The sequence below is a fragment of the Neltuma alba genome, unplaced genomic scaffold (assembly GCF_004799145.2).
Source record: "Neltuma alba isolate B1F8T4 unplaced genomic scaffold, ASM479914v2 tig00012051_pilon, whole genome shotgun sequence".
In the NCBI taxonomy this organism is placed as follows: Eukaryota; Viridiplantae; Streptophyta; class Magnoliopsida; order Fabales; family Fabaceae; genus Neltuma; species Neltuma alba.
This window is the reverse complement of record NW_021636615.1, coordinates 166,596-227,543: the sequence shown is the minus strand read 5'-3', so window position 1 is coordinate 227,543 and position 60,948 is coordinate 166,596. Positions and strand designations below refer to the sequence as shown.

Genomic DNA, 60,948 nt, shown 5'->3' with positions numbered 1-60,948 from the left:
ATTATTCATTATAACTAATATCTTGTTTTTTTTAATTTAGTTTTCTAATTTTTACAAAATATTTAACATTCACAAAACTTCTAAGTTTATAATGGATTGATTTATTATAAATATAATTTTTATATTAAAAATGAGAAAAATATTAAAATATTTGTATCATCTTTATATCTTTTTCACTAAAATCATGCAACTGAACAACCATATTTGTAATATTTCTCATGAATCAATATCTAAAATGGAATGAGTTAAAATAAGAGATGGTTGTCAAGTAAAGGGTCTCGTTGGCCGAAAAGGAAAATAAAAAAAGTTAAGGGTCTCATCATTGGCATATAATACTCTCCTATTCTAAATATAAGATTCATTTTATAATATAAATTATACTACAAAATGAAATTATATTTAAGATAGGAGGAATATGTTCACCTAAATAAGTTTACTAATTAATCTCTCAATTCTTGTCAATGAGTTGTCTCATTATGATTCATGTTGTTAACATAACCCTATGAATATTACTAATTATGCATTAATATGAAATATAAAATAGATAATAAATTCTACTGTTCGATGTAAACAAGGATATTTCTCAATTAGCCAATGGTTTAAAACTAATTCCTAGTTATATGCCAACATTCAGATCTTATTAAGAGTTTTCAGATATAAGAAGGTCAGATTCTTCCAGTTTAACTAATTAACGTAGTGTAGTTACAAGCTTGAATCTGCTAATTAAGGCTTTGGATAAACAGTAAAATTATCATTGTGGGTCTTTTTGTGGTTGTTAGAGCGGGTGATTTAAAAGATTATATGATGACTTGGATTGTGGAATTCACTTTGTATAATAGATAGTTTCTCATTGAAATTATATATAAAAAGTATGATGTTACTGTTAAACAATTTTTATTTTTTTAGTTTAATAAAAAAACATAAAAATAAAAAGTCAAAATCACCAATCCACTAACATGCTTTTTTTTCTTTTTACCCAAACTCTATCTGGATTATTTTGACCCTATAATATGATTCATAAGCCCTCGTTTCATTTTGGAAAAATTCATTTTCCGTATCTTTATCAATTATTTGGTGCCAGTCGTGTGTCATCTCCGTGGGAGAACCAACAAAAATTTGGAAAAATCATGTTTGACCGTTTCCTCTCCAAATTATGTGGACATGATTTGTAGGTGGAATCATTAATTCCCAAACAAAACTCGAAGTTTTGATGGTCCGAGGAAAATCGATATGAATCGAGTAAAAAATTCGAGTAATGTCATCAATGGAAGATTCAATTTACTATTCGGCTAATCCTCCTTGCGTCCTTTATTCCATTGTTCCCATGTCTTGTTCCCTTTTCCATCTTTTCAGACCATTAATTATCAATGCATCCATGAAATCAAACCAAACAGTAATTGGGAATAAATAAAGAATGAAATATAGAGCCATAGAAACCCAGTAATCAACTGAAATTTCAGTAGCAAATTAACAGAGAGAGATGTCACAACAATGATCAAGCCAAAAGGCTTCATAATCAAACAAAACATGACTTCTATAGAACAAGTCCAACAAGAAACTATTTTGTATTACACGCAACAATATCCATTTTAGTATAAACTAATGTAAAGAAACTACCTAGCTGAGAGGATAGTGATTGAATCAAGATTCCCAGAATGATTGATTGGATGGCATGGCATACCATTTGAATTGGAAAGACCAATCTCCATAGCTAAACATTCCTTTAGTTCATGCAACACATAACTAATGTCTGGCCTTTCGGCGCACCGTGGCGCAATGCTTGACATTGCCGTCTCCACAGCTTTCCATGCAGAACTAACATTGAATTCACCTGCCAACCTTAGATCAACAATGCCTTGGATATCCCCACACTCAATTTTTGGACAGATCCAATCAATGATGAAACATATATCCTCAAGTTCTCTTCTTACCGGTGGATGGCCTGTGATCAGTTGAAGAAGAATCATACCGAAACTATAGATGTCACTTTCTTTGTTTACGTTTCCAGACATTTGAAATCTGCAAGGTCAACCAACAATTAGTTTATCATACAATAGTCTTTTATTTTCTTTAGATTAATATTTTTCATTCATAAAATGCAATGACTTACTCAGGATCAATATAACCAGGTGTACCAGCTGGTTGAGTTGATAGATGAGTGTCTCTTTCATTTTTAAATGCTCTAGATAATCCAAAATCAGCAAGCTTGGCTACCCTGGATTGATTTAACAGAATATTGGATGGTTTTAAGTCTCTATGAATTATGGGAGTCTTACAGCCATGATGAAGATATTCCAATCCTGAAACTTCATCAGATTATGTAAGTTATGGTAAAATGTGATTGTTAAGGAGAGAAAAAACTCATTAGTTCTCTAACCTCTTGCTGCATCTACACCAACTTGTAGTCTATCGCTCCACTTTAAAATTTGAGTTTTTCTCTGCAGAGACATTGGTTTTTGGTCAATATAATGGAACGCCAGGAACCAAAACAGGCATATGATGATGTATATGTAACAATTCAATAAATTGTATAATATAAATTAAGCTGTTAAAAGAATTTGAACATCAAATCGAAGTGTCAAGGTTGGGTCAACTCTAAGTTTGTTTTAGAAGGAAAAGGGAAAAGTGGGTAAAAAAGAGTATGGTAAAGTAGAAGTTTTGGAAACTTTGTGAGGGGACTAGCACTTGAAAAGAAGAGATTTTTCTCTTTTCTTTTTAGTTGTTATCTTCTTTTACTATTAGTTGCTGAGAGGATAATCAAGTCTCCCTATCTCCGATGGTATACTCTTGGATTGGCAAAAGAAGCCACATCACTTCAAAGTTAATATCTGTGAGGTATTTATAATTAATTTTTGATTAGTATATATAGTTTTTGATGCTAGATGCTGGGACATTCAATTATTCATTGGAGTTAATTAGAAGTATATAGGAATCCAAATTCACTTTGCCCCAGGGAATAAAAAAAGTTTCTACTAGGATCAATGATCGAAAAAGCTGTTGGCAAAAGTCTGAGGAGGTAATCTCATAGCAAATGAATTTTCTAGAAGTTATATGCTGGTAAAATAAATAACTTTGATGTGAATTGATGGAACAATGCTAAAGATAGTGAAATCAGGCGAGGAGTTATGGACACAGATGGACAAAGTTTGAGCTTCTTGGTTGTGAGTGCCAATAAATTTCTTGTGCACAAGTTTTTAGTCAATAAAATAGATGTTTCATTTCAAAGTCATATTCCGCAGGTTCCTGTGGGAGGTATTCCCGACCAACTTCTTCCCCGTAGATATATTATAAAGGCAAGAAAACCGTAGTAAAATTACACCAACCATTATGAAATATGAGAGAAGTTTTAATTTGATCATTTTAAGACAAACCTGCCAATAGTCCGCTGAGGTCTCCAAGATCCATATATTCATAAACCAACGCTTTGATGTCGTTTTCATTACAAAACCCAATAAATGAAACCAGGTTTCTATGATGAATGACTGTTAAGAGTTGAGCCTACAAGTTAAAATTAGTCAGATCTCTATTTTAGAACATAATTTTTAATAAGAACATCATTCTACCAAATAGGAATATATTCAACATTGGGTTATTAAAAAAAATTAAAAACTATAACTTGATTACTTTTATTTCTAACCTCTAATTGAAATTCCTTAAAGCCTTGCCTTGAAGATGGAGAAAGTAACTTAACAGCAACCTTTGTAGCATCTTCTAAAGTGCCAAGGTAAACTTTCCCAAACCCTCCTTCTCCAATAGCAGTTTCAAAATTGTTTGTGATACGGAGAACCTCCGAGTAAGAAAATGACTGACTCTTGTGTTTTACAGCTTCCCTTTTCTGAGATTCTCTTAGGATGACTACAACATTAAATGAAATTTTGTGAGACTTTCATGATCTTATAAAGGTGTAAAAGCAAGTAATTGAACTTAATTAGATCATTGCCCACCAGTTAGATGTATTTTTTACTGTAGTAAATATTTTATGCCTTTTTGTAGTTCTAGAACAGTCCATTGCTAGGATAGGTGTCATCTTATCATTGTACACTCTTGTATATATATAGAATACGATGGTCCAGGGAGACATGAATCCTGGAGCCAACGTTTATTATTTTATTGCAAAGTTTGTCTTGGTACCAGAGCCACACTGTCAGCAATGGCATCGTCATCCATGGGGAGTCCCACCATTAACCCATCAAACCCTAACCCCGCCGCCGTCACACCAGAAAACTCTAATACTCTTACTATTTCATCTCAGCCAGCCCCACCAGTCACCAACCCCCAAGCTTTTACCAGTCAAGTCTCCATCGCTACATCTCAATCACCTTCCCTCACAGGTCTTTCGTCCTCTATGCCATTACCTCTTTCCTTCTCACCTTTTACCTTTGCCTCACCAAACCCTAGCCTCACCTTTCAATCACCAACCGCCACCCCTTTTCCTTTTTATCATCAACCCATTTACTCCACCTCATCTTCTTCCACAGTCCCATCGTCTTTTTCGTCAAGCATACCTCCAACTTCCCAAACGCACACTATCCCCAATCAACCATTGCCATTGGTCTATCCATACTTTTATCAGGCTCCTAATGTTCAAACTCAGCCTGTTCCTCTACTGAGCTCCTTGAATCAAGCAAACTCCATCAAGCTGGATGGAGAAAACTACATTACGTGGGAATCTATGGTGTTACCAATCATTAGAGGACATCAATTAGAAGGATATCTCACTGGATCTAAGGCTACACCTCCAGAATACATCATGAACGCTGCTGAAGAAGTACATCTAAACCCAGCATTTGAAGATTGGCAGGCGACCGATCAGATTCTCCTTGGCTGGCTTCTTAGCACAATGACTGTCGATCTAGCCTCTCAGATGACCCATTGCAAGACTGCAAATCAACTGTGGCAAGCTGTAAAGGAACTCGTGGGTGCTAGCACGAGATCTCGCATTACCTTTCTGAAGAGTGAATTTCAAAACACTCGAAAAGGCACCCAGAAGATGAAAGAATATTTGGGCAAAATGAAATCAATCGCTGATAATTTAACACTTGCTGGTTCACCATTAGTACTTACTGATCTAGTTACTCAGACTCTTGCAGGCTTAGATGCAGATTACACACCCATTGTGGTGATGCTGACCGAGAAGGATAATTTATCCTGGGCTGATCTCCAGTCTAAGCTACTTACTTATGAAGCTCGTATGGATCAACTACAAGCTATCAATCAGTCCAGCATGTCAACTGCCTTTGCTAATCTCTCTGTTCAAAATAATAATTCAAACAGATTTAGTAACTGGAGAGGCAGAGGAGGCCGTAGAGGTCGAGGTAGAGGAGGACGTGGAAACTCAGGCAAAAGGTCTGATAAATATTGTCATCACTGTGACAAGCCAGGGCATGAGACATCACATTACTATCATCATTATGATAGGAACTACCGGGGTCCCAAGAAAAGTGAAGCTGCCTCAGCATATATCGCTACTCCTGAATCTGTTACTGATCCAGCTTGGTACTTAGACACAGGTGCCACGCATCATGTCACACACTCATATGAGAATGTTGATTCAAGTGGCGGAACCTCAGGTATAAATTCACTCCTTGTTGGTGATGGTGCTTCTCTTGACGTCGTTAACTCTGGAAACTCTAAATTGATCTGTGACACTCCTTCTCAAACTTTAGAAATGAATAATGTTTTGGTTGTTCCTAAAATCTCTAAAAACCTTATCAGTGGATACAAGTTGACTAATGACAACTCCAATGTTTTTGTTGAAGTTCACTCACATGGTTGCTTTGTGAAGGACAAGAAGCAGCATAAGGTACTGTTGCAAGGAGTGACAACACAAGGATCAACTCAAGGACTATATAGGATTGATAATGTTGTTGTCCCTGCTAGAAGGACTGAGACTATTAAAGATATTGCCTCTATTCAGTTTGTTTTTGCTAAGAGTAGACCTGAGTTAGAAAAGAAATGTGAATCAAGTATCTTTCTTTCTATTTTAGAAACTTGGCATAGGCGCCTAGGCAAGTGTTGAAGCAAGTGTTGCGTGATTGTAATCTGTCTTTGAAATCCAATGAAGAATTTAAGTTTTGTGAATCATGTCAATTGGGAAAGTCACACAAACTTCCTTTCTCAAAGTCCCACTCTCGAGCAGCAAATCCCCTTGATCTTGTATCTACTAACTTATGGGGACCGTCACCTATTAAATCTACTGCTGGTTATAAGTATTATATTAGTTTCTTGGATGATTTTAGCAGATTTACATGGTTGTATCCGCTTAAAACCAAGGAAGAAGCACTGTCAGCTTTTAAACACTTCAAAAATATGGTTGAAAACCAATTTGAAAGAAAAATTAAAGTCCTTCAAAGTGATTGGGGAGGTGGATACCGATCTTTTCAGTCTTTACTTGATGATAGTGGAATTATTTTCAGACATCCATGTCCCCATACATCTGAGCAGAATGGTAGAGTAGAAAGAAAACACCGACACATAGTGGAAATGGGATTGACACAACTAGCTCAAGCCAAAATGCCACTGTACTATTGGTGGGAAGCATTCTCTACTGCAGTGCACCTTATTAACAGGCTTCCTACTCCTGTCCTGAACAATAAATCACCATTTGAAGTCCTTCATAAAAAACAACCAAATTATACAGGGTTTAAACCCTTTGGTTGTGCTTGCTATCCCCTCCTCAGGCCATATAATCAGAACAAACTACAATTTCACAGTGCCAAATGTGTGTTTATTGGATATAGTGGATCTCACAAGGGGTATAAATGTCTCAGCACTACAGGGAGAACTTATATTTCCAGACATGTTGTCTTTGATGAAGATGAATACCCATTTTCTAATGGGTTTATTAACTTGAAACAGCCCCAAGACTCTCGTGTGATGGATATTACTCACTCATTTCCTGTACATTTGCAGCACACTCACATTGTTGATCAATTACAGGAACACAACAATGAGAAAAGCGTTGATTCAACTACAGTGAATGCACCGAGTAAGGGAGCAGAGGATACCACATCTATTTCCTCCTCTGCCAACAACAACATAAATCAAGAAATTGCTCCCTGTGATCCTGATCAACTCAACAATTCTCCACAAACAGTGACAAACGAGCAAGAAAAATCATTGGAAGCCCACGAACAACATGAACTTCAATCATCTCAGCCTCCTGATTCTTCTAATGTTTTATCTGAGAACTCCATTTCTCAAGCTCCAACTACACAAAATATTCATCCTATAGAGACTCGAAGCAAGAAAGGAATCTTCAAGCCAAAAACACCTTACATTGGACTCACTGAATCACAAGAGATTGTTCCTCACACAGCAGCAAAAGCGTTAAAATCTCTACCATGGAAACAAGCAATGGTAGAAGAGTTTAATGCTCTCCAAAGAAATAAAACCTGGGTGTTGGTTCCACGGTCCTCCAAGTTTAATGTAGTTGAGAACAAATGGCTATTCAAGTCAAAATTTCACCCCAATGGGACACTTGCCAAGAGAAAAGCACGACTAGTTGCCAAGGGCTTTCAGCAAACTGAAGGTATTGACTGTTATGATACCTTTAGTCTTGTTATTAAGGCATCTACAATAAGAATCATTCTTACCATTGCTGTTTCATTTAACTGGGAAATTAGGCAACTTGACATTAATAATGCTTTTTTGAATGGTTTTCTAGCTGAACCTATGTATATGGAGCAACCTGAAGGCTTTATTGATTCAACTAAGCCTAATCATGTTTGCAAGCTATCCAAAGCTCTTTATGGGCTAAAATAAGCTCCAAGAGCATGGTTTGAGAGGCTGAAAAATGTTTTGTTAGACTGGGGTTTCAAAAATTCAAAGAGTGATATCTCTTTATTTATTTATTCAGACAAGTCCCAAATCTTAATGATTCTGATATATGTTGATGACATACTTGTGACTGGAAGTAACTCGTACAGTCTAAAATGCTTCATAGCCAAACTTCACAGTATTTTTTCCCTGAAAGACCTTAGGTCTCTTCAATATTTTTTGGGAATTGAAGCATTTCGAGACAGAACAGGGCTTTATTTGACACAAAGAAAATACATTACAGATCTGTTGCATAGATTTGGTATGAATAATGCCTCTCCATGTAATACACCTATGGCTGCACATAAATCACTATCAATTCATTCAGGTGAACCTCTGTCCAATCCTTCAGTATATAGAAGTGCAGTTGGAGCTTTATAATATTTGTGCAACACACGGCCTGATATTAGTTTCAGTGTTGGGAAGTTGAGTCAATTTTTGTCTAAGCCCACAACAAAACATTGGAAAGCAATCAAGAGAGTATTAAGATATCTTTAGGGAACAATACATCACGGCATCCATTTAAAACCATCAACATTGCTGGATATTATAGCATATTCAGATGCCGATTGGGCCTCTTGTCCAGATGATAGGAGGTCAATTGGAGGGTATTGTGTTTTTATTGGAGACTCCTTAGTCACTTGGTCCTCCAAGAAACAAAAGGTAGTTGCAAGATCAAGTACAGAATCTGAATATAGGTCCCTTGCCAACATTGCTACAGAATTATGTTGGATTTCCTCTCTACTCTCTGAACTGAAACTGAAAATTAAGAGGATACCAACCATATGGTGCGATAATACAAGTGCAGCAGCACTAGCCTCGAATCCGGTACACCATGCAAGGACCAAACACATTGAAATTGATGCACATTTCATAAGAGACCAAGTCTTGTCTAAATCACTCAAAGTTCAATATGTTCCTACAGAGTATCAAGTGGCCGATTGCCTCACCAAGCCTCTTCATCACTCACGTTTTAGTTACTTGAGAGATAAATTGGGAGTAACAGTTGCACCAGTAGAGAAACCACAGCAACCTACTATTGCCTTGGAAAGGAAGAGGAAAAGAAAGGAGGTTCGAAGTGACAGAGGGAGTTAGATGTATTTTTTACTGTAGTAAATATTTTATGCCTTTTTGTAGTTCTAGAACAATCCATTGCTAGGACAGGTGTCATCTTATCATTGTACACTCTTGTATATATATAGAATACGATGGTCCAGAGAGACGTGAATCCTAGAGCCAACGTTTATTATTTTATTGCAAAGTTTGTCTCCACCTAAAGAGATTAGACTGTCTGAAGACAGGGACTCAGGGCATGTACAAATATTTAAAAATAAATAAAGAATCTGGGGATAAGGTTCTATTAATGAATTGGCAGCATGTGTAAGCACAAATACCTCTTTTGTGTCTAAGTCTCCAGATCACCAGAGCAACAATAACAATTAGGATGACCAAAGCTGCAACTGATGCAATAAGTGGAATTACAAAATTGTGTTTTTGGCAGGAATTCTTTTGGCAAAGACCTGGATTGTTGGACACACTGGCAAAATAGAGCAGGGGTTAGGCTTAACAGTATAAGGATATATAATACACATTATGTCATGTCATATTTGATTTATCATATTAAAGTAGATTGCTTCTATGCTTGCAATTTAGGGTTATTTTTGTCCCTTAATGCTTTAAAAGTTAAAACAATGGAGGAACTAGTTGAAATATAGAATTTAACATTGAAGAAAAGTAAACCTTAGCTGCAATTCAGCATTTTCCTTCAAAGCATTGGGAATTGAACCAGTAAGCTTCCTGCCAAATTACTGCAAGTGGAATTCTAAGGTACACGACTTCACAATAAACATGAACACGAAAGGCTATCAAATGTAATTTTAATTAAGATCTTACGTGAACTTCAAATTCAGAAGAGTTGAGAGAAACTCTGGTAGTTGTCCAGCCAATTCATTGTTCGACAAAACCCTGTGAACAAGACTAAGCGTTATTCATAAAATCTAACAATATGCTCAGTAGTAGTATTTGAAATTTAGAGCCTATCTTATGCGAAAACTTACAAGGACTCCAATTTTAATAATTTAGCAAAGGCTTTACTTATTTCACCTTTGAGGTTGCTTGAACTCAAGTTCCTACAATTTGTAATTTATCCACCATTGTAAGCAACGTAACTAAGAGAGAGAAACGAAAGGGAAACTAAGGGTTATGCGTTCAAGTACATACACACATACATGATTGAGATATATCATCAAATTAAGACATGCTGGCATTTCATGAATTAAAAAAAATCACCACACGGTAATGTTCATACCTTGAAATATTACGGCATTCTACTCTCATCCTTAACTATTGTATGCAAGATATTGTCCTTGAATGCATCAAATATAACATATCATAAATAAGAGTAGAACTATGGGGCTACTTACAATGAAGGGATCCTTATATTATCGTTGGCGGTGTAAATCAGGCCATCTCATGCTAATTTAGATGGAACACATGGGTCCCCTTGCCAACTGATTCTGGAGATCCCATAAGTATGCTTTATTTCCAACAAGGCATCAACTACAAAATTTCCAATCATAAATTCATTACACAGTATAGTTTTTTATTCTGTTTTGATTTAGTATGGTGATTATATGGATAAAGGAAAAACTGATACAACGATACCCAAAACAAATGAATGATAAGAAAAAGAAATACTATCTCCAGTATAAGATCTATTTTGTAGTGCAAATTATACTAGAAAATAAATCTTATATTGATGACTGAAGGTAGTAATAGAAATACCGTCTTGTGTTGCTGTAGGGGAATTGGGTTGTGAGATGGCTTCGTAAATTTCGTAGGCATTCAAGATTGGAGGAGCATCTGAATCAGCTGTTGCTATGATAGTGAAACTAACGTAACCTTTACTTATCTTGTTGGAACTTAAGGTGACAGGCTTCAAGTATTGAAGAGTAAGTACATGAGCGGGTGATGAATTGTCATCATCATCAAAAGTGACATTGATAATCCTCTTGCGGTCAGAAGGAAGCTTCTGAATTTCAGCGAAGGAACAGATAATATTGATGAGATATATCGTAACTCCAATTTGCAGTTAAGACATTGGAATTGTTTAGGGGTTGTGATGCAGTGCGTAATACTTCTAATGGCAGCTCATAGGTGGAGTTCTCTGTGTTTCCTTCTACACTTGATTTTACGACATCCCAAGCGTTACGATGACGTGTTTTCCACAAGCGGTCGAATGCGTCGTCCTTGTACCTGCGGTAAAGTGCGCATACCCACTTGTTTGAACAAAAACAAAAGCTCTTTGTACGCGGAAAAAGACTACTCTTATGTTCTTAACATACTTTTGTTCAATCAAATTGGGACAAAATGGATTTTAAAGTGAGAAAGCCATGCAAGTATCTATATGTAATTTTCCTTATGGTATTCAGACTTTTGTTCTCTTGATTAAATTCTTAATTTTTTTTCCTGTTAGCTGCACTGTTAGTCCATATAACTTTGGTCTGTTAACACTGTTATCATATTAATAGAGCACAAATAAATGATTTAATCAAGAAAGAAAAATGCATAGGCATAAAATTAAAAATTGAGAGGAAAATGTAGGTATCTACAAAGTGATTTTCCCTTTAAAGTATTAGTATTGATAACAAGAGTTTTTTATACAATAAATAATATGCATAGAAAATTCTGCATGTCTTAAGTTCAATATTGTAATTTAATTAAAGTTTAGCGTGATTAAAATTTAAAAGTATTTAAAAACATTGGGGATATATAGAACTTTTGATAAATGTATAATTGATTTTGAAATTGTTGGGTGACAAGTGTGTCCTACATTAAATAAAGATGGGCTAAAAGGTGAATAAGTGGTATGACCATAAATTTATTATTTTAAAGTTTTGAATTAAAAAGAAGCTGTTGTAAGGTCAATTGGATTCCTCTTTTTAGGATGCTTCCCAGTCCCAACAATTATACATTGTGTCCCTTTCAACATAAGAGAAGAAGCAGGAGGGAGAGACCTTAATGGAAGTGAGCGGAACGAGAGAAAGGGAGGGAATTTATGGAGGAGATAGTGCGAAGGGAGGGGAGACTAGGGGAGAGATTTTATTATTTTAAGAGCAATTTGAGAATTTAATAAAAACCTCAGCTCCAAAATTCTTCGAGGGAGAAAAAATATTAACGGGTTCAGCTTAAAAAAAAAAAAAAAGAGTAAGTGATATGTTAAATACGAAAGGAGAGTAAAAAATTGATTAAAAAATTTTTAACCTCACTTGTCTGATTTTTTTTAAATCCTACTTATTAAAATTTTCGTTCTCCTACCTTTCCATCCATTGCCCTTGATTGAATCAAACAATAGATGGGGTAGGAGGACAGGAGAATTGAAAATGGGTTAACTAAACCAATTAAAAAAGACTACAGCTATCAAATTTGTTTGAGGCAAACAAAGGGAGGGGAGCCTAGCTTCTCCCTCCTTTAAAAACCCCAGGTGCTTCTCGTCACTTTGATGAGCAACCAAACTTATCATATCTTGAAAGTCCAGATTTTATTTTGACAGTCCAAATTTGAATTTTTTTTATTTTTTATTTCTTTAAGATAATTACTTTAATGGGTATAAAGTCTAAATAAAAATAATTTTTTAGCTATAATTGTTTTAAAAAAATAACTTGTTCTATCTAAAAAATTAATTAAAAATTTTAAATCTAGACCATTCAAATTAAATCTGCGTAGTCCACATCTAATGAGCACCAAACTTGTTCGATATCAATGATATAAACACACATTTAAGGATAATAACTGAATTAAAATCTTTGATATTATGAAGAGTTAATAATATTTTTTTACTTTTCCATCATTCAGTCCACCTATATGTATATGTACGAATGTATATAAAAGATCAATTTTCAAGGTCATATAAAATAGTGGTATTTTATACTTTCAAATAATAATAGCTTTTGCTTTTTATTTACTGTACATCTTTTACTTCTCAAATATATATATTATTCACATAAAGTCTCACAAAATATTGAGAAAAGCTAGTTAATTATTGTAGCGTAACAAAAATGAAAGAGCACCTACCTAGTAAAAAGGATCCCAAGCGTAGAGCCACAATTGACTCGGGACCGTAGATACAAGGGAAGTGAAACTGCAGAATAGGGAGAGTTGTAAAGTGGCCTTAATTCCAGAGTGTTAATGAAAGGAGTACCTAGTCCAATATTCACCAGACACACTTGAAACAAGTGATCAGAAGGAAGCTGTTGGATTATGATTTCTTCGAATTGGAAATAAGTTGCATTAGGCAGCCGAATTGTTATCCAATAATTGGCCCCAAAGTAGAGATCGAAGACTGGAACTGTGTTTTTGTTGTCATAATTCCCATATGAAAATATTGCTCTGATCAGATACGTTTGATTTATCTTCTGTTCTGTTTGTTGTTTTGGTTTCATGACGTAACAGTTCCTTTTTCCCTCCGCAAAACTTCTTAACCGTCTTTAGTTGTCGGCGTAGGTGTGGAAATCTTCGAAGTTGGGTGATATTTCGTAGTTTTCTCCACTGCCAATGAAGTCTTCATCTGTCTGGTACCAGATTCCGGTTTGTCTGTCCAAGTAAACCCCCCTTCCCCCACAATCTATGCTTATGAAATCTGAACCAATATGTTAATTATTTTCCTTGTTTTAAATAAAAATTCCTCAATGTAGATTTAGGAGAAAAAGGAATAACAGAAAAGCATGAAGGTTAAGGCTATGTTTGGATTGCAGTTGGAGAAGCCAAAAGCACACGGGAAAGCGTGAAACTGAGGTTAGTGGCTTATTGCAGCTTAGAAGATTGTTTGGATGGGACTCCTTTTCTAACTGACTTATGGGAAAAAGTAACTTTTCTAACTGACTTATCCAACGTAATCTGAATCAACTTTTCTAACTGACTTATGGGAAAATTGTGTAAAGCTTACGATCTAATTAGTCATATGATTTCGTTTACTTTAATTAGAGACCAAATAAATTTTAATTTATATTCTTGTTTATCCATTATGTATATTTAATTAATTATCTACAATGTTTTCAAATTTTTCTCCATAACAAATATTTTTATTTTATAATCTCACAAATAAACTATTTATATTTTATCATAATAATTTTACGTATTTTTTAAACTATTATCACATTAAAAATATTAAATTTCAAACACTATTATTCAATAAAATCCATGCCCTTTTCAGTCATTTACAACTAAACTAACTTTTCTATTAATTATCCAAACAACTTTTAACTTTTTCAACTGACTTTTTATAAGCACCTATCCAAACATAAATCATATTACACTAACTGACTTTTACTCTAACTTCAGTTATAAAAGTCAGTTAGACTATAAGTCAGTTTTGTCCAACGCCAATACAAACATACCCTAAGTGGTTAATCTTTTACCTGCTGAATCATGGGCTGAGTGGCTAGCAATAATGATGAACGAAACAAGCACATACAGAACCAAAATCCACAGTGGTGTGTTCTTCATCATGTGTTCAAAAGGGATAGAGAAATGATGTGCTTTCAGAAGAGAAAAGGAGTAGTGAGCATAAATATTAGTATCCTACATAATCACATGACTTTTCTATGCCTGGTCTAAATATAAATAGAGAAAATTAGTTATTTGGTTATTATCAATAATGTTAATCTTTCATTTGGCTTTTTGTTTATTTTATTTTTGATTGCCCCCTTAATTTGGAAAAGCTCTTTTTTTCCCCCTCCTTAATCGTGATTGAGGAACAAATGGACACTAACCCCTCACTTGGAAGAAGAGAAAATGAAGAAGGAAAAAATTAAGAAAAAATGAGTAGGAATATTTTTTAAATGTAAACAACTCTTTCAATAAGAATTTAAATCTTAGTTCACTACGAATAATTGACACTTTTTGCTAAACCCAACTCAATTGATCATGAAAAAATTATTCTAAACTGCTCTAAACAACAAATAAGAATCAGCACTTATTGTGAAAAACCATCAACATTATAATTTGGCAATTCACAAGTTTTATTAGCTATTCATAACAAAACTTTTGCAATAAAGTTGCACTCTCTAATAAACATCTCTTATTATTATTATTATTATTATTATTCAATCACAAGATAAATTTAGAAATTAACAAGTCTAATTTAGTACTTCACAAGTCGCCCATTAGCTACTAATAACAAAATTTTTGTCATAAATTAAAATTGTGCTCTTCAATATATAAATCTTTATTGGTATTCAGTTACAATGACACAATCTTAAAAATTAACAAGTCTAATTTATTAATTTACAGGTTCCTATTAGCTATTCGATAGAAAACTTTTATCATAAAATTATTCCCGGTTGTCGGAGCTCTAGTTGCTAACAGTAGTGGCAGCAGGTCATTGGCAAAGGTGGCTTTAAAAAATAAGAGGGGCCTTTGGGGGGGAAAAAGTGCTTTGCCATTAACCCAATTTGGGATTTTTATACTGCAAGAGGCTTTATTTTGGACTTTCATAAAATTTATATATAAACAAATTATTCACTAATGTGGATGATTTATTCCTTCTTAAAGATAATTACCCCGTACTCCAAAGAATTTTGGGTGTGGCTTAACGTTTTGACACAGTAAATATTAAGAAGCACGGTAAATTTCTTGAATACGCAAGTGGCGCAACCTTATATAAATAGATGCTGGCAATAACAAAAACTTTATATAAATAGATTGCCCCTGTTTGAATTACAAAGAAAACGACAGCAAATTAAAACGAAATAATATAAATTTGGTATAATAATTACTCTCGCAACGTACGTAATATATGTTATTAATTAAAAACAAAAATAAAATGCTTTCCTTTTTGGTTTTCAAATTTGGATAGATGTGAAATTTTTTGAAAGACAAAACTCACGTCAACTTTAGGTGTAGTTAACTTTGGGTGAAGTTCCCTAATCACGTTTTTTTTTTGTTATTGTTGGTTGTTAATATATACACACACACACACTTATAAATTTACCTATGAATTTCTTGTAAATTTTTATATCAGTTCTTATGATATAAATTAAAATTTATAAATTTTCATATTGACACTTGTTATTGCGATATTGTTAGTTATTAGAATCTGTATGTGTAACACCCCGAAATTTTCATAAAGAGACTTTCCTTGAGGTTGAGTCAAAGTTAAGAGACTCCCTTACCAGAGAGTAATGGCAAGAGTTGAGAAAGCCAAATAGGGATATAAGTCTAAACTTTATCATAAAGGCAAAGTGGCGACCTAAGCTTTTGAACAGTTAAGGCGGCCTTAAGAGAGATAGGCAGTATCATGAGTTCTCTCCTTGTACCATCTAAAGTTATTAGAAGTGGTAGGACCCTATACTAAGGCAGGGCAAGTATAGTATGTGGCCTAAGCATAATGTTGATTCTAATGGTCACAAAGATGAATAAATAGCTCAAAGAGCTAGTCAGGCATGGTGGATGAATTGATATAAAGCCTGAATTGATATGAAGCCTGAGAAAGTTGAGAATAAGCTAATGAAGCCAAATGAGATGTGTAAACAGATAATTCTGGAGTTGCCAAAAGGGAGTTATCAAAAGGAATGAGTAAGGCCTATGAAAGCAATACTGGTGTCTAAGATCAGTTTTGGAGAATTATCAGTATGGTTGCCAGATTTCATAGAGATAAAGTTATTCTATAACTTCATTCTTTGGTCTTGAAAATTCCTAGAAAGGGATCACAGTTAGATCCAAGAAGTGGGCTTAGAGAGATCACAGTTAGATCTCAAGATCGCAGTTAGATCTTATGGTCATAGAAGACCCAAAGGAGAGTTATTAATGCCCAAAGTAAAGCAGTTTTCTCTGGGAAGACAATGACCTTAGATGAGTTTAGAATAAAGAATTTCTTGAGTCTGGTTAACCGTTACAGAGAGAGTATCCTTGATTTTTCTTCAGATAGCCAAGTTGTTAAATAGACCGAGCTCAATTCTAATTGGTCAACAAAGAAAAGTAAGAGTTAACAAAGTGTAGTGCTGCAAGTCCCAAGTAGAATGCATTTAGGCAAGCTAAGTTTGGGGTAAGAAAGTAAGAGGAACAGAAAAAGTCCCCAAATATTATATCAATGGATTGAGTACTAAGAGATAATGCCAAATACTCAGAATCATTGATGCAATTGATATGATTAATAGACCTTGGTTGATGATTAGGTACTCAGAATGGTGGATGCCATTAACAAGTCTTAGTTGATGTCAGATATTCAGTATTGTTGATGCGATCTACCATGACATGAGTTAGAGCACTGAGAAAATTTCATAGTTAGCAAAGAAGGTAGTCAACGTTGAAGGTGGGAGACCATGTTTCCTCAATGTATCCCCAACTACATACATAAGTTGATCTATAAAGATCAGAAGAGTTATATTGATAAAAGAAGAAGACCGTTGGAATTCGAGATGGAAGATTATGTTTCCTTGAAAATAGTACCGGCTATGGGCATAGGAAAATCAAAGAAAATGAGGAAATTAAATTCGAGTTACATAGGACTATTTGAAATTCTTTCAAAAGTAGGCCCAATGGTGTATCAGATAGCTATACCTCCATAGTTGAGTAAGTTATATAATGCTATTTCACGTGTCACAACTGAAAAAGTATTAACCAGACTAAGAGCATGTCATTGAATATGAAGAAGTTGATCTACAAGATGAACTGACCTATGACATGTGACCCGAACGAATCATTGATAGACATGAAAGAAGAATGAGAAATAAAAGTATTCCGTTTGTGGAAGTGGAAGTGGTCTGGAAAGGATTGTAACCACAAGAAGCTACATGGGAGGTAGAAGAAGAAATGCAAAAGTCATATCCAGACTTTATGCCACAAGGTAATTATCTAAATTTCGAGGACGAAATTTTATTTACGGGGGGAGATTTGTAACACCCCGAATTTTATGATTTAAGATGAGTAGAAAAGAGAAAAATTTATTAAAATTATTTATTTGCCAAATAAAGGGGGAAAATTATGGAATAATGATTTTTAGGGTTTAGAGACATTTTGGAAAAGGTATTTCCCAAAAATGGCTTAAATTATTTTAATAGATAATTTTAAGAGAAAAATGGTTTATTTTCTCTGAAAATTATGGAAAAATACTTAGAGGTTTCTAATTAACTAGAAAATTTTAGGGAAATTATCTTATGATGTAGAGAATTTATTTGAGGCATAAAATCCTTAAAATGGGTTAAGGATTAATTTCTGGATTTAAGGGCTATTTTCTTCCACAATTCAAGAAAAATAGGTAGGAGATTATTTTTGACCCGAACTTTTTATGGACATTATTTCATGGGTCAAAGAAGCTAATGGACAAGGAAAATCCATATAAAACATGGTGGAATAATTTCTGTGTTTATTCTCTAAGTTCAGAAAAACATAGAAAGGATGAAAGTGAAAACAAAAGTTTGTTGAAGGGTGTAATGGTCATTTCTGCTCTCCCCATTTCATTAACCTGGCGGCAGCTTCTTCCTTTCTTCATTTTGTATCGAAAATCAGAGGAAAGGAGAGAGTGACCGAGAGTGAGAGTAGAGAGAACCAGAGATCGACGAAGCTTGAGGAAGAAGCGGAGGTAGCGAAGCTTACATGCAAACCGATTAATTGATCAAGGTGAGTCTCCCAATCACTCTTCCATTGTTGTTTTCTGCATTTGGTGGCTGAATACGAAGTTGATGATAGGTTTGAGCTCGGGTTCAGAGAGAGAAAGTGGAGAGTTGGGGTATCAAGTTGCAGAAATTGTATACTAGGACTAGAATGGAGTATGTAGTTGTGATTTTAAGGTCTTCATGTCCCTCTCTACGGCTCTGTCATGTGACTCCGAAACTGCCGCTGAGTTTTTGAAGTTATGGATGTCGGGTTCTAAAGTTCTAGGAAGAAAGAGATTTGATGTTGATATATATACACGTATGTAAATGAGGCTGTTTTAGTTTGCATGTGTGTCTTTTTGGTCTTCATGTGCTGAATTCTACTGTATGTTGATCTTTGCTTCGGGTTTTTGGCTATCTGAATCTAGGTTGTCAAAGAATTTTAAGGATAGGAAGGAAAATGGTTGGAAGTTGTTAGAAGCTCGAATATAGTTGCCATGGGATTGCATGTCATGATTTCTGCACGTTAAATATTAAGTTCCTCTGTTTTTCAAGGCTGAAACAGGGGTAATAAAAGCATTGGAAATGGCTTGGTATTTCATTGGTGTTGGTGTCGGGCTCTATGGAATTTGAAGAGCAAAAGGTGTGGTGTTAATAGATGAATGGCCATCAGGTTATATATTTATAATTTGCAAATTTTAATAGTTTATTTATGGCTCTTTGAAGCGAGAATTTTGGGGGTTATATAAGTGAATATATATGAATTTTATTGTTGTGTGCTGACCGTGGAAGTTGAGGATGGAGAATGTTGAATTTGAAATTGTTTTTCACGAGGAGGTTAGGCTGGGGGGTTTAATGGAAGGAGTGATTAAAACATAATTGATATGTTTATATGTTTGTTACGCGTGTTTGTGTGTTGATTGGAGATACATAGAAATCTGGAATTTCGGAAGGGATGCTGTTCGGATCTTGTGAGAATGAGGAAGTGTTGAAACGCTAAGTTATATGTGTGATGCTTGAATATGGGGTTCTGGAGGAATTAAATGGAAAATTTCAATATACATATAAATATATATATATGTATATATGAGATCGTGTGTGAAATGGGTTTGCGAAGTGATGATTTTTGAACCTAAGCTCTGTTTTAATTAAGTAGCATGGAGCTCCCTGTTTTGGTTGTATAGTGTTGGGTTTATAATAACAGAAGTGAGGGAAGTTTAGATATTATGCGCAAGAGCTTCAGATGGTGCTGTGTGTCCGTGTGCACACATATAACTATGCTTGCTATTCGAATTGAGATTTGTTGATGTTGGGGGTGTGAGTCTCGAATCTGGAATCTTAAAGATGGAACATAGTTATTGAAAGCTGAGTAAGTTAGGAATGAATAAATTTTATGAAAAGTATTTCCCTATGAGCTTAAGACATGGAAAACGAAGGGAATATAGGATTAAGGTGCTGTAATGGTGCTTTCCAAGGTTGGAAGTGATTTTCAGATTTAAGTGATGAAAAGATTAAAGAAGAATGGAGGTATGGGTTCATAGAAGTGACATGTAAAAAAATGGAAGAAAAGTGAGTTAATTAGATAAGGAGTTATTGTTTGGTTTTGAATAAATATGAGCAAATGAAATGTTTAGAAGCTTATGGGAGAGAGAAAATGAGAAATCAAGAGAGGATGACAAGCTTGAATTATTGATGTCACATTGGTTTTGGTGTTCGAATTATAAAGAGATTAAGAATGGAATTAGAAGGAGAATAAAGGGATTAAAAATATGGTTTATAATCAGTTATGGTTTTAAGTTATTTAAATAGAGATTTCATATTGTTGATTTGAGGTTGTTACATTGAAAGGTGTACGTAAAAGATTTATCTTGAGGTTCAATTGATGAATTTAAATGAATTTAATAGAGCATTACGTAAAAGAACTTGAGGTGAATAAGGATAAGTATATATGTGTGTATCTTTACTTTTTCCATGTTACCATCCACTTAATTGTGGAACTGAATTTGGAATTGGGGACACGGAGTTACCCTTAAATGCAATAATTAAAGATAATATATTTGACCAAGATGACCAGTTACTAAGTAAAGTAACTGTATGGGTTGAGACAAGGAGGGAAGCCTTCCCAAGAGAATAGTTGAATAAGAAAAATTGTCCAGATGATCAACTGCTACGTAAGGGTAGAGATTAAAGAAGATTTGGGATTTAAAGAGTTATTTAATTTATGAGATACAGTTGGATCAAGTACTGATCTACCCTTACTAATATGATAGGTTTTTATATCTGCTCAAGCCCACCAAGAAGCAGAAAGAAAGGAGAACGGTAAGGTTTGATTTGGAGGGATGCGGACCATGTAGTAGTTCTTTCCTACCTTACACTTATGTATGATTGCTGCATGTCTGTTTGTGCCATATTATTTTTCTAAAGCATGAGAACATGTAATCCTTAATTCCTTGCATGGATTTTTAGCCGTGACCACGTGCAGCTGATAAACATGGGGCAATGATTGCCAATTATATGCGCGGCAGTGATTGCCAATTATATGCGCGGCAGTGATTGCCAATTATTTGCACGGCAGTGATTGCCAATTATATGCGCGGCAGTGATTGCCAATTATATGCGCGGCAGTGATTGCCAATTATTAGCGCATTATTTATTCAGCTTATCTAATAGACATGGGGCAGTGATTGCCAGGTATTCGCGCATTATTTATTCAGCTTTTCTATCTGTCATTGCACATAAATGCTTATTTGCATTAGCTTGCAAGGTTATGTTCCACTTTGGCTTGTTTTGCATGCTTTATGTGATCTGCACATTTGTTTGATGGAAATTACTACTACGGGGATTCTTCGGAATCTCACCCCCCAATTTATGATGAACAGTGAAAGCTAGTAGCCTGAAGGACAAGGAGGTTATTTAAGAAGAAGATGGGCTGGTTGAAGAGCAGAGATACCTGTTATAATTCTGTAAATTGTATAGTAAAATATTCGGGCAAGTAACTTTACTTGCTTTATGGAAATATTATTTTGTATCCTTTAGAAGAAAGAGGTGAGCATTGCCAGGTGCACTTATATGCTGTCAACCAAGAGCGTTGCTTTATTTCTAATATAATATTATAAGATTGTATAGTATGAAATTATTTTAGATGATAATAGATTAAGTTGAAAGCAGGGTTGAAATTGGATCACTCATCAGTTATCTGAAGCTTTGAAATATTTGATCAACGGATTCTAATGTTAAAGAAAAAAAAAATCCTTGTCTTTTCCCAGGATGGAAACCTGGCGTTAGTGATTCACAGACGTTAAAATGATCCTATTAGTATATAAAAGTGAGGTGTTGCAGTATGTGTATTTGTAAATTCATCTATTAACTGATGTAGATCTAAGGCTTTTGTTTTTTTCAAATCATTCAAGTAACGAAGTTTATTCACCCTCTTTTTATTTCATCTTTTAGCTGTATGCGGGAGACCTAAGTCAATTTGTTTTATCTCCAATATAATTCCGGTATTAAGCATTTTGACCAAATTTTGAAATATTGATTATGAAATGTATAAATTTGACGACTTTCATAATTACTAATCCGAGTGTAATAGTCCTAATTGCTAGTTAGTCCGTCGAGATCGACCAACAAGATTAAACTCGCAGACGTAAAGTAATTAACCACAGTCAAAAAAGTTATGCCTGAATGACACGTGCAGGTAACGGGTCATTCGAGGAATTGTTGAGTTTTGAATTTGACGGTGACATTGATTTTATCCCTAAAATCAAGGGGAGAGTACATTAAGATTTCATCCAAGAAAAATAAATAAATAACTCATCAAAATAAATAAATAAATTATTTTTGAAATCATAAAATTAATATGAAATTTTAAAAGAATTTATTGTAAGAGATTCTATTTATTTAATTAATAAACCAGTCTTATTGTTTTAAGTATAATCTTTTTTTTAGTACCATGCGTTAACAATTCAAAAGGTAATAGTTAACAACTCAATATGTAATAATTAATAATTATCATCGCAAATATTAATAATATATTTTCTCAACACATGTTCTCAGTGCATCACAAGGATTTCAAGTTAAATATGCTTATATGTCATGCGCTGAGAAAATATATTGTTAATACTTGCCACAATAACTGTTAATTGTTGCAGCTTAAATTGTTAATGACTGCTCTTTCAGTTGTTAATCTATAGTTGAGAAAGAAAATAAAAATAGTTTAGTAATTGAATAAGTAGAATGTCTTATTAATGAGGTTTCTGGGACTTCAAATTAATTTAATAATTTTAAGGGATTTTCTTATATTTATTTTTTAAGGTAAAACCTTAATACATTTTCCCTTTTTTTTGGGGGGGGTGGGGTTTTGGTAGAACATATCGATGTTGATTTTACTTGTTGATCAATGCAAAGTAAAGAAAACTCAATTTCCAATTGTTTATTGTCAATGAATTACATCAACATCTTTTCCATTTTACAATATTCCCGGAATATTGGATTACCAAAATATGAGCTGAACGAATCAATTAATAATAATTTCGAATTATTTCATTTAATTAATGTATACATAGCATTTTAATCATATGCTTGTCCAAACTAAGTTACAGAGGTACTGTACTAACTCCTATCCTAAATATAGGAGTTAGACATGAAATTCACTTTAATCTTAAATATAATACTTCAATCCACTTGGACTTTCAAGTTTATAATCTTTGTTCAAAATATGCATATTAATTACACATTTATTATATATAATTAACTTAATTAATTTTTTTAATATCTAAAAATTAGTTATTTAAATCTTATATTAAGTACCGCATATAGTGGTGTAGTACTAATTGTTTATAAAGAAAATAAGTTATACAAAAAGGGAAACAAAACGTAGGTGAGTTTTAGGACTTCGTTATCAAATTGTTTAATAAACAAGTCAGTAAATGAAACAAAATGTACTTTATAGCAAGAAAAAAATATATGCAATTGTTATGAATATAATAATATCTTTGTGGATATCCATATATCTCCCACTATCTCCTATATCCCCTATAGTCTCTAATATCTTCCATTATCTCTATATCCCTCAATTATCTCATATTATCATGTAATCTATAAATTCTATCGAAGGTGTAAAGCTGTACCTATAAATAGAGGCAATGTATAATGTATTGAGCACTCTTGAATGGAATGAGAAATACTCTCTCTTGTTGATCCTCTCTTCTTTTGTATGATTCTTCTTTATCTCTTCTTTATTTATAATACGTTATCAGCACAAAGCTCTAATCAAGGTACGTATGATATACTTTTCTACCCCATCATAATTTTAGAGCAACATCTTTATTATTTTTCTAGAGTATCATTTGCTCTGTTCAAATAAAAATACCTCGAGCATCATATATATGGTGTTTCAGAGTATCCATATTCCTATTCAATTTATCTAGGATAATCAAAGCCATTATATGGAATCAAAAGGATTATCTACCGTTGTTTTAAACATCGGGTTCCATGGCTATGGTTGGAGATTTTTCCCCCCCTCTATTTCTTATTGACCTGACGTCACTATTTCGATAGAACTCGAATTTCCAATAGATACTAGCAGTATCTGTAAAGATTTACCATCTAAAGTTAAATGGCCAGAAGCCATATAATTCGAAGTTTTCATCTCATTGTAATTAAATAGCCAGAAGCCATATAACTCAGAATTTCCATTCTTTTCAAATTAAATGGCTAAAAGCCATATGATTTTGATTTCCTATATTATAGCCAAAAGCTATATAACTTTGAGTTTTTATCTTATGGCTAGAAGCCATATATACACATATATATGGGGTTAATTCTCTATTTTTTTTAAATAACTTGAAGCCTTATATATTTGATATTTTATCTTATTAAATAACTCAAAGTATTTAGGTATAAATTTTCCATCTTATGGCTAGAAGCCATATATATTTGATTACTGTTACCTTATTAAATGGCTAGAAGCCATGTAATTTGAATTTTCTATTTTATGGCCAGAAGCCATATATATATATATATATAATTTTGTTTTATCTTATTAAATGGCTAGTTGCCATATAAATTTGATTTTCTATCTTACAGCCAAAAGCCATAGATATTTGAATTTTTTTTAATCTCATTAAAAGGCTAGAAGCCATATAATTTGTATTTTCTATTTTATGGCTAGAAGCCATATATATTTAATTTTTCTTTATTTATATATATCATGTTGAATTTTCTATTTTATAGCCAGAAGGCATTTATATATATTTAAATTTTCTTTTATCTTATCAAATGGTTCACATTCATATAATTTTGATTTTCTATCTTATGACTAGAAGTTATAAATATTTAATTTGGTTATTTTATTAATTGGCTTGAAGCTATATAACATCAAAGTTTTATCTTATGGTCAGAAACCATATATCTTTAATTTTTTTTATTTTGAAATTAAATAGCTAGATGCCATGTATCTTTATTTTCTTTATTAAATAGCATGAAGCCATATAGTTTTGATTATGAGAAGGATCATTATATGGTTTGTTTATAAAAGAAAAATTATGACAATTAGAATTATAAATAATGTGTAATATCCCACATAAAACTATGCCATACTTAAATATACAAGTAGCACATGCGTATGTTTACTAAGGTACATAAAAGAAGAATCCTAACTTTCTTTTCAGTTCACTGAATAACCATGATATATAAAAAGAAATACCCTACCCAAGCACATATCATGGTTATAAAAAGAAAATATCATACCTACTTCCTTGCCTTAACCATGTTAGGGGGGGAAAAAAAAGCTCAACCCCTAACATGGTTATTTAGATCCCCAACATACCTGGTTAACATAGACATTATATAAAATAAATCACAAGAAAAGCATCACTAAATGACCCACTTATTCAGATGCAATTGCCGCAATGTTCAGCTGTGGGTCAAAGGCCCTTAGAGCAATCAATAAAAATATCCATAGCTAAAGAAGCAAAACAGTCTAGTAGTAATAACAAGTCCAAACTAAGCCACTAACAGTCTAAAGAACATCATGGCTCCTAGGTGGCAATTAAACGTAAACCAAACATAAATTCTAGAATCGAAGCGCAGTCACTAGTGTAAGTGACCTCACGCTTACAGTGCCTTCCCCGCTGCATCTCCCCTACTGCTCTCACCTGAAATTGATGAAGTAATGGAATGAGACCACAGTCTCAGTAATATAAATCCTACCCACCTTACCTACTAGTACCCTTACAAGATGCCAGGTATGACTAACAGTTCAAAATCAATAGTTACTAACAGCATATGGATAGCGAGTAGATAAGCATATCATTTAAGATCACATTATATCATCATATTCAAATTAAATAAAATACATCATAATTGTGACATTATCATAATATATTAACTTTCCAGTTCCACCTTATAACCTCTGTATAACTGCCGACTGAACCCATGGGCTAATTGCTACCCACATCATAACTGACTCTCGCAAGCTTTCCACAAGTGTGATACAGACCGGCCAAAGTTGATAGAGCACACAGGGGCCATGGGTTCCTCCAAAAAGGGGTTACTGCCCACAGGATACCTCTGAAGTGTCGCAAGGCAAGGGTTACTGCCCTGGTAGTATGGGCAAGCCATAGAACGCCATATAGCGGCCTACCACTTGGTCACAATGTCACACCATATCCCATCAATCCTCCACCATATTTATTTTCCACAGTTATATTTTATAATCATAAAATATCACAACAATGGCATATAGTATAGTAGTTCATAGGATCATATCTCAAGGATCACAATATGTAGCATTACGACATATAACCTAGCATGCATCAACAACAACCAAGAAAACTAATTATGAAATAGTAAGACTCAACTATGGGTCATTTGCAAAAAAAGAAAATCATCTCACAAGGCTGGTTTTTGGCTCCAGAAGAATTTTTCATGATTCCTAGCAAATCGTTTCTCAAAACGATAAAGACATGTCTCCAAAGATTCCATATTTCCTAAAGGACTCATAGGAGTCACTAGCAAGTAAAGTAGGTAGAAATCTACATTACATGTTATCCTCTAGCCACAAGTAGTTAAATAGAAATTTCAACAACGGAGAGGCTACAAAAATCACATACATACGATAATATTAATATCTATAGCTCAGAACTATTAAAAGTCTATCCTAGACCTATACCAAAGTTTCTCCAAAGTTATCCCAATGTCTTATAACTTATCCCTGGAAATATAAATCTTCTTTTAAATTCATATTGCTTCCTAATTTAATTAGTTCACTATAATAGTAAATTATATGACGGTTTTGAATTCTTTTAGAACTTTCCAAACCTTCAGATTTTTGCTTATAAACTAGATTGATGTTGTATATTGATAATGATTATTTTCATAACTAAATAGGTATAGATTTTGAAATATATTTAGTAAAACCTGTGGATAATTTATACCTATTTAATTATCTATTATAGATTTTCTTCTTTTAAATCAATTATAGGACAAGAGATGATCTTGTATATAATCTACTCAAATCTTTTATTATTATTATATATATTTTTCCTACAGGAGATATAAAATTATTGAGAGATGAAAATATCATGTATATGTACATATATGTATTGGAGAAAGAAATAATGACTAGCCGAAAAGGAGTAAGTTATCTCTAATCCAAAATCATTAGTTATGTGTTTTATTCTATTTGTTCATATTCTGAGTTTGAAACGTAAAATGGGCAAGGTAACTAAATTATTCTAAACATTCATATATATATATATAAATAAATAGATACATAGCCCCGAAAACTCTACCGAACTCCATCCTTTTGATCATAGCTCATGCCATGAGTGTTTTACTTCATTCATGTAATACTAAATTATCTGCGCGCACACACACACACATATGGCTACAACTTGATGAATGGACGGGTATATAGTGATCGACACACACCTGAACACATATTGAAGGTGGGAAGATTGTAGAAAAGAAAGAGAGGGAGCGGTGGGGATATGCGCTCACATGTGTGTGTGTATATATAAGGAGTGTGTGAGAGAGGAAATAATATATGTTTATATACCTTTGAGAGAAGACAATGCCTGTCATTTGTCGATTGCAGAAAGAACAAGGAAGGTCGGTCAAGATTGCTGTGAAAAAAAAAGAGGAATAGAACAAGAGACAAGCAGACTGATGGTTTGGCTCAAAAGGATGGAATACATAAGAGAAGAAATACAAAAGAAAGGGAAGGACAAAGGAGAAGGTACCTACAGAGCGATCAAGTTGCGGCAGCCACCAATGAGATAGAAACTAGGTTCTTGGGTATTTGTAGAATTTATAAAATTTAAACTCTATCCCCTTATCTGATCTTAACTTATTATTCTTATTATTATCAAAATCCTATCAGATATAGTACATTTAAAATTTAAATCATTCTTTCCTAAATATATATATTTTTAAATATTTGATCCCCTTTTTATTTATGTTTAAATATTTATACATAGCTCTCTTTAATTATTTCAGACTCTTATTTTCTATTTAATCTTTACATATAAATATATTGTTTCCCTTCTCTTTTATTTTATAATAATTTTTATATATAACACTACCCGTACTAAGTCCCCAAACAAATAAAAAATAAATTAAAAAAATGGGATGTTACATAATGTAACCCAAAAAACTAATGACTATATAGTGAAGGATGTATGGTAAAAGAGTTTATCTTTTCTCTTTATTTCATGTTACATTTAATTAATTTCAAATTCAAGTTTTATTTTTATCTTATTCTCATATATTTTTGACATTCAATTTGATATTTATTAATATTATAATTTTTTTATTACTAAATGGCCAGCAGCTATTACACTCATGTTATTGAATGACATGAAAATAATAACTTATGGTGTTTTTAAAGCCCTAAAGGCTTATGGTTTAAATATGAAGTGACACAAATGATCTTTAAAAATATATATAATTTCCAATATAGAGTCTTGAAGACTAATGACTTATAAATAGCCTTGAAGGCTTATGATTCAAATCTTCCTAACTATATAGTTTGATTTTAGTCCTTATAGATTTTTTTTGTTGAATTTATAAATTTATGGATAAGTTTTGAAGCATTACATAATATATACAAAGAAATAAATTATTTGAATAACGAAATATCAAGAAAATATATATATTGTTAAAAAAAATACTTCATATTTTGAAAAAAAAAAGGTATAACAAAAAGTGAAGTATATCATATAGTGAAATAATAATATATTTTAGTTCCTGAAGAACTATATATAGCATTTTTTTTTTAAAGAACTATATGTAATCAAAAAATTGATATAGTTCTAGAAGGACTAATAACAAAAGATTGATATAGTTCCAGAAAAACTAATGGCAAAATGTTGATATAGTTCCTGAAGAACTAGTAACAAAATCGATATAGTTCTTGAATAACTAATGTAGTTCCCCCCATTATTTTTGTGGGCAAAAAAGAAATTGATAATGAAAAATTATGACCCACAAACATTTATATTAGAATATTTGCTTATCAAAGGGTCTTAAGGTGATAGCTCAATTGGATTGAAATCTATTATGATATATGAATCAGGAAGCATTTGGATTTCCAAGTTAAAGATATGTTATTAGCTTACTATATATTATTCACTGTATTTGAAATACAGAAATAAGAAAAATATATTTATATGACTCACACTTGAGGGGGAGATTGTTGAAATACAAGTGTGAATCATGTTGAATGGAATTTGTTATTATTAATATTAATGCCATTCCTTATATCTCATATTCTTTTTGAAAAAGGCTCTAGAAGAGTCAGTGGCGCTCAACATTCCATGAGTGTACAAGTTTTTACCATTAGGTAAAAGATGAAAAATAACGCTCTAGAAGAGCTATATCGTGATTCATTATCCTGAAGATAAAATCTATAATTGATAGCATATTCCTTATGAAATATTAAGGTGAAAAATGAATAATATGACATGGTAACAAGAAGTTTACTAATAATTGAGAATAATTTTATAATAAACCAGAAGTTTATACATTTATAGTTTGACATGACCGGTCAGATCATCCCGGATCATAATGATGCAAAATATCATGAAAAATGTGCATTGTCATTTATTAAAGAACCAGAAGATTCTTTAAAAATGATATATAATTCAAGAATTTTTATGTGTTGTTTGTTCTCAAAGAGAACATCACTAGCTATGCTCAGAATCGGATCCGTACAAATCTATAATGTATCAACTTTATATATAGGCCCATTTAGACACCATGTGGACTAAAGTAATATTCTGTAAGTGAAAGATGCATCTATAAAATGGTCGCTGGTGTTTATGATCAACTTGCAACTTGAAGTTTGCAAATATGTTCAGATAATTACATTGAGTATATAAGTTCTTTACTATGAAATCAATATGATTCTCATTGAGATTGCTAGTGATTGTTCCTCATGTTGCTGATGATTATATGCTTAGTAAAAGCCTCCATGAGTAGCTAGATCAGAGTTTATGAAAACAGAATTCTCATTTGAGTGTTGGGATGATTGATTTTATATATGTTTGCACATAAATGCATCAAGCCAACAATGTATTGTGAATTCTCCTATTATAATTGGCTTTTGGTTAGCAGCCAGACATTTTTCATCTTAAAATGTGTGATACCTATTATTCCACCGCAATAACGCACATAGATGGATATTAAAAGTAAGTTGGGATCACTGTTGGATAAAATCTCCTTATTCTTGTTTGTCTCTAAATGAAACAAAATAATGTTTCTAAAAGAGATTTATGGATTTAGGAGATCTACATTATATGTTCCCAATATGAGGGGGAGAAAATGTGTAGCTGGAAAAAAGAATATATAGAATGCATTTTTACTATCAAATGTAAATCTTCAAATATAGTAGTATGAACTAGAAGTTCATAAAGTATTGCATGCATAAAATATTATTAATATCTACCAAATATAATTACTGATCAAAATAAGAATTCTTAATTCTTATATTCCAACTAAAAGTGCTCCTGTTCTTGAAGACATGCTAAAAGCATGAGATTATGATCGGTTCCAAAAGAAAAGAAAAAGGAGCAAATGATCATGATGATCATACTAAGGAGGCATGAATTGCAAAAGAGATTAAGACACAATTGTTTGACCCTTGAAAAGGTTTAAGTGTCTGAAAGCAATAAAGAGATCTCGATATGTTATGTCATAAAAGAAAAGGGGACCGATAAAGGAATAAAATTGTCGACAATAATTTTATTGATGATATCATGTGATCAAATGAGGATCTTATATATAAATCTGTCATAAGATACAGACAGAAAAATGGTTGGCCAACAAAAAAGAAAAGATGCAATGTAACAGGGATTTGTGTATCCCTGGCCTATGCACTTGAAGTGTAATGCTAGTATTATGTAAATAGACATTTGTACAATATAAAAAGAAATAAAGTCTTGTGGTGGATTAAATTACATGTCTTATCAATCTGGCAGTCTGGTAATAAATGAAATTTTTTTCATGTGCGTCTTAGAAATACATAACTATAACGTATGACTCACTTTATAGTGAAATTTTATATGAATCCCTGAAGGATTCAAATCCTTGTATAAATTCAAAGATCCATATATGAATAGATATGGATCATAATGTATGAAAATCCTTGAAAGATTTAAATTTCTAAAAGCATACAATTATGTTCTCAAGAACACTATTCAAGTAAATCTCTATATGAGACATGTGTGGTTAATATTGACTGAAGGAATGATGTAAACATATTCCAACTTGTCTGTTTGTGAAAAGATTCAAAATGAATCTGTTATCAATACTATTTATAATGATAATCTCAGAACTCCTGATGAGTTTTCAATAGTTGTGAATTACTTAAAGGAAAAAATTTGAAATGAAACCTTTCAGAAGAATACATATAGATAAGTCACATCTATTATGTGGATGAGCAACATCTATTATATGGTTCATTAGTTGCAAGATCTTTAGATATGGACTAAAGATCGATTTAGACCTCCAGAAGGTAATGAATAAACATTAGGTCCAGAACTACCATGTCTTAGTATCAGTGAAGCATTTATATATCTAGCCATACAGAATCTGATATATCGTTTGCTGATTAGCATGATATAGTTTTTTATCAACATGCAGATGTTGGAATAGAATTAAAAATATTCTTCGTTACTTTAAGGGTGCCATGGAGGTAATATTATTTTATTTGAAGGTACCCAAGACTAATCTTAATGGCTATATAGATAAAGTATTTTTGTTTGATCCTCATGTCAAGAGATCATAGTATGATCTACGTGTGGGTAAACCATAAAAGGACTATTTGTCTCATAATTTTCAGAAGATTATGAAATTCATATTTGACATTTTTACCTCATTACAATATTTGGAAGGGTTGTTCGTTATATTAGACTTTGCAGGCTCCAAGATGTCAACTGATGTTGCCAAGAGGGGGAGTTGATACACGCTGTACTCTTTTTTCCTTGTCTATGGTTTTGTTCCACTGGGTTTTTCTAGCAAGGTATTTAATGAGGCAGCATTACATAGTGTATCAATGAATGATGTACTCTTTCTTTCACTAGGTTTTTATCCCACAGGGTTTTTTCTAGTTGAAGTTTTTTAACGAGGCACATTCATATATATTGGACGTCCAAGGGGGAGTGTTATGAATATAATAATATCTTTGTGGATGTCTATATATCTCCCACTATGTCCTATATCCCCTATTGTCTCTAATATCTCCCATTATATCTATATCCCTCAGTTATCTCATATTATCATGTAATCTATAGATTCTATCGAAGGTGTAAAACTGTGCCTATAAATAGAGGCCATATATAATGTATTGAGCACTCTTGAATAGAATGAGAAATACTCTCTCTTGTTGATCCTCTCTTCCTCTGTATGATTCTTCTCTATCTCTTCTTTATTTATAACAGCAATAAAATTATAGGGTTGCTTATTATTGCTCTTGTAAGTTTAATAATTCACAATAAAACAAAAAAATTAAAATATGCCGTCCTATTCATAATTTATGTAGATCAGCTGCCACAAGAAATCAATCAATCATCTCTCTCCAGCAACAATAATATTGTTCACAGTCCTAACTGTTTGTTTTGTCCATCCAATGCATTTTTTTTCTACACACAGATATCATTTAATTGAAAATAACCTTGTTCGAGGCACTGTCAAGTACTAACTATGAGTAACTCTCCTAGCAAAAATTTGACTTACTTCACCACATTGTGAAAAATTAGCCTTTTATGCATATTTTACTGAACATCTCCCCCAGTTAGGTTACTTAAAGGGCCATCATTTGTTAATTTAGCTTTTTTAATGTTTTGACAATTCGGCTCTTCTAAATGATCAGATTATACCACACGAACAAAATTGTTGCTGGAGAAACGATCTGAATCCTATATACTTAATTCAGTTTTTTAATCGCATTGAGCATAACTTGATAAAAGTATTACTCAAATGATTTGGTCTCTTAACTCTTCAATAACTAGAAGAGTTCAAAAACTGATTAGACATTACCTCCTCCTCAATGTTTAATAATTGCTGCAGATAGGATAGGTTAAAAAATTATCACAATAAGTAGAAAATTTGCCGTCAACCAAATTATAATTGAGTATTATGCATAGGCCGGCCGGTAGTAATATCAAGGAACTATGATATTGAAATGCAGTTTGAATTAAAGACATACAAATTCAATTAGTTATGAGTTATTACTTCAGTTCAGTTAAGATAAATTAAATTAGGATTCATGTACAAATTTACCCCTAAAGTATTTTAGTAGAGGCTTTAGCCATCATAAATTTTTTTTTGGGTGAAAAAGTATACATAAAATTTTTAAAATAGTGCAAAAATGCCACAGTCTCGATTAAAACAGTTATGGATAGATTTGCATCTTAACCCAATAAATTAATTAGGTAAACAAAAATAAAATAATTAATTGACAGGGAAAATTTTTCCCAGTGTATGCAAGGGTATCTTTCATAGCCCATATATAGTCAAAATCTATTCCTTTCGGGACTTGAAAATCACAGAAGTGAAGAGAATTTTAATTTGCCTCTCCTAATAAATTCTTTTCCGTATACATAATCAGGGATTAAACTCGTAACAAGTGCAACAAAATAATAAATAGTAAATTATTGCAAAAAGAAGGAAGTATATATGGGGTTTAAGATACAAAGTCTCGATCAAAACTTCATATTATTAATTGTCTAAATAATGAACATATATATGGGTTAAAGTGCTTTCTTATCTGGGAAGTATTATCAAATGATGTGAGATCCCTTAAACGATATAGAGGCTGAATTACTTTTTATTTCTTTAATCCTTATAATAGCTTTCTTTTCAATGTAATGAATATATATAGTAAACATCTATATCTTTTTATTATATGAAATTTACAGAAAGCCTCCTATAATTTCAGCGGTATATAATGTGATGATAATATATTTTATTCTATTAACGTTAGTTATTTTTAGGGACCTCCAAATTAAATTCTTCTGACTTTACCATGAAGAACAAATTTGTTGGTTAAAGTAAATTATTCTAAAAAAGCCTCTGGGAGTTGTGAGAGAGTGTTTTTTTTTTTTAAAGTTTATACAAATGCCTTTATTCATAATTTATCTTTACAAGTTCTTGTTAATAAACTTTTTAAACTTTTAAAGTGCAATCAACTTAATGCAATTTAATTAAAAAATAAATTATATAAGCTCAAATACATTAGCTTTTCCTTAAAATAAACGAATTTTTAAACACGTTATTATATTTCCCTAATAATTAATTTTTAGAAAAAAATAATTTGTATTTTACAAATTTTTAAATAACAACACATCGAATCAGTTGAATAAGGTTTAGTGTTTTACTAATGGATTTTTTAATTTTAAACTCCTTAATATATCAATCAATAATATAAAATTAGTCAAACAATGATTCATTGAAATTTTGATGTCATATATAGTTTTCTCTCATACTTTGCTGTGTTTCTTTTTGGCCTGATGAAATGTCTCGTGTAGTTTTCAATTGGTACTGCTATGTAAAGCTTGCTATAGTACCTAGTTCAATTCTAAGAATTAAAGAGAAAACATTTTAAAATTTTAAAGTTAAGTTGAATAACAATAAATGATAAAAAGATAACAATCGCATCAAAATTGAAACCAAATATATTTCCTAATAATAATAAATATCCAAAATATTTAAAATCTTAATTAATTATAATTATTTCATAGTTATATCTCTTAATTCAAAATTTTAAAAATGAATAACAGAACGTGAATAAATCAAAATTTAATCTTATACAACAAGTTTATGTGTTAAACTCATAACAAGCGGAATCTAATAATATTAAAAAATCGAAGTTTTTTCTCAACATCTCTAAGGTCAGCTGATAATAATTTTGACAAATTTTCGATCGTCTTCCTGAGAAGCGAAGTCATTAAAACTTGACTATTACTAATACACAATAATAAAGAAACAAGAAACTCAACACATACGAAATAGCTCTCCCATCAGATTTGATTAATCAAAAGAGCAATTATGCTGTCGACTAAGTCGCTCTTGTTCCTCTGGAGTGAAATCGTTCTTTAAATTGAAGATCTTTCGAATCTGTTTTGGGGTCTTTCCTTTGATCAAATCCGCCACAGTTTGACAAGCCAAATCAAACAACCCCTTAATCTCTAAATAGTTTGCTGCCATTAAAATATGAAACAGCTTATCCTCCACATCTACCTTCATAAACTCAGCGTCCCATTTGTTTAGCTCCTCCGCCTCGGAATCGGAGGCTCCGCCACCGTTGGCCTTGGTGGCGGCTTCATGATCGGCATGCTTCTGGCAATATTCGATCACTTTCACCAATATTTCAGTGCTTATATTTTCCACTGGGACTTTGACAATCGAGATGGAATCATCCGTTAGCATTTGCTTCAGCTGCTCCGATTGCATCGCGGCGGCGACCGTCATCTTGAACTCGTCGCCGTCGCTGCTCACCACCGTTATCTGCTCCACAGGTGATGACATTGTTGCTGTTGGAAGGAATAGGGACCCTCTTGATTGCTCTAAAGAATTAAACAAGAATCGATAATTCTAAATCACATAACCTTCACCGTCAGGGGCCTCCTTTATTTATAATGATGATTTGAAAAGATTTTAACTTTGAGAATTGAGATAAGATAGAATTTAAAGGATGAAGATAATTTACAAATATTTTAATTTAAAATAACTAGATTTTCTTATGATTTCACTATTTAAAAAAAATTATTTACAAGTCAATTTGTTTGGACTTTTTTATTAGGCTTAGGAGTCATTATTTTATTCATGAAATGTTTTGTTGAAATGATTATATGTATACACACACATATGTATATATAAGAAATTAAATATGCTCCTGTGTTCTGTTCCATAGCACCTACATATGATATCCATATGCAATATTAGCCATACAATATGATAATTTTGTAAACAACATTAATTCAAAGCAATTTAAATTAATCATTTAAATTGAAATTAGGTCAAAGATTTAAAGGAATTCAAATTAAAATTATTTAGATATATAAACTTGCCTTCTTACGTTATTATGAATTGGATCAAATATACTGACTTATCTTCATAGTTCTTCATAATTTGAAGGGATTTTAATTTTGAGATAAAATAAGCTTTCAAGGATAAAGATAATTTACAAATATGTTAATTTAAATAACTAGATTTTCTCATGAAATTTCACCAAAAATAAAGATTTTCTCATGACGATTCAATTTGTTTAAATTTTATTATTAAAATAATTTAAAATTACGGCCCTTAAATCTTATTTTGCAAAAGAAAAATCCCAAAATTTGGGTCACGTGCCATAGCTAACTAATCTTCTAGATTCTTACAGGTGGCATGAAGATACCACAAACGCGATTACCACTCGAGATAAAAAAAAAAAATTTTATATATTTATTTTTTATTTCATAAATTATAATTAAAAAATTATTTATAAGCCAGATTCAAATTTATATTTTCTTATCATTATTTTTTTAATGAGAATAATTTCTAATATAAATATCATTTTTAAAAATTTTAATATAAACAAAATTTAAAATAAAGATAATCCTATAACTAAAACTTTTTAAAAATAAATTTATAATTAAAAATTACATATTAAAAATTTTAAATCTCAACTATCTAAATCAGATTGTGAATGGTTTAAATGTCATCGTGTCAATGCGCATATGGTGTTCATTACTATGATAAGCACTGAGTGAGAACTAACCTCTCTGTGTCCCTTATTATCCACTTCTCTATTCTCACCATTAGATCAACTTTGGATAGTTGAAATTTAATGTTTTACAAAACTATTAAATCTTAACCATTTAAAATTGATCTACGAGATTAAAAAAAAAAAAGGTGGTGGGAAGCGGATAGTAAGATAAGTGAAGAGATTCTTTTCCTAATAACTCCTAAAACAGACAACCCCTCCCCTCTCTGATCTCTCCCCATTCTCTCCCTTCATTGTGTTTTTGCTGTGTTGCTTAATCGGACTCTAAAAATGTGATCCAGTTTCATATGGAAATTAGTTTCAATGCTTATCGGGATAATGAGCATTATGATGTTCATTAAATTTCAATCATTCAAATTTAATATGAATGGCCATATTTAATATTTAATATTTTTGTTTTCCCAAAAACGTTTTCCTTTAATAGGTACATAATCCAAAATAAATATAATTTATTAACTGTAAATTTTTTCAAAAAATAATTTTTATTTAAAAATCACTAGTTAAAAAATTTTAAATCAAGACTATTAAAATTGTATGTGGAAATCTAGATTTCATTATAATAATGAGCACTGAAATTGTTTCTGTTTCACATGGGCGCTTCAATAGGTTGGTCCAATTCGAAGTATCCCTAAAACCCTACACTATTTACTACCAATTTCTTACCATATGACATACACAGACATAGGGAATCACACAACATGATTACAACAAAGCATTTAGGCCATAGATTGAACCCTACTTTCCTTTTTTCGATAATTCTTCTCAGGTTTCTTACATAATTTGAACCCTACTTTCCAGTGCTTGCTTATTATATCATCTGGGGAAGTGTTCCCCCTTTGATCGATTCATCCCACATAACATTAAAACTTCGAACAGCTCCAGAAACGACGTTCACTGTCCAATACCAAATCCTACGAAACACGTGTTTGAGCAATTGACGTACGAGTATTACAGGCAATGATGCCCAGACGATGATCAAGAACCACACAAGCAAGTCTGGAAGCAAGACTGACAACAGAGAAGCTGAAGAAAGCGATCCAAAGACGAGGAGGATATTGTTCAGAACATCGTCATAGTTGCCACTGAGACTTAGTTGGTGCATACTCTTCTTCACGCCAAGAACTGTGCTGTACAAACAGATGGCTATTATGAAAATCCACATGTTCACTGGGTGTACCTCAGCTGGGGATTTAAGTTTGTTTTGAAACTCAACTTGGATCACACCAAGAAGAAGTGGATCCAGAAACACGAACACGGCATGACTTGGAATTGAACAGATCATTTCATTATTATTATTCCCTTCGTCCATTGTTATAGCACGAGAATGGCTGCAAGAACTACCAATAAATTAATAATACGATCTCTGTGGACGTAGTTCGACCCATTTTCCTGCAACAAATTTCAAATGATAGCAGACAGTATATAGTGCAGTTTTTTGTGTTCTCTTTTTGTCCTGTTCATGCTTTTGTTCAAGATTGTAAGCTTTTTCGGAGTTTATGGCCAACAAGATTATAAGTCATTTTCTCCCCTACGTTTTAATTAGCAGTACGTGAAAGACTCCAAAATCTGAATGAAGGCACATAGTAGTCTTTTTTCTATAACAAGTGTTGTTTGGTAAAAAGCATTGAAAATGAGGAGTAAGGATTGGGGTTGTGATTAAAAAAAACCATTAAAAAATATTTAATATGAGTAATTTCTTATTATGTGGGATTAACCAATGACCAATCTCATGTAAGTGGGATTGGAAAATACCACCTTCTCCCATGGTATTCTCCAATCTCACATAAATGAATTTATCCAATTTCATGTAATAAGCAATCATTCATACTAAATACTCTTTTAATATATATTTTCAATTTCAATCCCAATTCTCAAACGGAACCAAAAAGTTTAGGTAAGTGAGGTTCTAAGGGATTTATTAAGACCAGGACATGCTTTTAATTTTAGAGAGCGCTTACAAATATGGTTACAGATCACCCACCATTAAGATTCTTATATCAGGACATGTTAGACTTATAACACTAATATATATACAATGTGTGTGTGTCTACCATCCCACTAGCGCAAATCTAGATCCTATCTAATATAAATTTTATTTATAATAGGTTTTAATTATTTTTTTCACAGAAAAAATCCTATGAAATTCTGCGGTTTTATGATTTTTAAAAAAATCATAAAAATTATAAAATAATACCGTTTTATTTAATCAAAAGGAAAAAAAACAGAGAAAATCACCATGTGGTCTAAAAAAAAAAATATAATCACTAAAAAATTTCGTAACAAGTGCATAACAAGTTTTCAGGCGTGAAATGAGAAGGTCCAAGGTTCAGTGAATTTTTTTGCTCAAGAAAAGAACCTCAATTATTTTTTGTTAATAATGGACCTCACCGATTTCCCCAAAGAAGAAGCAAAAACAACTAGGAAGATGGGACATTAGAATGGGCATTATAGATTGGGGCATCAACCTCAAGTGAAAGAATAGTGCAAATTGTTAACAAAACTATTTTTAATTAAGCACAAACCATTCGAGCCTTAATTTCTTATGTTGTGAAGAACTAACTCGTTTCATTAGATCTAACCCCCATTAATTAACAAAACTATATATCTAAATATAGTTAAAATCTATATGGAGTCATGTTATTTATAAAGAGATAAGGTGCTTAAATATCCTGATAAAAGTATCCACTAAGGATGAGCACCAGCACCTGAAAGATTTTTTAGCTCTTATATACTATAAAAGTTTTATTTTATAACATTTCTATTCTGAACCGTTATTCACTTTTAAGTTTGACCATTAAAGATCCCACTCAAACTGCATGATTTAATAGTTAAACTTAATGATGGATAATAATTAGGATATTTTTGCTACGAAAATAAACTTCTAAGGCATATAAGAGTTAAAAAAAAATCCAAGTATCAGGTGCTCCTATGTGGATACTTACGAGGTATTTGAACACCTTATAAATCATGATTACTCATCTTAAACAAAATGAAATGTACAGATCTCGAGTCTGCTGTAGCTAGTTGAAATATAAAGTGAATGTATAACTGAAAGCAGAAGATGATCAACTGACCCTGAAGCTTTCGGTTTACAATTGCGTTGATGAACATGGCATGGGTAGCTCAAGATGTGTCTCTTTCTTGCCTTCATCCTTTTTGAAAATTTAGCTCTTGAAGTACTTGAGGCTGAGACATTAGAAAGCTCAGCTATTTCTTCCATTTTCACCGTATCAAGTGTGGATATGCAGAAAGACTACTAGTCTATACATGCAAAATAATTCAAGTATCATAAATAGATTGCTTATTGCAAGGGCGAAAAATTTACCAAAGGGAAAAACTCTAACTTACCTCTTGATGGTCATTTTTTGCTTAACATTTATTTCAATCTGTGTTTAAATAGCCATATGATCATAAAGTGCAGATCAATGTGTTGACTTTGATCCAACTTGACTGCTTTTTCCACAACTTAATTAGTTTTTAATTTTGTTCTAGAATCTTAATAAAATAGTCGTTGACTTTGAACGTTCCTTGATCAATTAATTAATCTTTTGCATGTCTTTTTCATGATTGTGTTGTTTTAAAAATCATTTATGATATGTTCACTGTTAGGAATATCGGTATTAATAATTTGATGCCTATAGTGGCCCAATAAGCTTTTACTTGTTACTCAGTCGTCTCTTAATTTAAAAACTACTTAATTAATTCAGATAGATTAAAAAAGTTAAGTAAATTAGTTGAAGGTAATAAATGTGATCTGATCAATATATGGATACGAGTAATTTGCTTTTTGAAAAAAAAAAAAGTGGCATTAAATAATACTCCCTCCGGTCCTATTTGTAAGTTTTAAATTTAATGAGGGATGTAGTCTATTTTATAAGTTTTAATTTGGAGTTTATCTTAACATTTAATGTCCCTTTTTCAATTTTGCCCTTAATTATTTATTCTCCTTTGCCATCATCTCTTTATTTATTGCCTTTAACTAATTCTAACTAATTGTTCATGATTCATGAATTAGTTATTTGAAGTTTATAATAAGAATCGAAAAGAGTAGTTTTCATCTTCTTGGACCATGATGAAGAGCACTGACTTGAAGTTGAGATTCTCTGCTGGTTCATGCCCATTCCAGCGTACGTTAGTCTTTGAGGGAATGAAATCCACCATTTTATGGTGCTTGGCGGTCATTGGTTCTGGGAGATTTACATATTTACAATGCGTGTAATTTCATTTTTCAATTCTTTTCTTTCTTATTTTTTCAGTGATAAATTTATTTTTCTATTAAATGAACGTATATTTGAGTAAAGTACCGATGGAAGTTTATCTTTTCTTAGCCAAGGAAAAGAAAAGACAGTGAGATTGATACTCTGCTGTGTTTTTTTTTTTTTTTAAGCATGAGTACCCCCATGAAAATATTTTTTAAGAAAACGCTTAAAATTATTTTTTCAAAAATAAAAGGTCGAGCGTGGCATTATTAACTAATTTCTTTATGGAGCAAGAATTACTACTTTATAAAATATATTGGTGTACTTAAATTATTGTTGTATCTAATTATTGCTAAGTGAATATCAATACAAGTAGTTTGAAAATTAAATAAATATGAGAAACAAAGTAGATTAAATTATTATGTTTAAGATCATCAAAATCAGAGTCCCACTAGCTTGTACATTTAGGATCAGAAGGAAGGCTTTTTTAAGTGTATTGAATCAACTCTGAAGCTTTTGGTTTACAATCGATCGCATTGAACATATGATATGGAAATAAAAGCTCAAAATGTGTTTGTTTTTGGACTTTAATTTGCTCATTTTGAAAGTAGAGATCTCACTGATGCTCTTGTAGCCCAGCGGCATCCCGTTGAATTCAACATGCTATCACTTGAAATTAGGGGAAAAAATGTATAACCCTTGAAGAGGTAGTGACACTAGCATGGTCAACGATACAGATTGATTTGTTGTTGCCTTTAAATTGATCCAACCTGACCACTTTTTTCCACAACTTGTTAGTTCTCTTAATAACTTCATTAACAATCCGAATATTCGTTGACTTTTTATTACCTTCCTTTACAGGTACGTCTTGCTCATAATTGTGTTGTTTATATTATGATGTTTACTGTTGGGAAAGTCAGTATGATCTTTATTGTGCCCTAATCTGAGTGGATCATCGTGGAAGATCATATTTTAGTGATGGTCCTTTTTTCCTTATACTGATGTCATTGAGTTTGTCATCTTCTACTACTTATTTTTTTATTTTAAATTTTATTATCAGGTTATCTAGAAGGGATTCAATTAAATAACACTGACTACCTCAAGGTTTCTTAACCAATGCTGTATAGCCTGAATTGAGTTGTTCTATTATTGCTCGGTTAGGCCAGTTATATATGGTCAAGATTTGTCTTGCCAAAAAAACGAAAATTAGCCAAGCAACAAATAACTTTAGAAATTTTTAATAACGAAAATTGATAATAAGCTAATCTCAAATCTTTTAAAAATAGAATGAACAGGATACATTTTTCCATGCATTCCATGGAATTTAACTTGTTGAATTCATAATCTATAAATTATACAATTTTGGTAAATTTTATACTCCCTCTAGTCCTAAATGTAAAACTTAGTAGAGCAATTTATTTTGATAATATAAAATCTGAATATTCACTTAGTCTCTTAAATTTATCATTTTTTTAAAATTATTCTTACTAATTGCATATATTAAGGAGGTTTTCTGATAGAAAAGTAATATCTAATGCAAACAATTAAAAGAAGTATTTTAAGAATTTCAACACAAATTCTTTATATAGACAACTAATTTAAATAGTTTTGTTAATGTCTACGAGTTAGCTCTAAATGAGTGAGAGCATTTTATATTGATATTGGACAAATCCGTACAAACATGGGTACTTGTCTACATCACATATAAATTAGGAGAGAAAGAATCAACTACAAAATGTCTTTTGTGGGACCTATAGACCCATAAAGAAATGATAATATAATTTCAAGTATTTTGCATTGCTTCTTGAGGTTGACAAGAACTAGATTATATTGAAAGTGAAAAAGCTAAGGTCAACTGAAAAGAGATATGTGAGATCCATTATTTTGTCTTTCCCATCTTCATATATTCCCCCATTCATTGAAAAAAGATCCATCCACCATCAAAATGTTGACCTTGTGGATTCCCATGATGTTATATATTCCCTCATTCGCTCAATAATATACCACATCCGATCCTTAATATAAGATATTGTTTGACTTTTATTTTGGTCCTAAATATAAGACTCTAATCTACTTTGTCTCTCATATTTATGTATTTTTTTCAAGGTAGTTATTCTAACAATAGTAGTTATAGTCAAGACACTTGATTAGCAAGGGTATTTTAGAAAAACATAACACATATTTATTACAAATAACTAACTTAACTTCTTTCCTTAATCTCCTTAAATTAGTCAATTAGCTCTTATAATTAGAACCGGAGATAATATATACTAACCCCATATATAATGGGTGAGCGAGTCTGCCCCTTCCTCATTTTATGCCAATTTTTAATATTGAAGAGACCATTCATGCATGCAAGGGTTGAATGAAAAACATCTATATTAGTCGAAGTCACAAGATTGACCAAGAATTGTAAGCAATGCGACTTATGTTGAGCACTGGTCCATAATAATACGTCTAGTCCTAATAAGGTAAAGAGAAGTCATATGATTAAATTTTTAATATAAATGTACTCTTTTACTCTGCATTTATTATTATGTATCTTGTTATTTTCTTGAAATATGTATATATTAAATGAAGGTAAAATTAAAAAATTGTTAAATTTTAATTAAGACAGAATTAATAAAATGTAAAGCTTTTTTTGTTCTAACATATTGGAAGTAACATATAGAAGCTAATTATAATTGCGCTGATCCCATGTAAGATTATCAGATTCGTGATAAGTACGTAAACCCAAATCATAATCTCATAAGAGATTACTAGTTTATCAATAAGTTGTTAAAAAATGTAAGTGATTAAATGTTAAAATATAAAAGAAATAACAATTTAATTTAAATATATTTCTTCTTTTTTATGCCGACTTAAATATATCTAATGTTTACGTCAATGCTTTCACAAGGTATATCCCATTTCTTGAAAGTGAAAATCCCAGGCTCTCTTGACAATCCGCTGATCATATATACAAACAACGGCACAGGTTCGGCAACGTACATTAGATATATTGTATTCCATGGTTCATCATCCTGGAGAGAGCTCTGTTTGCTTAGGATCCACGCATCTCAACTACAATATGTTTCATCTTGCAACACATTGATAGAAGGTATTCACATGACAGTGTGCCATCCTTATCAGATACTACCTTACTTCCTTTGATTCTTCCTATAATAACTAATTTGAAAATATTAAAAGAAATAGTTAAGTTGGTTATTTATAACAAACATGTGTTGATTTCTCTCAAGTATTGTCTTTAATAATATGCATTGGAACTATTCATTAATAGTAGGAACTTCTTACAATCAGTGGGAATATTAAGAAAAAAATTATAAATTTGAAAGACAACGTGGATTTAGGTATTATATTTAAGACTAAATCCAACCCCCTAAATAGCTCTTATGTTAAGAACAGAAAGTAATAGCTCAGAATTAGGAGCCACATTGGGTTTGTCTTTTCTTCTTCTTTTTTTAAAAAAACAAAAACAAGATTTTATTAAGTACAAACAGCAAAGATACAAGGAAGCAAAAAGACCAAACAAAGAATGTCTAGGAAGTAAACAGGACTGAAAGCACAAGTTTAAACAACTAGCCAGTTAATTCCAACACGAACGCTTCTACTTATATCAGAATTCAAGCTGCAATTTCCCTTTGCTTGAGGAGCATCAGCCTTCAAGATCTGTTGCAGATGAGACGGCGCTGTTACAAGCCATCCATTGGAACCCATCGCTCTTCTATCACTAGCTGCCAAAAAACCAACAGCATTATTTCCTTGTTGAGCCACCAAGGAAAAATCAAAACCAGGCCTCCCCTTTATTAAAAGAAGAATATCAGATAGAGTTGTTAAACTTTGCCACTCAATTTTTTTCCAAAGATTCATTAACAACTTCCTTATAGAGATCCTCACAATTAGTTTCAAGGCGAATCTTAAAGTTGTTGAAATGATTACTGAATAAAATTTCTTTCTTAAAAGCAATACATTCAACTTCAAAAGGAGTGTTGGCATTAACCCTCTTGCATAATCCACCCAGAAACCAACCATTAGTATCTTGGCATATAACACCAAGTCCGGCATAATCAGAATGCTTCATGAATGAACCATCACTATTAATTTTTACCCAGCCATTCGGGGGGCCTTCCAAGTAAGGTTTCGAACAATCTTTTATCTTTGCAGCCCAGATCTCTTGAATCAATAGAGATGCCGCTAAAATAACTTTTAGTGGCTCAACTGGAATTTCTTTAAACACAAAGTCACATCTTCCTTTCCAAATTCCCTAACAAATTGCTGCAACAAGTGATCTCCCTTTATCATCAATGCTTGTGGTATTTGAAAACAAATTTTCACACCATTTCTTTATACAGGAAATCTGTTTATTGTCAACCCTCAAAGATAGGGAACAACCAAACCAATAGCATTTCGCCCAGGACAAGATAACATTAGATGTTCAATGCTTTCTACCTCGTTCTCATAAATAGGGCAAACATTACTCCTTGCACACTTCCTCTTAGATAATGCCTCTCTTGTTAACAACGCACCATTCAGCATTCTCCGAAAAAAATGTTTGATCTTAGGAGGGATCAGCAAGTTCCAAATACACTTCCAAAGGCTTGCTGATATACAATAAGATGTTCCTGTTCTCAGGAGACAAGTGCTCTCCTCCTCCTCTTTTCTTACAAGGTAACAAAACTTAACAGCATATTTTCCATCTTTACAGGCCAACCAAATAGCTTGATCTTTATATATCATTTATATGAGGGAGCTTCATTTTCTTAATCATCTCCATTTCCTTATCTGAAATTCTGCTAGCCATCCTCTCAAAATTCTACTTTCCTTCAACTACTAAATCTACAGCTTTTAGCTGTCTCTCATCATTATTTAAAGGCGTATAAGATAATTTTTTAAAAGATGAACCAGCAATCCACCTATCTCCCCACACTTTCACATTGGGTTTGTCTTAGATTAAGCCCTTTTTTTAAATGAAATCACATGTAGTTGGATATCTCATATCTATAATATAGATGGGCTAATAATGTTTTTTTTTTCCATTGCGCATAGGTATTCTCTTATTAGAAATAATCCTATTTAAAGTACCATCACGCAAGCACCTCTCATAGTTGGAATTCAAATATTGGTCTACTATGTTATGAGGAACCAGTTCTCTCTATTAGACCCAGCTCTCATTAATGATGAGTTCATAATGTTGTGTTTAGTGAACGTTATGAAGTTGAGTCCAACACTGGTTAAGCCTTTTTTGTTTTGTCATTTTATCAAGGCCCAGTAGGTTGTAAGTATACTTCTACAATAAAAGGCCCGTTTCCTCTGCCGCCCATTATTTCACCCTTTGCAAAACATTACAGATTTTTTTAATAGCTAAGGTTAGTGTTAGATTAAGTCGTAAGTTCAGTAATGATGCCTTTTTAATTGCAAAAACCTGATATGGTCATCTCCAGAATAAAAAACAAAATTGGGCCCACATTTTTACATTGAGATTTGATAAAGCGACTTTTTCCAGCCGAGTGGGTAGAAACAGAAACCAGAAACCAGTGTTAGCAAACCAGAAACAAAACCAAACTCCCAACAACAGTATCACCTGGAAATCAAAACAACGGACACAATAGAAAACAGAAATCACAGGTCAAAACACATCCCAAATGTCAACAACCAGGAGTAAAGCAAAAGAAGGGGGTTAAAACCCAACCCATTGAGCACCTTCCCATAACAGCTGCACTAAAAAAAAACAGTAATTACCAATAGAATTAGTAACAGAATTATATTCTGTTGTTAATTCCAGCACAAAATTTTTAGCATCCAAATGTTTTCGCAGTTAACTTTGATGAGGATAATTAATTCTAGTTTTGTGACAGAATTAGTAATGGGATTTTTTTCATCCCTAATTTTCCATTGTAAAAAATTAAAATTACCAATGGAATTTTCGTTGCTAGCTAATTTAATGATGGAATTTTTTTTGTCACTAATTCTTGCGTTGCTATTACGAAATTTCTGTCTCTAATTGCTAATTGAATAATTTTGTTGTCAATGTAAACTTTCGTTGCCATAGCCTATTCCAATAGCAACGGAAAGTGCTCATCACCAATGATGGTCGCCAGCTGCCAACTCCTTCCCACATCAGTGGTTATTGTCTTGTCCACGTCATCGCTTGTCAAAAATTGGCCATGCTTGTGATCAAGTAATGGTTCAGACCCATAACCTCCCATGAAGAGGGAGAAGAGAAAACTCTTACAGGAGACGAAGACATACAAAATAAAATTTGTTAACGTCAATCTAGGACTAGACATTAAATCTGAGAATATTCTACAAACCTAAAAGAAAATGTAAATATTCTAAAAGGTAGCTCATTAGCTTAATTGATGGGGTTCGCTATGGAAACTCTGTTCATGATTTATGTTTATAGTTGAAAGGTATCTCATTAGCTTAATTGGGAGCTAGGGTAGAAGTATAGAATTAAGCACTCTCATAGATCATAATATTACAAGTTGCCGTTGGGAGGGGTTCTGGTCCTTTGGATTTGTTCCTATAATTACATATTGGCATCTTCATACTTGTGTTCCTACTGCACTAAAATTTTCCCTAATCAGACCCTTATTTTAACTTGATTTTGTGGTTTTTAAATGTTGGGATCCATTGTTCTGTTTAATGTTTGAAATACTAGCTTTCTCTTTGTTTTCTTGCATAAATATGATTATAGTTCTCTTGGTCATTTTTCATTCTTGTTGTCATTGATATGGAATATGGAAGAAATGAGCAACTCAAAGATAAACAATAGCATGGATGATGTGCAAATGACTGATGGGTTACCCCATAACCCGGTTAGCCCAAACGGGCTCCCTCGTAACCTATTTAATGCGGGTTTAAACAGGCTGCTACCAAGTTATAGGCTAGCTCATGCCCATTTATTCATAAAAGGGCAGGCTATGGGCTATTCTTCGGGCTAGCCTACCCCGTCCGTTGCTCAACACTACTAAAAGATAATAGTATTCTAATTGCTAAATGCTAAAGTTCAAAATACAAATAATTAAATGATTATGCAGTAAGTAAATTAATATTCTTAAAAGTGATTCCAAAAATCTTCTTATGACTCTTTACGTCTTCTTCTTTCTTTTCTTATTCTCATCATGATTCCTCTCAGTGCCATATATAACTGACCAACTTCCCCCCTTTCCTTTTCAGGAATCATCTGACTGATCATGTTAATTTGTCATAACACATATCGACATAGGGCACCCAACAAAACCCTAATTTCCTTTGCTAACTTGAGAGACCAAATTCGCTATCCAACCCCAAATCCAATGAAACAAAAATTTGAGCAAGTGACGTGCGAGTATTGCAGGAAGTGATACCCATATGATGATCAAGAACCACACAAGCAAATATGGAAGCAATATTGACAATAGAGAGGCTGAAGAAAGTGATGCAAAGACAAGCAAGATCTTGTTGAGAACGTCCTCATAATTGCCACTGACACTGAGTCGAAGTGTACTCTTCTTCACACCAAGCACTGTGCTGTAGAAGCAGATGGCCATTAAGAAGATCCACATGTTCACCGGATGTGCCTCAACTGGGGATTTAGGTTTGTTTTGAAACTCAACTTGGATCACACCAAGCAGTAATGGATCCAGGAACACGAACACAGCATGGCTTGGTATTGAACAGATCATTCCATTCCCTTCGTCTCTGCTTGTGCTATTACTTGAAAAGCTGCAAAAAGTAATGCTTTTTCTCAGGATTACCAGTTATTATCTTTTCCTCGACCTTATAAAGGGAAAAGAAAATCTGAAATATTGCACAGATTGATGAGCTGTTTGGCTTATCACTTTTCCTCGAAAGGCATGGGCCTTGCATTAAATAACTTCATCTCGTTGTTCTACCATTCCACTAACGCAGATTAATGTAATATAATAACAGTACACTTCTGATGTATATGGATCTTTATATAGTTTCGTGATGTTATCTCTCCACTTGGTGGATGAACAGTACGAACTTTTACCAAAATGAATGTGTATATATATAGTGTATTGAGAAATAAGAGACAACTGACCCTGAAGCATTTGGCTTGCAATTACATTGGACATGACATGGGTAGATCAAAATCTGTCTGTTCCTTGCCTTTAACCTTTTAGAAAGCTTAATCCTTGAAGTTGTGGTTGAGATACCAGCATGCTCATGATGATCAGCCATATCTCCCATTTTCACCATAATGCATTTATTGGCTAGAGTAAAGATGTACAGAAAGGACATATATATCAAGCGTAAATATTCACAAAGAGTCAAAGACCATATATTAATCAGCTGGGTTGCATGCAGTGATAAAAAGAAACTGCCATAATATAAGGAAAAGACTCGAACTAACTAACCTCTAAACTTGATGATTGATCGTTTTTGCTTACTCTTTATCAGAACATGTCTTTAAATAGCCTAATCTGATCATATATACATATGTATAGGTGATAATTAATTTGTATTGATCGTTATTGTTTGCGACTGAACTGGGCTTAACTTTACCAAAACTACTTTTCTTTAAACGTTCGTCATCAAATTAGTCGGAATATTTGTTGAAGTTTACATCCCTTTACACGTCTGTTTTCATTTTGTCTTGTTTTAAGTGTATCGTGATGTCAAGTTTACATGACAACCTCAGAATTATTAATTAATCAAAGGGCCCTATTGTGGTCTGGTAATCTATGAGTGGAATATGGGGTCATGTCAGGATGACCAATCAACTTCTCCTTCACAATGATGACATCAAATTCGTCACAATGTCCTTTGGTTACAATTTTATTGTTCAAATTATCTTTTCTTAAGCTGACTAAAGCTAGCCATCAAATTATTGTCTTTATAAACCCGTAATGATCACTAGTTTGCTCTGCTTGAATATTTATCTTCTCCTACTTTTCTGAATTTAAGAAAAACAAAGTTATGTTCCTTTTGATTGATGTGAAAAATTTGAGAAAAATGAGAAGTTCGATAAGAATGAAAATTTTCATGAAACCATAAATTATGCTGGGAAACATGAGAGATGTTTCATTATTCTACGTACGTTTGAAAAGGCATATGGCACCATACTTTCTCCTATTCATATTGAGAAAAAGTATGGGTACTTGTAAAATGGTTTTTCCTCGTTACAATTAAAATATAATCCAAAATTCAAAGCATTCCACGTGGGTTCGAATTTTCCATAGACCCACTTGATCAAAACCTTCTTGATCAATTCAATCTATAATACTATCTCCACTTCTTAATATAAGAGCAAATTTGATATTTAATTTAGTTTTAAATATAAGATTTTAATCCATTTTATCTCTTACATTTATCTATTATTTTCAATGTTGTCCTTGTAGTATTTTACATGATAAAAGTTTTATCAAATGATAGTTTTAACTAAGACACATTATTAGTAAGGTTATTTTAAGAAAAAAATATCTATTTATTATAAATAACTAATTTAACTAATTTTATTAATCTACTCAAATTACTTAACCTTAAATTACTTAACTAACTCTTGTATTAACACTTAGTATCTGAATGAGTGTCACATCATAGTTTAGGAAAAATATTCACCGACTTTAAGAATGTCTTTATTTTGTGCGACCTGGCAAGAAAATTATGACACGTTCATTTGATGTTCAGGGTTATCAGTTGAGAAAATAAAAATTAAAAATTCAACATAAATTGTTTATAAAATTAAAAAAAATTCTCAAAAAAAATTTAAGAAATGCTATTTTTAATAATCATAATATCAATCTTTGAAATATTATAACGTTGATCATTAATTAAGTCAAACTAAGAAAAATAAAAAGAGTAAGGTAAAATGAAGGAGGAAGGAAGTAGATAATAATTCTTAGTCGTAACTTTTCAAAAGGCTGAGCTGTGCAACTAACTAAAAAAGTTAGTGTTTATTTTTATCTTAAATATTATTTTCCTGTTCACCTTTTTTGCCCAAGGCTGACCTTACAAAGGTTACTTATTTCTGCGAAGTTTCCTATGGCTTTCTGCCAAGTTTATATATTGCAAGGGGGCCACTCGTGCATGTGAGGATCGAGGAAATTACAATTATATATGTTAAAGAAACCCCATTTTATCGTTAAATTTGAAGACAAACATGCCTCCAAATAGTTAATTTAGCCACGGACTTTATTACTCAAGACTGCAAACTGAATTTGAGAGAGTTGGACATCACTTTAATACGGTTTTTAGATGCTCTCTTTCTAACTATAATATACAATTAAAAGAATGTCTCAAATTTTTAATAAATTTTTTATTTAAAAACAATGACGTATCCAAGTCAATGATTGCTTAGAAATATTAACGAAGATAACTGAAATAAAATGGTACAAGAAAAGGTGTCCATCAAAAAACACGAGTGAGTTTTTCTTTTGGTATAGATCATCAGTGCTGCGAACACAAGTTCAATAGAAAAGCTCAATATCAAAGAGACTAACTTATTGGATAAGGGAGTCTTATAAATCACATTTTTGTACGATTTATAACAAATCAACCACCTTTGTGTGGTTGCCATCAACTCTCTCTCTCTCTCTCTCTCTCTCTCTCTCTCTCTCTGTGTGTGTGTGTGTGAGAGTTATGGTTGTTTGGCTTCATAGCCTTTGACATGCGATCTTTATTGTTGAGTCTTGTCTATTACTGATGATTTTTGTTGCATGTTTTCTTTAGCTTCTTTCCTCCTTGTGAAAAAGAACTAAGGGTGAAAAATAAACAAACAAAAATGTATTTTGTATAATTGGCATCATATCTCAATTGTAAGAACTAGAAAATTATTTGACTGTTAAAAGAAAACATTCGTAAATTATGGAATGTTTGTGAATTTTGAAAGCTCAGTTGGACAAAACAAAAATCACGATAGGAAATTACGGAAGCATCAATAAAAGTAACAGAGGACCCAATTCAAGCACTTGTAAGCTAGTGTTGGATTTGGGCTCCCCATAGAACGGCTCAATGTTTGAAGCCCATTTGAGTTCCACTTCTTAAAATGGAGGGAATGCAGAATAGGGTTAAGGGTGGGATCTCACTTTTAGGGAGAAGAGCAGTCATTTGAAAAGAGAAGAAGAGAGAATTTTTGCATCTTTACAAGGCAGTCTCAACAAATTGGCTTTTTCACATTTGATAACTATTGCGTTGGGCTATAATTTGGCTGCAGGTAGGATTGCAACATCTAGTGCATAATTTTCAACAGTTGGATATTGAGGACCCGAGAAGCACATTATCAGCTCAAACCAAAAACATGTATTTAGATATTTCATCGTATATAAATTTAGTTTGAACGTCTAAAATCAAATTGAAGAAATAAGCGCTTGACTCAATTGAAAATGATTACTCCTGAATCCAGTTAAAGGGAAAAACTTGAATGTTTTAATTATAAAAAAAAAAAGGCATTGTAGTTAACCCAATTAATTTTTAGCTCCCATAAAAGACCATTGTCCTTTATTAAAATTTCATTAGTTAGGATTTTAAATGTAATAATCGTTTTACAGGATACTCAAATGTCATTTTCCCTTTTGGATGGGGCACATTTGCAAAGTTTCAAAAATTGTGGATTTCAAAACGACTTTTTTAACCAAGGATTTCAAAAAGTTTTTTTTTTTTTTTTTGCCAACAGATTTCAAAGAGTTAATGAACGGATTTTATATAAATAATACTCCTCATATTCTTAATGTAGGACTTCATTCAAGATATGATATTAGTCCTATGTAAAAGACCTATTTTACATATTTGTTAGTTTTTTAAAATTAATCTTATTGATTCCTCCAATAATTATCAAGTAAGAGAGGGATGGGAAATTAAGGAAGATATTTAGAGTATTTTATATTGAGATTTAAGACTAAATTCAACCCACTAAGTAGCTCTTATATTAAGAACCACGGGTAATAGCTTAGAATTGGGAACCACATTGGGTTCGTCTTAGATTGGATATCTCATATCTATTATATAGTTGGGCTAATATATATATATATATATATATATATATATAGCTGCACATAGGCATTTTTTTATTGGAAGAAATCATATTTGAGGAATTGTTGTGCAAGCTCCTCTTCCAATAAAAAATCAAACTTTGATTTATCATATTATAAAGAATGGTTGTTTTCATTAGAGTGACGGGGTAATCATGTTGTGTTCAGTGAAAAGATGAAGAAGTTTTTTTTTTTTTTTTGATACAAAAAAGATGAAGAAGTTGAGTGCCATGGAAATTGTCAAGCCTTCTTTGTTGTGTCATTGCATCATGGGCCATTAGGTTGTGATGATACTTGTACAATATAAAAGCCCATTTCTTCTGCCGCCCATTATTCACTTTTGGCAAAATTTATATTGAGATTTGATAAAGCTGGTTTTTCGGGCCTAATATGTAGATATATTCTGATCAGAAAATAAAACTAAAACCAGGGTTAGAAAACCAGAAACAGAACCAAACGCCCAACAATAATGGCCCTACTTACCATTACAATTAAAATCACTTATAAACATGTTTTATATAAATTAAGATTAAATTTTTTTCACGTACTTATTCTGCGTTTTCATAAATTACAATTAAAAAAACTACTTATAAAATATTCCAAACAGTCCAAATATCACCCAGAAACCAAAACAAAGGACACAATAGAAAACAGAAATCAAAAGTCAAAACGCATCGCTCATATCAACAGCCAGGGGTCAAGGCAGAGGAAGGGGGCGTAAAACCCAACCCACCGAGCACTTTCCCATAGCAGCTGCGCTACCGGAAAAAAAAAAAAAGATAATTACCTATAGAATTAACAACCGAATTATATTCCATCGTTAATTATGGCATAAAATTTTTAGCAGCCAAATGTTTTTGTAGCTAACTTTGATGAGGATAACTAATTCTAGTTTTGTGACAGAATTAATGATGGGATTTCTTCATCTCTAACTTTTCAATAAAAAAAAAATTTAAATTATTAATTGAATTTTCATTGCTAATCAGTTTAACAACAAAATTTTTTTCATCACTAATTCTTGCATTGCTAATCAATTAGCGGCGAAATTCCTGTCTCTAGTTGCTGACTGAATAATTTTGCCCCAGTGTAAACTTTTGTTGCTATAACCTCTTCTAGCTTAGCTATGGAAAGTCCTCATTGGCTAATGATGGTCGCCAACCGCCACCTCCTTCACCAAATAAGTGGTTATCGCCTCGTCCGCTTCATCACTTGTCAAAAATTGGTTGTATTCGATCAAGTTATGGTTCAAACCCTTAACCTCGCACGAAGAAGGAAGGGAGAAAACTCACACAAGAGACGAAGTAAGAGATGCAAAATAAATTTTAAGGTCTACTTATAGATCATAGTATAGCACTAGAAATTAAATCTGAGAATACTTTCAATCCTAAAATGAAATGTAAATAATTAAATATCCTAAAAGATAACAGTAATTGCCAAAATTTAAAGTAGAGAAATAATTAAAACTGATTTCTGAAATCTTCTGATGAATCTTTACGTTTTCTTCTTTCTTTTCTTATTTCCATCACGCTTCCTTTTAGTACTACATATAACTTATCAGTTTTCCATATGACTGATCGTGTTAATTTATCATAACACATATCGACATAGAGCAACAAAACCCTAATTTCCTTTGCTAACTTGAGTTCATTATCCAGCCCCGCATCCAATGAAACAAAAATTTGAGCAAGTGACGTGCCATTATTACAGGCAATGATACCCATATGATGATCAAGAACCACACAAGCAAATATGGAAGCAATATTGACAATAGAGAGGCTGAAGAAAGTGATCCAAAGACAAGCAAGATACTGTTGAGAACGTCCTCATAATTGCCACTGAGACTGAGTCGAAGTGTCCTCTTCTTCACACCAAACACTGTGCTGTAGAAGCAGATGGCCATTAAGAAGATCCACATGTTCACTGGGTGTGCCTCAACTGGAGATTTAGGTTTGTTTTGAAACTCAACTTGGATCACACCAAGCAGTAATGGATCCAGGAACACGAGCACAGCGTGGCTTGGTATTGAACAGAGCATTCCATTCCCTTCGTCTCTGCTTGTGCTGCTCAAAAAGCTGCAAAAAGTAATGCTTTTTCTTAGGATTACAAGCTATTATCTTTTCCTTGATCTCATAAAGGGTAAGGAAAATCTGAAATATTGAACAGATTGATGGGCTATTTGGCTCATCACTGTTACTTGAAAGGCTGCAAAATCTAAAGAAAGGCATGAGCCTTGCATTAAATAACTTCATCTCCTTGTTCTACCACTCCACTAACGCAGATTAATGTTATATAATAACAGTACAGTTTTGATATATATGGATCTTTATAGTTTCATAATGTTATCTTTCCACTTAGTCGAAGAACAGTGCGAACTTTTACCAAAATGAACACACACACACACACACACATATATATGTATGTATATAGTATTGAGAAATAAAAGACAAACTGACCCTGAAGCATTTGTTTTACAATTGCATTGGACATGACATGGGTAGATCAAAATCTGTCTGTTCCTTGCCTTTAACCTTTTAGAAAGCTTAATCCTTGAAGTTGTGGTTGAGATACCAGCATGCTCATGATGATGATAAGCAATATCTCCCATGTATTTTCACCATAATGCATTTATTTCCTAGAGTCAAGACATACAAAAATGACATATATATCGAACGTAAATCCACAAAGACCATATACATGTCAATTAGATATTACATGTAAAACTAATAAATAAGTATTGTAAGTAGTGGATTGCATGCAACAAAAAGAAACTGCCGTAGATATAAGGGAAAGACTTGAAATTATACCTCTGAACTTGATGGTTGTTTTTGCTTATCCTTTCTTCCCCCTTATATAGAGAACATGTCTTTAAATAGCCTAAATCTGATCACATGTATTGATGTTTATTGGCTGGTCGACTTAGCTAAATTTTTCCAAAACTTAGCTTTCAACATTCGTCATCAATATAATCGGAATATTTGTTGAAGAAGTTTACATCGCTTTTCTCGTCTTTTTCACATATTGTCGTTTTAAGGATCCATTATGATATCACAGGGATCACAGCATTATTAATTAATCAAAAGGCCCTATTGTGGTCTAAACTATGAGCGGAATATAGGGTCATGTGTGGATGATCACTCAGCTTCTCGTTCACAACGACGAAATCAAATTTATCGACGTCTATTCGATCTTTTACATTTTTCTTGTTCAAACCCTATTTTTTCTCAAGCTAGCCGACTAAAACACTACTTCAAATTATTGTCTTTACAAACGCATGACGATGAGCTGGCTAGTTCCCCCACTTGAATAGTTATCTTCTCCTACATTGATGCATCAAATTTGTCGCAATGTCCATTCCATGCATCTTCCACATTTTTCTTGTTCAAACTCTCTTTTCTCAAGCTAGCTGACTAAAACTACTTCAAGTTATTTTCTATGTAAACGCATAACGATCAGCTAGCTAGTTCCGCTTGAATACTTATCTTAAGAAGCTTCCCCTACCGATCAGAATTAAAAGAAACATGGTATTAAAACCTAATTCAAGTTACCAATTAGACTAGCTAACTGGTGAATTAGTTTTTTGGCCTGTTTGTTAAATAATTTTGGATGGGTCAATGTTATGAGTCTGATATTGGGGAATCTCACAAGTATTGTGAGGTTTATAAGTTCAAAGAGCTCTCCCTCCTAATAGGCTAGTCTTTTGGAATTGGGCTCTTTCCTTGGATTTGTGCTCATCATATTGGTGCTTTCATTGAGAGTTGACCAACTGGAAAGGGCTACCTGCAGAGGATTCTGACCAGTAAGAAGACTGAGTGAAATACAGTAGAGTGGAGCTGCTAGGGACATCAACTCTCAAGGGGGATGCTCTGGTATGAGTCTCACATTAGGGAATCTCACTAGTGTTGTGGGGTTTATAAGTTCAAAAGGCTCTCTCTCCTAATAGACTAGTCTTTTGGAATTAGGCTCTCCCTTCAGACTTATGCTCATGACATTGGTACTTTATTGAGAGTTGGCCAACCAGAAAGGGCTACTTGCAGAGGATTCTGACCAGTAAAAAGATCGAGTGAAGTGCCATAGAGTGGAGCCGCCAGGGACGTCGGCTCTCAAGAGGGGTCTTCTGTTATGAGTCCCATATTGAAAAATCTCATAAGTGTTGTGGGATTTATAAGTTCAAAGGGCTCTCCCTCCTAATAGGCTAGTCCTTTGGGATTGAGCTTTCCCTTTGGGCTTATGCTCATCACATTGGTGCTTTTATTGAGAGTTGTCCAACTGGAAAGGGCTACCTGCAGAGGGTTCTGAACGATAAGAAGACCGAGTGAAGTGCCATAGAGTGAGCTACCAAGGACATCGACTCTCGAGGGGGGTGCTCTATTATGAGTCCCATATTGGGAAATCTTACAAATGTTGTAGGGTTTATAAGTTCAAAGGACTCTCCCTCTTAATAAACTAATCTTTTGGGATTGGGTCTCCCCTTGGGCTTATGCTTATCACATTTGTTATGAGTTCTACATTGTAGAATCTCACAAATGTTATGGGTTTTATAAGTTCAAAGGGCTCTCCCTCCTAATAGGCTAGTCTTTTGGGATTGGGCTCTCTCTTTGGGCTTATGCTCATTACATTGGTATTTTCATTGAGAGTTAACCAACCGGAAAGGGCTACCTGCAGAGAAATCTAACCAGTAAGAAAACCGTGTGAAATGCCATAGAGTGGAGCCACTGAGGATGTCGACTCTCAAGGGGAGTGCTTTGTTATGAGTCCCATATTGGGGAATCTCACAAGTGTTGTGGGGTTTATAAGTTTAAAACGCTCTTCCTCCTAATAGGTTAGTCTTTTGGGATTCAGCTCTTCCCTTAGGCTGATGCTCATCCTAGTCAACTGAGTCGGAATCCCATGTTGAGCCTTAAACAATGTAGTTTTGAGCTCAAAAAAAAAAACAAAGAAGAAAATTAGTGTTATATGTGCTCTATTTTGTTGGATTATACCTATCCGGTTTTTAATATGGGACCCAATTCTTGAGTTAGTTTTCCTCCTAAATATAAGACCAATTTCTCATATTTATCAATTTTTTCTAAATTACCTCTATGGATACTCCCTCGACCATAATCAAGTAAAAGAGGAAGATGGGGTATGAAAAAAGATGATTATGGTGTTTTAGAAAAAATGTGTTATTTTTGTTATAATTAACTAACTTATCTAATTTTCTTAATCTAATCAAATTAGTTAAATGGGTCTTATATTAAGGACCGGAGGAGTACATGGTTTATACATTACTTTTTCATTTGTTTATGGATTAATGATTTTTTAAATATTATTCTTTTCAAAGTTATATATGAATAATTTCGTATGTTTCAAGTAAATTATATTATTTAATCATAATTGGATTGATCTCCGTTCAACTATAGTTAGGTTATTGACCCCTAAACCACTACCTTATTCATTCAATAATCTGTTCAATAAATTTTTAGTACCTTAAAAAAAAGCCTTATATATATGTGTGTTTTGTTGATTGATGGAAAAAATTGAGAAAATGAGAAGTTGAGTAAGAATGGAAAAAAAAATTTATGAAACCATAAATTTGATGTTTCATCATTCTACTTGCGCTGCAAAAACCAAAACCATAGGGCACCATGCTGAGGGTTCTATTTTAATTTTTTGTAAACATTAGGAGGGTTTTGAGTCATTGACCTATTCACACCACATCCCACCGTTATCATCTAAGCTAACCTAGCCACAAATAATTTTTTTTTTGATCAGCAGTACAAATAATTATAGAAAGATTAATCTATTTTCAACTCAACGGTAATTTAGTGAATTTCTTAAAGCTCAAGAAAAAAAATTAAAGTCTTTAGTGTGTTAGTAAAGATATTTTTATTATTCATTAAAATTAAAATATAATTAAAAAAATCAAAACATTCAATGCGGTTCGAATTTTCCATAGACCCAACTTGAAGATCACCATCTTCATGATCAATTCAGTGTTTCAATCTATGATAATTGAAAGAGTGTCACGTCATAGTTTAGAAGAATATAATGGCCACCAAGTTCGAGAATGACTTTATTTTTTGGGCGACCCAGCAAGAAAATGACCCATTCATTTGATGAGGTATAACGTTGATTATTAATTAGTTAAGTTAAACTATTCAAAGTGAACTGAAAAGAGTGAGTTCAAATGAAGGAGCAAGTAGATGATAATTCTTATACCACTCAACTCTCAAAAGGTTGATGAGGTGTAACTAATTTAATATTTTTTTTTCTGTTCACCTTTTCAGCCCAAGGTTGACCTTGGAAGGTTCTGCGAAGTTTCCTAAAGCATTTTCTCCCAAATTTATATATATTGCATAAGGGCCACTCGTGCATGTGAGGATCATGGAAGATTACAATTATATTTGTCAAAGAAACCCCATTTTACCTTTAAAACAGAAAATTTCAGACATTGTCTTTTATATACATGTCATTTCTATTTAAAAAAACAAATATCATATATATAGGACCTGAAAGAGTAATAAAGTTCTGAACAGCAATCCTCAGTACTCAACTCTAATAGCTACTTTTCAAGTTTCGATATTGCCCCCATAGATGTATAATAGGTTTGAGTTTCTTGATGTGCCTTTTATTGCACAGTTTACCGGAGAAGATAATCAAACTAAAAGAAAAAGAACATGATCCATTAGCAGATATTTTAGTAGCAATCGAAGGGGGGAAAAAAACAAGTTTTGAAAACAAAAAAAAATCTGTTTAGATAATTGTTCTGAAAAATTACATTTGAAAATAAACATAGTCAGATTGGAGGATGAAGCTTGGATAAGAATTCAAATACTCAAATGGAGAAAAAGCCATCGAGGGAAAAAAAAAAGAGTTTTCCAATTTTTCCAAACAAAAAATAAGAAATGCAAAAACAACACAACAACACAACAACTAAAAGTTGTTTTTGTTTTTTAGTATTTAAAAACAAATTTCTGTTTTTTTAAAAAACCACTTAATTAAAAACAAGTAGCCAAACAATTTTTTTATTTTTTTTGTTTTTTAAAAAATTGTTTTTAAAACAAGGAAAAAAAACAAGGTCTTAGTCTTTGATAATATTAATTAACCAATCAGGAGTTCTAAAATTCGGGTACAGTGGGTCTCACCCGTCATATGTATGTTTACGCGGCAATAATATAGATGGGATGTGACAAGTAATATACACCCCAAAGGGGACAAATTACACTATTTAAGAAAACAATTAAAATTAATTAAAAATAGTAAATATGTAAGAGATGAATTTTTTTCACAAGTGTGCCTTTATTTATAAGGGGAAAGTAATAAAAGAAATAGAATAGTTGATGAGAAAAAGTATGAAAGAGAAAATAATCCGCTAAGTTGCGAACCTTTCTTTTAGGTGTAATTCAACGTATCTCCAAATTACTTTAGACTTTGAGACTAATTATAGAAGCATTTAAAATTAAAGTCCTCCAATAAGTATGCTTCTCAATATTTAAACTTGTATTCTTTTCTTTACTAAGGTGGGGCCATTTACTATCTCAATTAATAGCCTATTAGTACCAACCTTTTAATTAATACAATGTGTAAAATTAATTAGAAGCAAAAATGATAAAAACACATTAAATAGACAACCCCAATTAGGACCTTATAAAAAAGACCAAGGTAATTCAAATTTCATGCTCTTAATTGTAAAAAGGATTGGAGGGAGTAATGATTAAGAAAATAGATTTCTAAGTCGATTTATCAAGTATTGATTATTACAACTCTATTTTTATATGTAAGTCGCTTGTAGAAGAAAAATTTGTTCCTAAATATAAGTTACCTGTAGGGTAATTATTGATCTTTTTTCAATTTTACCCCTATTGAATACAATAAAAAAAATAGGTGAGAGAAAATGTACAACATATTTTGTTCAACACTCTTTCTTTAATAGAGACAAATGTGAAAATTTTTATCAATTTAATGCATTCTTTAGTCTGTGAGAATGAGGCACAAGTGACTTACATATAAGAACAGAACCATATACTTTTGTCTAATGTGAATGATACAAATATGAAAAAATGAAGGCAAGCGAGCTATGAAATAAACATATACTAAACTTAGATGTTGGGCTGATA

At 32.5% G+C, this 60,948-nt stretch overlaps 3 protein-coding genes across 3 annotated transcripts; all 3 read right to left on the bottom strand.

The window, feature by feature from the left end:
* Positions 1-1,613: 1,613 nt before the first annotated feature.
* On the bottom strand, positions 1,614-4,009 carry LOC114721625 (receptor-like protein kinase At3g21340). The gene is made up of 5 exons (XM_028907486.1): positions 4,003-4,009; positions 3,638-3,855; positions 3,372-3,498; positions 2,111-2,300; positions 1,614-2,019 (listed from the first exon to the last, which is right to left on the bottom strand). Exons 1-5 carry the CDS (start codon positions 4,007-4,009, stop codon positions 1,614-1,616), a joined length of 948 nt encoding a protein of 315 aa, XP_028763319.1.
* A 4,318-nt stretch (positions 4,010-8,327) lies between these two features.
* On the bottom strand, positions 8,328-26,030 carry LOC114721624 (probable LRR receptor-like serine/threonine-protein kinase At1g51820). The gene is made up of 9 exons (XM_028907485.1): positions 25,877-26,030; positions 25,528-25,564; positions 10,956-11,073; positions 10,603-10,849; positions 10,326-10,377; positions 9,712-9,783; positions 9,559-9,615; positions 9,213-9,355; positions 8,328-8,710 (listed from the first exon to the last, which is right to left on the bottom strand). The coding sequence occupies exons 1-9, from the start codon at positions 26,028-26,030 to the stop codon at positions 8,328-8,330; spliced, it is 1,263 nt and encodes a 420-aa protein (XP_028763318.1).
* An 8,910-nt stretch (positions 26,031-34,940) lies between these two features.
* On the bottom strand, positions 34,941-35,438 carry LOC114721623 (SKP1-like protein 1). Its single transcript, XM_028907483.1, has one exon. The coding sequence runs from the start codon at positions 35,436-35,438 to the stop codon at positions 34,941-34,943; it is 498 nt and encodes a 165-aa protein (XP_028763316.1).
* Between the last annotated feature and the right edge of the window lie 25,510 nt (positions 35,439-60,948).

Coding starts and splice junctions, on each gene's coding strand:
- LOC114721625 (XM_028907486.1), bottom strand. Junction 3,499..3,637: donor TTAAGGAATTTCAATTAGAG/GTTAGAAATAAA, acceptor TTTAACTTGTAG/GCTCAACTCTTAACAGTCAT. Junction 2,020..2,110: donor CCTGGTTATATTGATCCTGA/GTAAGTCATTGC, acceptor TTGACCTTGCAG/ATTTCAAATGTCTGGAAACG.
- LOC114721624 (XM_028907485.1), bottom strand. CDS start 26,030: ATGGCTTGCCCATACTACCAGGGCAGTAACCCTTGCCTTGCGACACTT. Junction 10,850..10,955: donor CCTATGAGCTGCCATTAGAA/GTATTACGCACT, acceptor GCTGAAATTCAG/AAGCTTCCTTCTGACCGCAA. Junction 9,784..10,325: donor GGGATCTCCAGAATCAGTTG/GCAAGGGGACCC, acceptor TCTTGTTCACAG/GGTTTTGTCGAACAATGAAT.
- LOC114721623 (XM_028907483.1), bottom strand. CDS start 35,438: ATGTCATCACCTGTGGAGCAGATAACGGTGGTGAGCAGCGACGGCGAC.